The sequence below is a fragment of the Nicotiana tabacum genome, chromosome 19 (assembly GCF_000715075.1).
Source record: "Nicotiana tabacum cultivar K326 chromosome 19, ASM71507v2, whole genome shotgun sequence".
NCBI lineage: Eukaryota > Viridiplantae > Streptophyta > Magnoliopsida > Solanales > Solanaceae > Nicotiana > Nicotiana tabacum.
Genome location: NC_134098.1, coordinates 14,723,917 through 14,796,005, shown reverse-complemented (window position 1 = coordinate 14,796,005; position 72,089 = coordinate 14,723,917). Strand labels below are relative to the sequence as shown.

General features: G+C 40.6%; 1 long non-coding RNA gene and 1 pseudogene across 1 annotated transcript in view; both read left to right on the top strand.

Moving 5' to 3' along the window:
* Nucleotides 1–14,840: 14,840 nt before the first annotated feature.
* Nucleotides 14,841–45,870, top strand: LOC107797550 ((-)-germacrene D synthase-like; annotated as a pseudogene).
* Nucleotides 45,871–71,080: 25,210 nt separating this feature from the next.
* LOC107819173 (uncharacterized) overlaps nt 71,081–72,089 on the top strand; it is a 6,778-nt gene continuing 5,769 nt past the window's right edge. The window contains exon 1 of the long non-coding RNA XR_012703207.1: nt 71,081–71,212. This is a non-coding gene — a long non-coding RNA (uncharacterized LOC107819173). The remainder of the gene's footprint in view (nt 71,213–72,089) is intronic.

Here is a 72,089-nt window from a genome sequence, read left to right as displayed (position 1 = left end):
AGCTCAAACTAACCAACAAGAGAACAACATCGTCTATCATACAAAGCCACCAGATTGTTGGTCTGATAATTGTTATTCTAAGAAAACACTACCAAAGACAAGAATTGATCCCAATGACCTTCAAAGTAAATCACACAACCTCTCAACATATCCTTAAGTATCTTAATAGTCCGCTCAAATGCTCTGTTATTTTGTTGGGAGAGAGTAGTGTTAAGCTCAACCTGTGTACCCAACTATCGTTATACTACTTTGCATAAGTGAGATATGAACTGCAATGATAGAAATAGGCACCCCATGCAAACAAACTATCTCTTGGATGTAGATCTTGGCCAATCTCTCCAAAGTATAAGTAGTAAACATTGGAAAAACGTGCACGGACTTGGTCAACCTATCAATAATAACCCACATAACATTAAAATTATTAACGCACATGGTAAGCCTACCATGAAGTCCATATTGATAGGCTCCCACATCCACTATGGTAATAACGATATTCTGTGTCAAACCACCCAATTTATGATGTTCATACTTGACTTGTTGGCAATTCAAACGCTATGAAACATACTAAACAATATCCTTCTTCATCCTTAGCCTAAAATAGTGTTGCCTAAATTCATGATACATATTCGTAGCACCTGGGTGAATAGAATACCTTAAAATGTGAGCCTCCTCAAGTATCAACTCCTTCAAACCATCAATATTAAGAATGCACAACTGAACCTAGAGTCGTACAACACCATTATCTCCAATGATAACCTTCTTTGTACCACCTCGCTGCACTGTGTCCTTTAGCACTAGAACATGGGGATCATCATTTTGGCGAGCCTTAATGTGCCCAAACAAAAATGATTGTACAACAACACAAGAAAGAACCCTACTAGGCTAATGAATATACAATCTCATGAATCTATTGTCCAAGGCCCGAACATGTATAGCCAAAGACATCTCCTCAACTAGAATGAATTCCAAACTACACATGCTCTCTTTCTTCCTACTCAAGCCATTCGCTACCACATTATCTTGATCGGATGATAAAAGATAACGATGTCATAATCCTTAAACAATTCAAGCCACCTTCGGTGCCTCAAATTCAAATTCTTCTACTTGAAAAATTGCTGAAGTCTATGATGGTTAGTATAGACCTAACATGAAATACGTACAAGTAATACCTCCAAATCTTAAGTACATATATAATAGATGTCAATTCCAAATTATAAAAGGATAATTCTTTCTTGAGGCTTCAATTGTCAGGACGCACAAGAAATTACTATACCATCTTGCATCAATATATCACAAAGACCAATGCACAAAATATCATAATACATTGTGTATAACCCTGAACATGTGGAAAATATCAACACTAGGGTTGTAGCCAAAGTAGTCTTGAGCTTCTAATAGCTCTCCTTGCACTCATCTAACCATCTAAAAGAAATACATTTTAGAGTCAACTTAGTTAATGGAGCTGCAATGGATGAGAACTCCTCAGAAAAACAAAGGTAATAGCCTACCAATACGAGAAACTTTGAATCTCCATAGCAACTGTAGGTTTAGCCTAATTATGATCTCCTTCAATCTTCTTAAGATCAACCTTAATATCATCACCTAACACTATGTGAACTAAGAATACTACTGGTCTACCTACAAGTCACACTTGGAATACTTCGGATAAAGCTTTCATTCCCTCAAAATCTGAAGAACAATCCACAAAATTGTTGTTCATGATCCTATGTAGTACGAGAGTAAACCATGATATCATCAATGAACGATGTCACAAAAGAATCCAAATAAGGCTTGAACACCTAATTTATCAAATTCATGAATGTTGTTTTAGCATTAGTCAAGCAAAATGATACCACCAATAACTTATAATTATAATAACGAGTCCTAAAATTTATCTTAGGGATATATGAAGTCATAATCTTCATCTGAGGATAATCGATCTCAAGTCAATCTTAGAGAACACCCTAGCATCTTGAAACTAAACAAACAATTCATCAATACCAGCTAATAGATACTTGTTATTGAAGGTAACCTTATTCAACTGCCTATAATCAATACACATACTCAGAATACCATCCTTCTTATGCTTCACAAATAACACTAGTACATCCTAGAAGAAACACTTTGTCTTATGAATCCCTTATCAAGTAGATTTTGTAATTGGTACTTCAACTCGTTCAACTTGGTTGAAGCCGTGTAGTACAATAGAATAGATATGGGTTGATTGACCATCACCAAATTAATACCAAAACTAATATTCCTATCTAATGGAATACCTAGTAGATCCGTAGGAAACATATCCAGATACACTCTTATGACCGGTACCAAATCCATAGAGGTACTACACTAGTATCCTGAATGAAATCCAAGTATACTAAATGTCACTTCTCAATCATAAGTAGAGCCTTGAATAATGAAAGCATCTTACTCATAAAATGACCTAGTGACCCTCTCTACTCTAATCTAGGTGACATCGACATAAATAAAGTCACAATTTTAGCGCGACAATCAACGATAGCATAATTTGGCGATGACCAGTTCAAGAATCACTCAAAATCCACCATATCCAAAAATAAAAGATCAATCGTCATGTCATACCCATTAAAAGTATTAACAAAAGACCGATAAACCCAACTAACCATAATAAAATCTTAGATAGGCATAGACACATTAATAGAAATATCCTAAGAATCATGAGATACCCAACTCAACGCAAATCTTCAAACCCCAAATAAGTGAAAGCTCCAATAAGTCCTCAAGTAACATCCCTAAAACTTGATAACCACTAGATATGTGCCAAGAGTCAATAACTTTACTCAACTATCCAAAGCATATCCAAACTTGTCGAACAATATGTGTTCTGACTGTTACAATATCCAAAGAAGAGACCTATCCTTAGTAAATCAAGTGAATTCTTCACTTTTAAAAGTAAGCTCACTTAGTATAACAAGTCTGAGTCACCCATCAACCTTTGCATAAACCTCAAGCATAGCATGTCATATATACAATAATTCCAAAGTTGACATAACCTCGACGTCACCGTTCTCAAGGCATAACAAATCCACAAGCATCCCCTTAATCCTTGGACTTTATCAACACATGTTCGTAAGGTGCATTTATCAATGATACACTCCACCTCTTGGCTTGAAGCCACACTACTCATTGAAACCTTAGGTCTTCCAGGTTCCACTTAATTACCAGTTTGCACACTGATACACATCTTGTACCTATTGGTAGTTTATGTGATACTAAACATAGCACATTTCATGGTATCCTTCAAATGAACCCTTATCATTTGATAATCATTTCATGTTGATCGAGCCATCAAATGTCGTCACAAAAGGTTACATTACACGTAAAGGTCTTGCAAGAGCAACAGGCGATCATTCTAGGTCACCTCACGTGAAAGGATAAAGTTATGACGGAGTTGAAGCAGGCACTATCGGTGGCTTCAAATAATGCGAATAGACGAGAGCTGATTCCTCCCAGAACTCCTGCAAATCAAATATCGCAGAGGGTCGACAAAAACACCCCGAGGGGCGAAGTTGGATCTAATGGGGCTGGGGGGAGAAGATTAAGTCCCATTAACGAAAACGATCTCTTCAAAAATGAACTCTTATTGTTCATGAGGAAAGTGAACGCCTGCATGGACCAAATCCTCGGCGCACCACCAGTGCTGAAAGGACCGAACTCAAAGAAATATACTCAGATTCCATACAAACCAAGCACAGCACCAGAACTAATCCCGATGCGGTTTTAAATGCCCGACGTGCCAAAGTATGATGGAAGTTCAGACCCTCAGGAGTATATTACCACCTATACAATCGCGGTGAAGGGAAATGATTTAGCTCCTCAAGAAATTGAATCCATTTTACTGAAGAAATTTGGAGAGGCTCTCATGAGGGGAGTCTTGACATAGTATTCATTGTTACTCGAGCATTCCATAGAATCCTTTGAGATGCTCACGGATTCTTTCATCAAGGCTCGTGTCGTGGCCAGAAAGGCATAAGCCCGAAAGGCCGACATAATTAGGATTGCTCTAGGAGAATACGATTTGTTACGAGAGTTAGTTACCCGATTCTATACGGAGAGAATGTTGCTCCAAGGTGTCCTGAATGAATGGGCAGTTGAAGCATTCACCAATGGACTGAATCCGAGAAGTTCAGATGCTTCTCGGAAACTGAAGGAAAGCCTGCTTCAGTGTCATGCAATGTCTTGGGCAGATGTCCACAACCGGTACAAATTAAAAATAAGGATCGAGGATGATCAGGTTAACTTTTCATAGTCGACCAAAGGACGGGAGAAGAACAGAGAAAAATAAAAAGACGATTTCGACACGGACAGACAACTTTCGAGGGGGCGATTTTTTCCCTATGAACGAACCGAAGGTCGCGCCAGAGGCTTCCGGATAGCAGACAGGCTCTCCATCAATAGAAGGACTGATCGCAATCGAAACAATAGATCACTGCAGGATAGAGAAGCGTCAGAGGGATCCCAACTTGTAGTGCAAATATCACGGGACGAATGGCTACTGGACTGGAGACTGTCGGCATCTCCATGAAGAATGGTTATCTCATAGAATTTTTTAGTGACCGAGCTAAGAACAATTATGGTTGTAACAGGGACAATGTGAAACCCTCAAAAGCAGGAGAAGATCCACTGGCCAAACGATCAACATGATCTTCGGAGGGAATGAAATCAACGGAGTCACCTTCTCGGCAGCAAAAAAGACAAAAGTATCAATAACCCATAGCAAGAGGCTCCGGGAAGTTACCGAAGATGATTTCACTTTCACAAAGGAAGGCGCAGACGGATTGCTACTACCACACAACGATACACTGGTAATTTCTTTAAATATCCTATATTTTAAAATTAATTTGTTCTAGTGGATCTAGGAAGTCCGGCTAATATCATACAATGGAGAGTATTGGAGCAAGCTAAACTCACCGGAGGCATTATTTCGGCCACAAAACTCCTCGCCAGATTTAACCTCGTGAGCATGACAACCCGATGAGAGATTTTGCTTCCCACAAACGTCAAAGGGGTAATGAAAACAACTCTTTTCAAAGTGGTGGTTGGTGATATGGGATATAACATTATTTTGGGAAGATCATGGTTGCACGAGATGAAAGCTCTACCATTAACATATCATCAATTGCTGAAGTTTCCAACACCCAAAGGGGTTAAACAGATAAGGGGTGACCAACTGGCGGCAAGGGATATGAACGGAATTTCGGTGTCTAATAGCAAAGGAAATGCACACGCGACATAGCAACTATAGGAACCATCGGCTGCTGCCGAACTAGATGAAGTTAACCCGGGAGCAGAAAAGTCGGAATATTAGCAGGTGTCGAGGTATTTCCAGGTTTCAGAAGAGATGGATGCAATGAAATCCGCACCGGAAGATCTTGAGCAAGTTGCATTGTTCGAAGAATTCCTAGAAAGGAAATTCCACTTGGGCACAGAACTATACCCCGAACTCAGGTCTAGCTTTATTGAATTTCTTAAATGTAATGTCGATTATTTTGCATGGTCACATGCGGATATGACATGTATCCCAATGGAGGTATCCGTACACAAGTTAAGTATGGACCCCAACATACCTCCGGTAAGACAAAACAAACGCCATATTGCGGAAGTCAGGAATAAATTAATCAAAGAGGAGGTAACTTGCTTACTTAACATCGGGTCGATTCGAGAGGTAAAGTATCTCGACTAGAGAATGTAGTCGTAGTTCCTAAGAAGAACAACAAATTTTGCATGTGTAGATTACAAGGACTTGAATAAGGCGTGCCCGAAAGACTCGTTCCCGCTACCAAACATCGATCAAATGATCGATGGAATGGTCGGGCATGAGTTAATGAGTTTCCTATAATGCTATAATGTGATGCCCTCCGGGTTAAAGAACACCGGAGCCACTTATCAGCGGATCGTCAACAAGATATTTGAAAAACAAATAGGAAAACTAAGTAGTTTATATAGACAATATGCTCGTTAAGTCTTTGAATATAGGTGATCATCTTAAGCATCTGCAATAAACTTTTGATATCCTAAGGAAGAATAACATGAAGCTTAACCCCGAAAAATGCGCGTTCGGAGTCAACTCCGGCAAGTTCTTGGGATTTTTGGTATGGCAAAGAGAGATTGAGGTAAACCCTAACAAGATCAAAGCCATTGAAGATATCGCGGACTAATTGGCAAACATGAAAGAAGTTCAAAAACTCACGGGGAGATTGGCAGCCTTGAGCAGATACATTTTTCGGTCATCAGAAAACTGTCACCGTTTCTTCACACTACTCAAAAAGAAAAACAACTTTGAATGGACCCCGGAGTGCCAGCACAGTTCCTTTAACAAATAATAAAGCAAAGTATGACGTTTTCTAAACCAAAGGAAGGTGAAGCACTATTAATCTACCTTGCGGTCTCGGAATTCGCGGTAAGTGCGGTTTTAGTCCGTGAAGATAAAGGTATGCAGTATCCCAATTATTATGTTAGTAAACTTTTAACAGGACTTAGATCTCGTAGTCGTCGCTCGAGAGCTGAGGCCCTACTTCCAATGTCACTCGATAGTCGTGGTGGCCACTTTTCCTTTGCGAAACATACAAACCCAAACTCTCAGGTAGATTGGCCAAATGGGCTGTCCAAATGAGTGAGTTCGATATAGAATATAAACCAAGGACTGCAATTAAGTCACAAGTCTTGGCTGACTTTGTGGCCGATTTCAGTTCAGGATTGCTGCCTTTGGCAACCAAAGAAGCAGTAATGGTGTCAGAATTGATATCAGGGGTTTGGACCTTGTTTATATATGGAGCTTCCAACGTAAAATGATCCGATATTGGTACAGTATTAATCACTCCTTCTGGGGAAACGCTCAAGCAAGCCATCAGAACAGTTCCTTTAACAAACAATGAAGCAAAGTATGAAGCTTTGATTGCAGGGCTTGAATTGGCCCGGGGACTTGATTGTGAGGTCTTCGAAATCAAATATGACTCATAGTTGGTGGTAAATCAGGTCTACAGGATATTCGAAACCAAAGAGGAGTGCATACAACAATATGTGGTGAAGGTCCAGACTCTGTTGGCGCGATTTCAGGAGTGGTCGATTACTCATATCCTGAGGGAATGTAATGCAGAAGAAGATGCATTGGATAACCTCGGATCATCGATGTAAATAAAGGGATCAAAATCCGGGATGGTAGTACAACTGATGAACTCAGTCCTGGATACAGATGGTTACTATGAGGTAAATGCAACTAATTTGCTATGGGACTGGAGGAATGAAATCATCGATTATCTCGAGCACGGGAAGCTACCCGAAGACCCTAAAGCATCTCGGGCATTGCGCGCCGAAGCAGCTCAATATAGTTTCAAGAGAGGCCAATTGTATATAAAATCTTTTCAAGGCCCGCTGGCCCAATGCTTAGGGGCATCCGAAGCTGACTATGTTATGCGAGATGTCCGCAAAGGGATATGCGGAAACCATTCGGGCACAGATTCCTTAGTATTAAAGTTGGTAAGGGCAGGATATTATTGGCCCCGCATGGAACAAGATGCCAAAGACTTCGTACGAATATATGATAAGTGGCAATGCTACGCACCACTGGTGAATCAACCGGCAGAACCATTACATTCGGTTCTATCCCCATGGTCGTTCATGAAGTGGGGATGGACATCGTCGGACCACTACCACCGGCTCCCGGAAAGGTAAGATTTCTTTTAATTTTGACTGACTATTTTTCTAAGTGGGTTGAAACAGGTCCTTATCAGAAGATAGGTGAGTGCGAAGTGGTGGATTTCTTGTGGAAAAATATAATTTGCAGGTTCGGAATACCAAAAAGGGTAGCGTGCGATAACGGGCCACAATTTATTAGTTTAAAAGTCAGAAAGTTCCTGGAAGATTTAAAAATAAAGAGAATCACATCTTCACCCTATCATCCAAGCACAAATGGTCAAGCAGAGTCAACGAACAAAGTGATTATACAAAATCTCAAGAAAAGGTTGGAAGCGGCTAAAGGTAATTGGCCCGAGGAATTACCTGGAGTTTTATGGGCATACTGGACAACGGCCAAATCGAGCATAGGAGAAACTTCATTTTCCCTTGTATACGGTGCAGAAGCTTTTATCCCGGTAGAAGTAGGGGAACCCATCCTTGAGATATTTTACATCAGATGAAGAATCGAACAACGAAGCAATGTTAGTAAACTTGTAGCTACTCGATAAGTGTAGGGACTTAGTGCATGTAAGAATGGCAACCCAAAAGTAGAGAATGGAGCGGTATTATAATCAAAGAGCCAACCTTCGTTATTTCAACGTAGGAGATATGGTCCTAAGGAAAGCAACTCAAAACACCCGGGAGCACAACGCAAGTAAACTAGGTCCAACATGGGAAGGCCCCTACCGTGTTTCAGCTGTCACCGGGAAATGTTCATATGAATTGGAGAATCAAAATGGAGAAACATTGCCCAGCAATTGGAACGTGGCACACCTCAAAGGATATTATTGCTGATGAACATCACCTGAACTAAAAGTATGTGCTGCACTCTTTTTCCCTTCGTTCGATTTTTGTCCCAATTGGGTTTTTTAGGAAGGTTTTTAACGAGGCAGCAACAGAAAATATACTACGAAGACAACAACAATAAGACCTTTAATAGCAAGGCACACAAGCAAATGTCCACTCTGGGACGGTTAGATAATCTTTTGCTCTATAGCAAATTTCCACCGGGAAGATAAGTTTGCTATTGAACAAAGGTTACCCGACCGTTCACGTACACAAACCACTAGAGGGTTGTTAAATAGTCCTTCGCTCGATAGTATAAATTTCTTAGGGGAACTAAAGTATGTTACCGAGTTAAGCATTATCTAGCAATTCATTAGTGGAATCTTCGAAGATACAATACTTCCAGTGTTCCAATTCGTATTTTTTCGCATTCGAACACTGGGAAGAATGATGTGAGGTGGGGTAATAATGACTGCCACGTCGACTGGAGAACAAAAACCGGAAACATAGTTGTATCATTGGGATCGGGGACTGCACGATCAGCCCCGTAGAAATAAGTTGTACAAATTATTCATAAGTATTGGCAATTTCTTTCAGCATAGAAAATACTTATGTACTTTTCTTTTTGAAAATAGAAGGAATAAAATGAAATCCTTTTGTTTTTATCTTGTTTCTTGCTCGAACGATTAATTAACTTTGTCATTTGAAAGTTAAACAAGTACTTCAAATGCTAGTGCCGTAATAAACAGGAGACGTCCTCTTCAAGAGCACCATATAAGAGGGCCCTCTCTTACAAAAACCATCACGTTAAAGGGTTGGTTTTGGAAGAATTTATGCCCAGAATCAAAATGCCTTCAGGGAAAAATACACCTGAAGCCTTGCACAAAAAGACGCAAAAAGAAAACTTGCGCAAATAATTAACCCTCACGATAAAGGTTTGATTTTTGATGAGTTTTTGCCCGAAATACAAATTCTTTTGGGGAAACGAATACACCCAAGTTCTGGCATAATCAGATGCAAACAGAAAAACTTGCACAAAACGCTTAAGCAAAAAAAAAGATAATGCAAAGAACTTGCATAAATAATCAAACGAAAGAAAGACTCAAACAGTACTTGAGAAAAAAAAACATATTTATTTACATTCACACGCCAAAATAGCATAGATACAAGGATTGGAAAAGGAAAAGAAAAGCTAAATTGCAGCATCTCCAGAACCCGGAGGAAGAGTAGTATTCGTGCCCCCGGGAAAAGTAGATCTACCCGGCGATGGCACAACATTTTGGTCTTCACCAGTTTCGCCTTCAACATCATCATGCTTAGATTCTTCTTCAGTTTCCGAGAACTCGGAACCGGAACCGGAATCATAAGGACCAAGAGCATCAGGACTCACCTAGAGACCATCTTTAGCAGTCAACCTGCTTTTGACTCCTCCAAGGTATGTCCCCCCATGATGTACATAGCATAAGTTGTTTTCAACAATGAGAGAAGCCTATCGGCGCTTGAGTTCTTCTTTGAGTTGGGTTACCTCAGCAGAAAGGCTTTCCTGGGCGGATCAAACAAATTTGAGGCTAACATCAAGGTCACGGACAGTGGAGCTGAAAATTCTATTATGCTCAATGGTCCTCTTATTCTTCCTCTCCAACTAGGCATATTTCACCCCCACAGCAGCAAACTCTTCAACTTTGTAACTCAAGGCTGCCTCCAAATTATTTAGTCTCTTAGCGGAGGCAGCCTTACGATCGAATACAATAAGAACGACATTATGGACTTCAATCCATTTAGCTTTACCTTCTTCAAATTCAACCCTCAACGGGGACATCTCTTGGCTAAGGTTTTCCACCTCTTGCTCACTTTGCTGTTCCGAGAGGCGAGTGGCACTTTGCTCCCGCTCTGCCAAAAGCTGATCCCGTGCGGAAGTAATTTCTTCCTTCTCATGAATCAACCTCTAAAGGCCCTCAGAAGCAAGGAAGTTAGCCTACAAAGCAAGAAAGGCAAGATTTAGGATATGTTTAGGCAAAAATAGAAGAAACAACAAAAGAAGTAAAGAATATACCGCTGCGGCATTGTGCATGGCGTTGTTCAACAAGCACTCTCCCTAGAGAGCCTGAATCTTTTCCCAATCCTTCTCTAAAGACAAAGGCTTCAAATATTTAGCAAGATCCGCCGACCAGGATAACAAGTTGTATCCGGTGGAGACCGACAGAGTGACATTCCTCCTCCCATGTGGATCTTCAGAGGGGCCAGAATAATTTTGCCCCAAATTCCCATGAACTTGGGACTCGTGAAGAGAAACATCTCCTTTATGATCAAGTGCGGTCGGTGGAGCTGATGTAGCAGTTGCTGGTGGGAGAGCTAGGAATATGGAGATTAAGTTGATGGCGGTGAATGAGAAGAAGCTGCAATAAATATAGTGTTGGTTGTTCGATGCTCACCAACCAAAGACGGTAGGGACTCGATACTCAGCTCCGCAGTACAAGGCACAACAATTGGTGGTTGAAAACGGGAGTTGGCATTTTCTACTAAATTAAACTCCCCCAAAGTGCTGAGACATCGTCCTCTGTTGGTGCAACTAACTCAAAAGATTGAGTATTCTGGTGAGTTAATGATAATTATCGCCTTATGTGCAGAGAAGCTCCATCATCACTAGCTTCTCAATCATCGTTAGTCATCACGGTATTTATGACCGGCTTTGGAGGAGGGCTAGTGATCAAAACTTCTGAAGATGACTCGGGGGAAATAGTCTTCGCCCTCTTATTCTTTTACCCGACCACGGAAGAACACCTTATTTTGGTTGCGTGTTCTCCGTCCGGAGACATCGTAGTGAAATACTTGTACCCGAAGTAGGCCCGGAGACACCTGTTCGAGTGAGTGTTTCGTCAGCAGGATCATCCAAAACATCCTCCTCGGGAATATCAACTGAACCCGCGGGTAGACCTGATTTCAAGGAAAAGATAGAAGGGATCAATCAATTTCCTCACATAAAAAGCAGAAACAAGGTTAGTCTGAATTAACATGATTTTTGTCCTTCCACCCGTATTTGATGGACAGTTCTTTTCACGTACGGGTCTCGGGCGTAGTGACGTCCAAGATCTTTTGGACCCACTGGACCAAGCCTTCAACCATAGGCGGAACCCATCGAGTTGCTAAAACGAGCGTAGAATGAAGGATCAATACAGATTTGGAAGAATCCCTAATCAACTAAATATTAAACAAAAAGCTTACGAGTGCGGTTCTATGCCTCTGGAAAGGATGAAGACGTTGCTGGAATAATGTCACTGGTAGCAACTGGAACAAACTGCTCCATCCACCCACGGTCGATGTCATCATCCATGCTAGAAAACATGGCATGATGGCTAAGTATGCTGAAATTTATCATTCCCCCATGAAATATTTTAGGGGAATAGAGATTCATCACATGAGCTAAAGATAGATCCTCTCTGGTTTCCTGGTACAGACACCAAAGACAAGCAATCATTCTCCACACATAAGGACCTACTTATGCCAAACACACTTGATAAAGGAGGCAATCCGTAATGACGGAGTCAAGCTCTACACTTAAGGAAACCACACCTAAAGTAAAAAGGATACGTGTAAAAGTATGTAAATCTCTTCTTGGGAAGGGTCACTCGCTCCGTTAGAACGGGAGCAACAATGTCCAAATCATGATAGCGGCAGTCTTCCTTCACAACAGGAATACTGGAAGGACGAATGGAAGAAGGAAATTTGCTAACAGCCCACGTGCGAGGGAGAGCCGAAGGGAGTTTCTCTTCAAAGTCATTTACTGTAACAACACTTCTAGGAATAATAGAATCCACCGTTGTAGGATAAGCATCATCAGCTTTGCTCTTACCCTTTGAATAGCTAACATTCTTTGAAGAAGAATCCATTGGGACGAAATAAAAGCTTTTTCGTATTAAAGGGAGTTGCAGAAAAGATTAATTAAAGCAAGGAAGACTTCAGATAGTTTTGAAAAGTTATGGAGTATAAGGGGAGAATATTGATGTGTATAACTAAAAGTTTTGGCGACTAATTCATGGTCGTGATTACCACAATAACCGGCAAAAGCTATGTTAAATCGTGGGATGACGCATGTTTGGGGCATTAAATGCGGAGAGACGTGCGTCTAATCAACCGTCAAAAGCCTTAAAAAGGAATCATAACAATTACCTCCAAAAGAATGTTTCTACCAATTTTCCACTGACACAAGTTATATCACCGGAAAGTAGGGGGACTATCTGTATAGGGTAAAATAAGCTATGCCAAGTGGCCTTCCAAAAAAAGGACACGTGGAACCTAAGATGAGGGGATGGCCAAGACCGAAGGCAACTGTTCCGTCTGTCACCGGGAAGAATGACACTCATAAGGATGTAATAAATATTATCTGCCCGGTAGCATTTAATAGGAAATATTCCATGGCATTAAATACGATTACCCGTTATAAAAAATTTGGCATTTATGTTCACCATTACATGTTCAGCAACGACCCTCATAATTGACATTAAAGAGGGGTACGATCCTAGGACCTCCTTCTCTAGACGTAGCTATAAATAGTGAACTTAGCTATCATTGTAAGGGTCATGAATTTTCTGGCAAATTTACGCTATACTCTATCCAAAACTTAATACAATTTTATCTTCTTGCTTTTTAATTTCATTGTTGTTGTGCCCAGAACCAGTGTTTCTGCTATTTCGTCTCTTTTTCAAGGCTAAGTGTCACACCCCTTTTCTACCCCCAAAAGATATATATTACAGATTGTTGTGGGTTAAAGTATTTTTCCAATTAATGTGACAATTTTGAAGTAAGATTATTTTATTATTCAGAGTCGCCACTTGAAATTTGATTTTTGGGTGTTCCAAGTCACCTTTTATTTGAATCCCTATTCAAAGGAATATTTTACTCTTTTATTATTGGTATGCGAAAAATAAAGTGTGGATAAGGAATTCTGTTGACCGGGAAGAAGGTGTAAGGCATTCACCGAGTCATGGAAATCACTTTGTGGATGAAATAATATGATTCGGCCATTATTAACATTAAGAGAGTCATTTATACTATGTAATTTTCATTTGCACATTAAAACTAAAAGTTTCGCTGCTAGTCTAACAAATAAGACACTAATTTTGATAACTATGTAAGGCCCGTGAATAAATCATGTTATGATACTAACAGAATATATCTAAACATGTAACAAACACATAATCTTATAACTTTGAATTTTGATTACAAAAGAAAAAAAAATGTACTAAATTTTCATGACTTCAATAACAGTGAAACAAACCAAATCAGTTAGAGAACAAAGCAATGGAATGGATGTCAAAGCTGGTGATAAAAAAAATGGACCTTTTGATAAAATTATCTCCAAAGCAAACTGTATAGCAACAAAGAAAAGCTCTAACACAGAACCGATGACTATTGAATTATCACAGAATCATGACCGAGACTCCAACGACGGCGGTAAACTCGACGGACGGAACTCTAGTGCAACTTCATTGTAGCGGCATTTTTGGAGTCATTTTGAGGGGGCTATTACCTTAATTATGAGCTGGTGTTTTACTGGTTCTAAGAGCTGGTTTAGTGATTTTTCAGCTGGGTTTCATGGAGGAACAAAGCTAGTTTCAAAGCTATTCTAGAGGTGCTTTAATGGAGGCTTTATGGGACTGTTTTATTTTTTTAGCTATTTGGTAGTTGTTTTTCAGCAGTGTTTGGGCTACGTTTTTGGCTAGAATTTTCTGTTTTTGGGGTGTTCAAGCAACTCTAAAAGATGTTCTCTAAGTGATGGAATCCAAGTGTTTTTATACAAGTAAGTGAGAGTGGGAGTGTAAGTTGTTAAAAAGGAAGAGTTGGAGTGTGACTTGTTAAGGAGGGAGAGTGGGAAGTGTGTTATGTGAGGGAATAATTATGTTTGTGGTAAAGATGCGTGCTAAGTGACTTGACGGAGTTAGGGGAAAAGGGGTAAAGTGAGTGGTAGAAGTGGGAAGTGAGCTATTGGTGAAATGAGTGAGATATAATTTTCTTAAGTAATAACTATAAAAGGTGAAATAATAGTGAAAATATGTAGATTAAACTTCAAATATATTTACATACTAAAAAGCTGTGGAAAATTCAAGCATGGTAAAAAATTAGGTGCTCACTAAGTATTGCATTTTTTTTCAATTATCTTATTATTTTAGGATCAAATTAATTCACTTGTCTAGAAACCACGTATAAATTCAACTGTATCGTTTTACGGGTAAACAAATATCAATTAAGAAGCTAAAAAATGTGGGAGAATTTAATTGAATTGGCCCATGCAAGAAAGCAAATGATCCACTATAAATAACTACATAATCAGAAGCAAATGTAGAAGTGTTTTATTAGTTTTCGAGTAGATATTTGTCCTTGTATCGTCTCTCCTCTTTTCATCCAAAAAGACGATGGATTTGAGCAAAGGCTTGCCGGTGGGAGTTCATGAAATCTCTCGTCGCCCTGCAAATTATCATCCAAGCATTTGGGGAGACTATTTCCTTGATTGTGTTTCTGATTCCATGGTAATTTCTGTAATTGTTTTTATATAAAATGCCATATAAACTTGCTACAGACGGTTACTTATTGCTGTAAATCAGCTTAGCTCGATAGTTAAAATATTTATGCACCACTCACGTAAGTAAAACTAGATGTGAAAATATAACGAAAATATTACAAATAATAAATTAGAGTCATGTAAACGGAAGCTTGGTCAGAATAATATTTAGAAGGACTTTACACAAATATTCGATTGGATTCTATATACTTTTTCTAATCATTATACTGATATTATACATGCACTAATTATACACAGTTATACACCTTATAAAAGGAGTATACATATATTATACATATGCATGTTATTTTTAATTTCGTTGTGGGAGCAGCTATTTGTGTTAATTTTTTTATTTTTGAGTGGATCGTCGCTACCTATGCTTATATCATTGATAAATCAATGAAAATTTTATCCTTACTCTTTCTATTTACCATTTGCGCCATGACTAAATTCTTCTTCTATTATTTCTTCATCTTATTCTGCTACTGATGAATCCGCCCTCTTCAACATGTTTCCTTCCAGATTATTAATCCTCTGGAACAGAAACAAGTTCAAGACTTGAGAGAAGAAGTGAGGAAGATGTTAATGGAAGTCCATGACACGTCTTCAGAAAAGCTCGAGTTGATTGATAAAATCCAACGCTTAGGAGTATCGTATCATTTTGAAGAGGAAATTGAGGCATCGCTACAAAGGATGTACGAAGCCTACCGTGAATGCAACAACATATATGGGGATGACCTTTATCTTGTTGCTCTTGGTTTTCGTTTACTAAGACAACAAGGCCATTTTGTATCTTGTGGTAAGTGACTAATAGCATGTTCAAGTTAATTACAAAAATCAGCTTAGTGTTTTTTCTTAAATGTATTTTTTTCAAAAATAATTTTTTGGTGAGAAGTAGTTTGTGTTTGGCTAATTAATTCGAAAAGTGCTTCTGAGCATCAATTAGTATTTGACCAAGTTTTAAAAACTGCTTCTAAGTGTATTTTTCTCAAACGTGTTTTCCAAAAAAACACTATTGGAGGGAAGCTACTTTTTTCTGCTTCTCTTCAACAACACTTTTTTCCTTCCAAAAGCTAGGACAAACACCTCAATTTTTGGAAAGAAGCACTTTTGACAAAAAAAAAAAAAAAGACTTTTGGCCCAAAAACATATTGGCCAAACAGGCTATAACCATGTTCTCAACTTCATCATTTAGAATTAGTTAAATTGAAATTATTGAATTATAAGTAATGAATTGTAGTCTTCGTATATAGAGTTCATTACTTAGATGATCACTGAACTATCGAAAATTATGGATTAAAGTCACTTTTCTTTTATTTGTAACAAGAAAGTCACTTAATTATCCTTATTGCACTTTGATGATCACTCAATCGAATTTCTTAATATATTTTGGTAAAAAAAAACTAGTTTGACAGTCTACATGGACTTTTTATATTTTTTTCCACGTAAAATAATTATCATCCAAACAAAAATTAATCCAACCTGACCACGTAACTAAATAACTGCTCTTATTAAGTAACTATTTTTTATGCTGAAAGGTTCAATGTTTAATTAGAGAAACCATGAAAAGTTCATCTACTTGAGAGAAGAAGATGATAGTTTTATAAAGTAGTAATGGGTACAAGGGTTTTTGGAAGAGAGATACATATGGAGTAAGGTTTATTTCATGTGGGTTTATTTTTAATGGATAAGATTGGATTTATTTTTTGTTTGGGTGATAATTATTTATGTAGCTAAAAATATAAAAAGTCCATGTGGACTGTCATATCAACTTTTTCCACTAGAAATATTAAAAAATTCGTTTGAGTGATTATCAGTGTGCAATATAAATAGTTGAGTACTTTCTTGTTACAATTAAAAAAAAAAAGTGACTTTGCCCCATGATTTTCCATAGATCAATAATCATGAGTAATGAGCTATTCATGTACATGTTTTTTGGCAATCTTCTTACGTTGAACCAGTTTTTAATGAATGGCTTAATGTCCATTATTCTTCACATGGTTTCATAGCTAAATTAATATATCTTTGACATAGGGCGGCTACACAATATTTAATCACCCATACTATATTACTCTACGGTCCAGATGTTCAACAATGAGCGTGCAAGGGGAGTAAAGTATCCGACCTCACTAAAAATATTAATTGTAGTCCGACTATATGTGTCCGAATATATCATATTATCTAAGTGTTTTTTTTTACACGCCTCTTAAAAAATATTAATTAAGAAAGGGATTAGATTATTATACCCTTATTTATATCTTAAGATAAAATTTTATTATATTTAATATTTATTCTATTTATATATTATCTTCATCTTCAAAAACAATTATTACTAAGGGTAAAAATTAAAAAAAAAATTAATCAATTTTGTCTTGAACTTCTAGAGCGACAAATAATTTGAAATAACTATTTTTAGTAATCATGACTATTAATATGAGACGGAAGGAGTAGCTAAGGTTCAATTTGGCCCAAAATTGGTTTTCTTAAGAGAATTGAGGGAAAGTGGTTTAGACTAAGGACCCATTTGGCCATAGATTTTGTCAATTTTTTTTCAATTGTTTTTTGAAAAATACATGTTTGTTCATAAATTTTATCCATATTTTTAAAAAATTCCAAATCTCAAAACTCAAATTCCAAAACCAACTCAAGAGCTAGTTTTGGCCCAAAATATTACTATTATATTTTTTAAAAATTTTAAAAATTACCCCAAACTTTTATATTTTATAAAAGAGCCCACTATTTATTATTTTGTAACAATGTTGTTTCATCTTCTCGGTCATCTGATAGTGTATTATGTAGTTCATTATAAAAATGATAATTTTGTACCAAATTTATTTATGTTCATGACTATGGTTTGTGATAATTATAATGAATGTTATTGATGAAGGTAGTGTTGGTATTTGTGATAGTTTTTAGAACTTGTGGGTATAAGTCATGTTTCATATTTTTTTTTTTTAAAAGTGAAATATGTTTTGAAAACTGATGTCCAAACACATTTTCATCTTCAAACCAAACTTCACCAAAATCAGATTTTTCAAAACAAATTTGGGAATCTATGGCCAAACGCTTGTTAAGAAGTATGTCGGGAAATTATGTTTCCTTGTGAATTATTAATTAGAAATATTACTTCTCTATTTTAATGTATATGATTTTTTTTTCTTTTGAGTGTGTTCAGAAAAGAATAATTTAACTTTAAACTTCTTGTTTTATTTTTATTGAGATAATGTGTAGTCACACCAATATTTATGGCTTGTTTTAGATCATAAGTTTTCAAAAGTCTTTCTTTTATTCTTAAACTTTATGCTTAGTCAAACAACATTACATAAATTGGGAGGAAGGAAGTATACATTTTTGTTTTTATGGATACTGTTATATACGTAAATAATAATTGCGATTTAGATTCTAAAAATTGTTGCAGCAGCTTATATAAACAGTTGCGACAGCCTTACTATAATATCCTCACATAAGCATTGCAATAAGTAATACCCTATTGCAACCATGAAGAATGAGACGGGTGTGGAACGATTCCAATAAAACTGTTGCAACGGATTTGTTTACCCGGAAAATCGGATATAGTTGAATTTATAAGTAGTTCTAAGGATATGCGGTATAGCTTGACATAAATCATACGTAGAAGTGAAAATGTTCAGATTCTTGGCTATAGAAATGGGATATAAATTATTGAATTGGACCGGTGAATATGCTGAATAATACAAGCTTAAGAGATTTATTCTTCAATAAATAGAACTAGTCTTCTTTTACAATGTGTGAACCTCTTTATGCTTACAAGGATTCCTCCTTTATAGTAGAGGGATCTTACTTTATTTATAATAAAAAATATATAGTGGAGGACTCATGATGAATTGTCTCTTCCTCGATTTCTGCCAAGATTCTCTCCCCTAGTGCGGTTTTAACGGCTCATGTCTGCGAGCTCGATACTGGTTCGAGCTGGGCATTGGGTCGAGCCCTCGGCCTTGAGTTCGAGTTCGACATTCGGGGCGAGTGCCAATCGGTCTGTGCATCCCCGATAACTTTCTCTTTGCCTTGCGGTTCAATTTGGTCATCAGCTTGATAATGATACCGAGCCTATTCGTTGATCGATCTTGGAGCTCGAGGCTTGTTTGTACTATCCTCGAAACCCGTCTCAAGCTCTCACTTCGATCGCTTACCATTCGAACTCGATCAAACGTACGGAGTCTGAAATTTATTTCGACCATACACAGATAGTCCCATCGTTTCTCAGGAAGAATGTGGTGAGAAGCGATATGATTTTCGACGGCCCGATCGGATAGTAGGCTGACGTTTTCACTGGGCTCGATCGTGACGTATGTGATAGTTGTCCCGTCGATTTAGTCTTTCAAGGTATTTAATGCACGTCTGACGGTGGTCGGCCACCGCTGATACTGAACTGCCACGGTATAAACTTATAAATAGCCCTTCCATTTATCATTTACCACTTTTACATCTGCAACCTCCCAAATTTTCTTACTTTTTCTGCCTCTGTTTCGCTGCTTGTAGAGCCACCTTCATCAACCTTTCATCTTCCTTTGCTTTTCTTTCTCTTACATCAATGGCAAAAACTTAAAAAACCATACCTCAGAAGGAGAAAGCTTCCTCTTCACGGTCGTCCGACGACAAGGCGCCGGTGGAGCTGCCTCCCCATGAGTATGTTCCTGGCCCGTGTACTCTGAAGATCAATTTTAAGGTTGAAAATCCTTCGTCGGTTCTGGGCTGGTGTGAGCATGTGTCGATGTACATATGCTTAATAACAGAGGGCCATCTCAAGGCTGTGAGGAATGACTGCAACTGAGGTCCCGAGGTTGTGTTGCAGATTCCCTCTCCCGAAGAGAGCGTCATCACTCATGTTGAGGGGTGTTTAAGTGTATATACTTACCCCTTCACGTTGGGTCCCGTTGACCCAGTAATTATTGATTTTTGCAAAAGATATCAGGTCACTATCGGTCAAATCCATCCTTCTCTATGGCGCATAGTGACCTTGCCTCGCTTCTTCTCCAACAAGGCCGGGGGGGCTGGATATCACCCTAAATCACCTCATACGATTGTATAAGCCTCAAATCTTTCGAGGACTAATCAGGCTTCATCGTCGGGCATCGAAAGCTCTAATGTCGAGCATTGATGAAGACAAGGATCGGGGTTGGATGGGCCATTATATTCGGGTGAGGACCCGTGACCTCATTCCAGAAGCAAAGATGTGGTTCCCCGAGAAATGGAATTTCGACCGTAAGTGAATTCCATAAGGCATTGCTTTTTTGTATCTTTCTCTGATTCTATCTAATATCTTTCTCCGATATACAGTTGCCCCTTGGATGCCACAAGCGGTACCCAACCTCGAGGATTGGGTTCGCAAGTTAGCCTCGACTTCCTTTTATGCCGAACGAGCTTGGCGTGATTTGGCAAAAGGTAGATGGGAGGCCAAGAATCACGGTAAGGGTCACTTCTCGTGTTCTTCGAAATGTTTTTAGGCTCTATTCGTTACCGACTTCCTTTCATACAGATGTAACCAAGGATGTCGATTTGAGGCCTTCGAGTGCTGAGGAAGGAACCAAGTCCCCGGTCCCGGAACCGGGGAAAGATATGAAATGAAAAGCTATCTCTCGATTAGAGGACCCCAAGCCCAAAACTCAAAGGGTGAGGAGGAAAGCAATCGCTCTTTCGACGGACTCGGTCCAGCAACTGAGAGAAGAAGAAGCCTCGGCTTTGGTGATCTGATCTGCGAAAGCTGTCGAGGTCGCTAGACCTTCTGAGCCGTTGACAGTTATACCGGTCGGGGTCGATTTCGATACTCCGAGTCTCATTCAGAGCATCCCGAGCGATTCACTCGGGACTATGATAGTGGGTGATTTTCCTTCTCTTTTGACCTTTTCTGAGGAGGCATTAAAGGAAGCTCGAGAATTGAAGACCCCCCGATATGGGCAGAGGCTCTAGTGTAGGGGGCCCTTTTCGGGATTGCTTTACTGGAGTCGATGATGCCTCCGACATTAGTGACGCTTCTCTTCTCCTAGAAGAGGCCCAACGTTTCATTTCTCGGGTATTGATTTTACTGTGCTTGGTTTCTTCGTTCTTTTCTAAACTTGACTTGTGTTTATTCCCTACTTGCAGGCCATTAGTAGGTTTTGAGTCGGCCCCAGCCAGTGTGAGGTTGAGCTTCGGAGCGTCTCGGGGGAGAGAGATGCTTTGCGGCTTCTTTGCAGCCAAAAGAACGAGGCTATAAAGGACCTCCAAGAAGATTTGGCTAAGGCTCGTGAAGATGAGGGCAAACAAGATAAGTAGGTGAGCCTCGTTCTGTTAGAGTATGGGTTTGATCCAAATATGGAAGCTAACCCTTCGTTATCTCAGCTGCAGCAAAAGGCTGAAAATATCGGGTTGCTTCGGGAAGAAGTCGATCAAATCAAGGCCGAATGTGATCGGTGGAAGGAGACTATCGACTGCCTGGCTGTAGAAAAAGAAACTATCTTGTCCAAATTATTATCGGCCAATGTTAAGTTTCGAAGCATCAAACAAAAGGGTTCGGCTCAGGCCAAGAGGATCGAGGAGCTCGAAACACGGCTTGCTGAGGCCAAGGCGGAGGTTGAGTCATCGAAAGGCATGGTGGACAAGTCCATTGCCATGTATCGGGCCGATGCCGAGGCTGCTCAAATGGAGGCAAGAGAGGCAGCGGATACTGCCGACACTAGAGCACATTGGGTTTCCGAACTTGCTAAGTGTCAGTCTCGGAGGGAGAACCTCGAGGAGATACATGCTCGAGGTTTCGACCTTGCATAAGAGATAAAAAGGGCTAAAGAACGTGAAGCTAAAGCTGAGGCCTTGGCTTCTGATGGCGATGATGATGATGATGATAGCAAGAGCGGGGTCGAAGATGGGGGGAGCCCGGTGGAGAAGGGACCGCTCTCGATGATAACCCAGAAGCTTAGCCCTTAGCTTCTTCTATGTTGCATTTATTTACGTAAACCATCTTTGTATATCTTATACAAATATTTTTTTCTTTTACTGACTTGCTTTGTGAAGATTTCATTCATGCCTTGCGGATGTTTTCATGAGGATTAAGGTGATTTCATCAAATTCGACCTTCGTAGCTTTTATGGCCAAGTAAGTGTTCGCTCGAGCTCGAAATAAAAGTAGCCCACAGGCTTAGTGGTCGAGTGGGCGCTTGCCTGAATTTGAAAAATAAGATAGCCCTTAGGTTTTGATAATTGAATGAGTGATTGTTTCGAACTCGAAGTCAAAGTATATTAGCCCATAGGCTTTTTATGACCGAGTGAGTGATTGCTTGAACTCGAAGTAAGATAGCCCTTAGGCTTTAATAATTCAGTGAGTGATTGTTTCGAACTCGAACTCAAAGTATATTAGCCCGTAGGCTTTTTATGACCGAGTGAGCGATTGCTCGAACTCGAAGTTAGATAGCCCTTAGGCTTTAATAATTGAGTGAGCGATTGTTTCTAAATCGAACTCAGGATATCTTAGCCCATAGGCATTTTATGACCGAGTGAGTGATTGCTCTAACTTGAAGTAAGATAGCCCTTAGGTTTTAATAATTGAGTGATTGTTTCGAACTCGAACTCAAGATATCTTAGCCCGTAGGCTTTTTATGACCGAGTGAGTGATTGCTCGAACTCGAAGTAAGATAGCCCTTAGGCTTTAATAATTGAGTGATTGTTTCGAACTCGAACTTAAGATATCTTAGCCCGTAGGCTTTTTATGACCGAGTGAGTGATTGCTTGAACTCGAAGTAAGATAACCCTTAGGCTTTAATAATTGAGTGAGTGATTGTTTCAGACTCGAACTCAGGATATCTTAGCCCGCAGGCCTTTTATGACCACTTGTATCAAAAATCCCTTTGATGGTGGTTGGCCTTTAAGCCTGTTTGAATCATGAAGCAATAAAATCTTTTCAACGTGTGAGATGTATGAAAAAGAAGTTCTCCTTTATAAGTCATTACACATGTGTTTGTATCTTGTGCCAGAGTTTGAGCAAAACTATGTGGGCATGGTTCGTTTTGACCATTTGGCCCTTACATTTTTCTCTATCAAGACCCTGTTTGTCATGAATTTGATATGGAGCGACTTTCTTGTGCCAAACTTGATTTATTCTCTTGGTAGCCCCCCAGTATTCGAGGTTGATTATGAAGGAGCCTCGGATACTATTGATTTGTCCCCGGGTAGCACATAGTTATTGTCTCGTTAAAAACCTTGCCGTAAAAACCCACTTGGGATAAAAGCCGAACTTAAGGGAAAAAGAGTACAACGCGTGCTTTGAAACTAGAGGTCTTGATTTTTTCGTCTAATTCCTGCAATGAGTTAGTGTCGAATATACGTATATAGACGATAGAGGAGAAAATCATACCTTAATAGTAATATCGTTTGAGAAGCGATATGTTCCAATTGTTTGGTAATGGTTTTCCATCAATTGATCCAAGTTTATAAGACCCTTTCCCGACTATATCGAGGACTTGATAGGGTCCTTCCCAATTTGGGCCGAGCTTTCCTTCATTAGGATCTTGAGTGTTGATGGTGACCTTCCTTAGGAACAAGTCCCTGACCTTGAAATGGCGGAGGTTGATTCTTCTGTTGTAGTTCTTTTCGATTCATTGTTTTTGTGCAGCCATTCAAATCAGTGCCGCCTCTTGTTTTTCATCTAACAATTCAAGGCTACTATTTATTGCCTCGTAGTTCGATTCTTCCGCTGTATGTCGGAACCATGCGCTTGGTTCCCCGACTTTGATCGGGATTAGAGTTTCAGATCCATACACTATGGAAAATGGGGTTGCTCTTGTACTGGATTTAGATGTTGTCTGATATGCCCAAAGGACTTCGGGCAAAATTTCTCTCCACTTTCCTTTAGCTTCGTTCAATCTTTTCTTTATGTTTTGGATGATAACCTTGTTCGTTGATTAGGCCTGTCCGTTCCCGCTAGGATGATATGGTGTAGACAGTATTCTTTTTATTCTATGGTTTTCGAGGAATTTCGTCACTTTACCGCCGATAAACTATCTACCATTGTCAAATGTTATTTCTGCTGGTATCCCAAATCGACACACGATGCGGTCCCAGATGAAATCTATAACCTCTTTTTCTCTCAATTTTTCGAATGCCTGTGCTTCAACCCATTTAGAGAAATAGTCAGTCATAAACAAAATGAATTTAGCTTTACCTGGGGCCGATGGTAGAGTACCGACGATATCCATTCCCCATTTCATGAATGGCCATTGAGAAATGACCGAATGAAGATGCTCTCCGGGTTGATGGATCATCGGTGCAAATATTTGACATTTATCACATTTTCGAACGAACTCCTTAATGTACGTCTCCATGCTATCCCAACAGTACCCTGCTCTGATGATTTGCGAATTAATGGTTCGGCGCCGGAGTGGTTTTTACAAGTGCCTTCATGGACCTCTTGTAAATCATAATCGGTGTCTCCTGGTCCCAAGCATACCGCCAGTGATCCGTCGAACGTCCTTCTGTACAATGTTCCATCTTCAACGAACGTCAATGGAGCAGCCTTGGTTCGTAAAACCCTCGATTCTGTAGGGTTCGATGGGAGTTTTCCGTTCTTTAAATATTCAATATACTTATTCCTCCAATCCCAGGTTAAGCTCGTGGAATTTATTTCGGCATGTCCATCCTCGATTATAGATCTCGAGAGTTGAACGACAGTCCCCGAGTTGATCTTATCCTCCTCGACCGACGACCCCAAATTTGCGAGTGTGTCGGCCTAACAGTTTTTTTCTCGAGGCACATGTTGTAGGGTCCATTCTTTGAAACGGTATAGATTTACCTATAATTTGTCCAAATACCTTTGCATCCTATCTTCTCGAACCTCGAAAGCTTTGTTTACTTGGTTCACCACTAGTAAAGAATCACATTTGGCTTCAATGACATTTGTTCCCAGGCTTTTAGCTAGCTCGAGACCTGCAATCATGTCCTCATAATCGTCCTCATTGTTAGTTAATCTAGTGGTTTTGATGGATTGTCTAATAATGCCACTTGTTGGAGGTTTCAGTACTATGCCAAGCCCGGACCCCTTCACATTTGAAGCACTATCTGTGTAGAGGGTCCAAACCCTCAACGACATACCAGACTTTAACAAGAGTTGCTTTTCAACTTCGGGTATGAGATTTGGCATGAAATCGGCCACGAAGTCCGCTAAAATTTAGGACTTGATGGTCGTATGGGGTTGATATTCGATATCGTACCCACTAAGTTCGACGGCCCATTTTGCCAATCGACCTGAGAGTTCGGGCTTGTGCAAAATATTGCGAAGTGGGTAAGTGGTCAAAACGCATATGGGGTGACATTAAAAGTATGGTCTTAACTTTCTAGAGGTGCTTATTAGTGCAAGTGATAATTTCTCTAGGTGAGGGTATCTAGCCTCTGCTTCCCCTAAGGTCCAACTTACATAATAAACAGGAAACTACGTACCTTGCTCTTCTCGAATTAGGAATCCACATAGCGTGATTTCCGATACTGCCAAATATAAGTATAGCTTCTTATCTGTCCTCGGAGTGTGAAGTAGTGGTGGGCTCGATAGGTACCACTTCAATTGCTCTAGTGCCTATTGGCATTCTGGGGTCCAGGCGAAATCGTTCTTCCTTTTGAGTAGAGAGAAGAATTTATAGCTTTGATTTGATGACCTCGAAATGAATTGGCCTAAGCCAGCTATCCGCCCGGTCAGCCTTTGCACTGCTTTGATGCTATCCACAATGGTGATGTCTTCGATGGCCTTAATTTTATCGCGGTTGATCTCGATTCCCCGATTCAATACCATTAAACCAAGGAACTTTCCCGATCCAACCTCGAAAGCACATTTCTCGAGGTTGAGTTTCATGTTGTATTTCCTTAAGATCTTAAACATTTCCTACAATTGAGTCAAATGGTCCTCTGCGTGCAGGGACTTAACTAGCATGTCATCAATATAAACTTCCATCGACTTACTTATTTGTTCTTCAAACATTTTATTCACTAGGCATTGGTAAGTAGCTCCTGCATTTTTTAGCCCGAATGGCATTACATTATAGCAATTGGTTCCGTACTTGGTGATAAATGAAGTCTTTTCCTAGTCCTCCGGGTTCATTCAAATTTGATTGTACCCGGAGTAGGCATCGAGAAAAGTAAGGATCTCGTGGCCGGATGTGGCATCGATCATGCGATCCATGCTAGGCAGTAGAAAAGAATCTTTGGGCCATGAATTATTTAGATCTTTATAATCTACGAACATTTTAAGTTTGTTCTCCTTTTTAGGGACTACAACTACGTTGGCTAACTACTCGGGATATTTTATTTCCCGAATTGACCCTATTGTGAGAATTTTAGTTACCTCATCCTTTATAAATGTGTGTTTTACCTCGGACTGAGGTCTTCTTTCTTGCATCGCCGGTTTGAATCTGGGGTCCAAGTTCAGCTGGTGCGTTGTTATTGACGGTGGGATCCCTTCCATGTCTAAATGGGACCAAGCAAAACAGTATATGTTATCGATAAGAAATTGAATGAGTTTTTCCCTGAGTTCAGGGGTCAATGCCGTTCCAAGGTATACCTTTCTATCGGGTAGATATTCGATTAATATAACCTGCTCCAGCTCTTCGATCGTAGATTTTGTGGCGTCGGAGTCGTCAGGGATGATGAAAGCTCGAGGAGTCAGAAACTCTTCCTCGTCATCCTCTATTTCTTGTTCCATCGGTTTGGTCGAGACTAGTGGCTATGATTGCTATTTGGTTTCTCGTCTATCTTTAGTGCTCGATCTTTCCGAGACCAATAGCGTTGGTATCGGTGTTACCTCATCGACCGCAAATATTTCCTTCGCAACATGTTGCTCCCCGTATACTATTTTCACACCTTCCGACATAGGAAATTTCATTACTTGGTGGAGGGTCTAAGGTACTGCCTTCATATTGTGGATCCAAGGCCTTCTGAGTAGGGAATTGTACCTCATATCCCCTTCGATTACGTGGAATTTGGTATTTTGGATGGTTCCAACTACATTCACTAGTAGAGTAATCTCCCCTTTAGTTGTTTCACTGGCCCTATTGAAACCGTTCAAGACCCAAGCTGGGGGCACGACCTGATTCTGCAAACCGAGCTGCTCCACTACCCAAGATCGGATGATATTCGCAGAGCTACCTGGATCCACTAAAACACGCTTAACTTGGGCTTTATTTAATAGGATAGAAATTACCATAGCGTCATTGTGAGGTTGAGAGATGCCCTCGGCTTCTTCAACTCCGAATGATAAAGTGTCCTCGAGTACATAACCTCGAGTTCATTTTTCCCCTGTGGTCGGTACCTTGACGTACTTGAGCTTGGGTCCCTGTGAAGTATCGACCCCACCGATGATCATATGAGTGATATGTAGAGGTTCCTCTTCTTTATCCCTTTTGCTGGTGTCCCTTTCTCTGAAGTGATTCTTGGCTCGGTCACTGAGGAACTCTCGAAGGTGGCCCTCATCGAATAGGCGGGTTACCTCTTCTTTTAATTGTCTGCAATCCTCGGTCTTGTGGCTCTGCGTGCCATGATACTTGCACAACGAATTTCGGTTTCTTTGGGAAGGGTCGGTTTGCATGGGTCTGGGCCACCTAGTATCTTTGATTCTTCTGATTTCTGATACAATGCCCGATGCTTCGACGCTGAAATTGTACTCCGATAGCCGAGGTTCCTCTATAGCATCGCCATATTTAGCGAAGCCATTCTTGGTCATAAGTCCCTGAGAATTTTGTCCTCGATCACCCCTTCGATTGTTCAGAGCAAAATTTCGCGCTGAGCCGTTGTTCATTCGATCTGCGACGTGCGATTGATATCGGTCTCTATTCGACCTTCGTTCTCTGTCGATATCTCTCTGGTTTTTGATAGCTGCCATGTTCTGGTGCATGGACCCATAAGGAGCTCCCAACTAGTCATCTTCGACCCTGATATTTGACTGATATCAGTTATGTACATCCGCCCAAGTTATTGCCGGATACTCAATCAAATTTTACTTCAGTCGACGTGATGCTATTGAGCTTTGCTCGTTCAACCCTTGGGTGAAATCTTGGACGGCCCAGTCATCTGTGACCGGTGGCAATTCCATGAGTTCCATTTGAAATCGCGACACAAACTCCCTCAGCATTTCATTACCGCTTTGCTTTACTTTGAAGAGGTCTGATTTCCTTGTTGCAACCTTTATGGCACCAGCATGTGCCTTTACAAACGAATCCGCTAACATGGCAAAAGAATCGATGGAATTTGGGGGCAAATTATGATACCAAATCATTGCTCCCTTCGAGAGGGTCTCTCCGAATTTTTTGAATAACACGGATTCGATCTCGTCGTCTTCCAAGTCGTTACCCTTGATGGCACACGTGTAAGATGTGACGTATTTATTGGGATCGGTCGTACCGTTATATTTTGGAATTTGGGGCATATGAATATTTTTGGAGATTGGTTTTTGTCACGACCCAAATTAACCCTCTGTAAGGTGTCGTGATGGCACCTAGTCTTTATGACTAGGTAAGCCTAATATTACGAAAAATATAAAGAAAACACAACATCTTAAAGATAAACAGCATATTGTGAATAGCCAAAAGTAGTACCACTCGGCTATACAAAATAATTTCCGAAGACCCGAAATATCACTAAGTCACAAGCTGCTATAATCTATGTAGCTCTATATAAAAGTCTGAAGATAATAAAGAAAGTCTCTAGGTGAGGGAGTAGAAGGGGACTCCGAAGATCTGCGGACGCAAGCAATAGTACCTTGAAGTCTCCTAAAATCAGCACCACGCATAAACCCCGAGTCTGATAACTCGCACGTGGATCTGCACACGAAAACATGTGCAGGGAAGGGCATGAGTACGCCACAAAGGTACCCAGTATGTGCCAAGACTAACCTCGGTCGAGTAGTGACGAGGTCAGGTCAAGACCCTACCGGAGTAAATATAATAAATTAAACAGTAAAAGATATAAGTAAAATTTATGGTAACACAATTAAAGAGATTCTCGAAAATTTAACAGTTAAGGGAGCCCTCGACTCAAACCAAGGTAAACACAGTGGGAAATCTTCCGGGATACCGTTCCGTAGTTCCGAATGAATATGCAGTACTGGGGGATCTCCCGGAATACGTCCGTAGTCCCAAAGTAAATATGCAGTGCTGGGGGATCTCCCGAAATACGTCTGTAGTCCCAAAGTAAATATGCAAGATAGGGGGATCTCCCAGAATACGTCCGTAGTCCCAATTCAAATATGCAACGCAAGATGAAATGGCATGTATGGCATCAAGTTATACAGTTTATACTGAACACAGATAAGAAAAATAAGGATTTAACTAAGCATGGCACACAAAATGTCAAATAGGCAGTTAAAACACGTAAGCATGCTTTTCTAGTCTAAACTAAACAATTAAACATATTAGTACAATTTAATAAGAGAAACAATTTATGATTTAAAAAGGATAAATAGGATTTTATTTTTTTGCAATAACAGCCCGTGTACATACTCGTCACCTCACATACACGGCGCCCACACACCAAATAATATCAAGATATACTAAGGAGAAAGTCCCCAACACAAGGTTAGGTAAGCCACTTACCTCGAACTGCTCAAATCAACTCGATGTCACGTTCTTGCCACGAGTATCCGACTCCAAATGGCCCGAATCTATTCAAATTAATTGCATAATGTAAATATATCTATAAGTAACTAATTTAACTAAATAATTCGAAGCTAAAGCGTGAAATTAGGAAAAAACGTCCAAAAAATCTCCCCGGCCCACGTCTCGGAATCGGGTAAAAATTACAAATTCTAAACATCCATTCACTCAAATAAAAATCATCTAAATCCGACGTCAAATCCCTATTCAAATCTCAGATTTTCAATTGGGGAACCTCTTCCCTCATTTCCAAACTTTTACCCTCAAATTCCTTAATTAGACTAGGAAAACAACAATAGATTATTGTATTATGATCAAAATAGAGTTAGAATTCGTTACCCAATAGTTCTCTTTCAAACTCCCTCGAGAAATCGTCTCCCACCGAGCTCCAAATCAATTTTTTGTGTTATGAAATTTTAAACCCTCGAAATTCCCTTTTTCTGCCCAGCGATATCTGCATTTGCCCTCATGGGGCCACATCTGCGGTCCCGCACTTGCGGAAATATTAATGCAGGTGCGAAAGTCACTTATTGGGTTGGGTTCGCATTTGCGACCCCTGCGCCACATCTGCGGCTCCGCTTCTGCGGACGATTAGTCGCACCTACGAGCCCGGCATGCCCTGTCCATTGCTACATCTGCGAACTCCCAAGCACACCTGCGAGTCCACACCTGCGAACTCCCCTCTGCAGGTGCGAAACACCAGAACCAGCAATGCACTAGATTTTCCTAAGTCCAAATTTCTTCCTGTTAAGCATCTGAAACACACCCGAGGCCCCCGGGACCTCAACCAAACATACCAACCAATCCTAAAATATCATACAAACTTAGTCGAGCCTTCAAATCACATCGAACAACAACAAATCCTGAATTAAGCACGGATTCAAGCCTAAGAATTTAAAATTTTCCAAATGCTACAAACGACGCTGAACCACATCAAATTTAGTCCAAATGACTTCAAATTTTACACACATGTCACAAATGACATTATGAACCTACAGCCACTTTCGGAATTCCATTTCGAGCTCGATATCAAAATTCCTCTATCGGCCGAAATCGCCGAAAAACTAACTTTCGCCAATTCAAGCCTAAATCTAGTACAGGCCTCCAAAACACATTCCGGGCAAGCTCCTAACCCCAAAATAACTCAACGGAGCTAACGGAGTAGACGTAATTCCATTCTGGATCTGTCTTCACACAGTTCCGACTATGGTCCAAACTGTAAGGCTTAAACTCACAACTAGGGACTAAGTGTCCCAAAACTCTCTGAATTCCATAACTAATCACTCTGGCAAGTCCCAAAAGTAGAAACAAATATGGGGAAAGCAGATATTAGAGGATCGGGGCTCAAATTCTCAAAACGACTGGCCGGGTCGTTACATCCTCCCCCTCTTAAAACAATCGTTCGTCCTCGAATGAGTATAAATACATACCTGAAATTGTGAAAACATGAGGGTACTGGCTACGCATATCCTGTTCGGTCTCCCAAGTCGCCTCCTCGACCGGCTGACCTCCCCACTGGACCTTTACTGAAGCAATATTCTTTGACCTGAGCTTTCTGACCTGCCTGTCCAAAATGGCTACATGCTCCTCAACATAAGACAGATCTTTGTCCAACTAGACTGAGCTAAAATCCAATACATGAGTCGTATCACCGTGATACTTCCGGAGCATATACACGTGGAATACCGGGTGAACTCCTGCTAGGCTGGGAGGCAAGGGAAGCTCATAAGCAACCTCCCCAACGTGACGCAATATCTCGAAAGGACGAATAAACCTCAGGATCAGCTTGCCCTTCCTCCCGAACCTCATGACGCTCTTCATAGGCGATACCCGAAGCAAGACCCGCTCACCAACCATAAATACCAAATCACGAACCTTACGGTCTACATAACTCTTCTACCTGGACTGGGCTATGCGAAATCCCTCCTGAATCACCTTCACCTTATCCAGGGTATCCTGGACCAAATCTGTACCCAACAATCGGGCCTCTCCCAGCTCAAACCATCCCACTGGGGACCGGCACTGCCTACCATACAAAGCCTCATACGGTGCCATCTGAATGCTGGACTGGTAACTGTTGTTGTAGACAAACTCTACAGGTGGCAAGTATTGGTCCCATGACCCTTCGAAACACAGGAACAGAGCATATCCTCAAGAATTTGAATTGTGTGATCGGACTGCCCGTCCGTCTGAGGGTGAAAGGTTGTGCTCAACTCCACCCTAGTACCCAACTTTTGTTGTACGGCTCTCCAAAACCATGATGTGAATTGTGTACCTTTGTCTGAAATGATGGATACTGAAATACCATGAAGGCGGAAAATCTCTATGATATAAATCTCAGCCAATCTCTCAGAAGAATAAGTGGTCAACACTGGAATAAAATGAGCTGACTTGGTCAGCCGATCCACGATCACCCAAATAGCATCGAACCTTCTAAAAGTTCGTGGAAGTCAAACTACAAAGACCATGGTGATCTGCTCCCACTTCCACTCTGGGATATCTAACCTATGAAGTAATCCACTCGTCTCTAATGCTCATATTTAACTTGCTGACAGTTGAGACACTTGGCCACAAACCTAACTATATCCTTTTTCATTCTTCTCTACCAATAGTTTTGGCTCACATCCTAGTACATCTTCGCGGCACCGGGATGAATGGAGTACCTCGAACTGTGGGCCTCCTCGAGAATCAACTCCTGAAGCCCATCTACATTGGGCACAGAGATCCGGCCCTGCATCCTCATCACACTGTCATCACCAATAGTCACATCTCTGGCATCACCTCGTCAAACCCTGTCCTGAAGAACTAGAAGATGAGGATCATCATACTGGCGCTCCCTGATATAGTCATAAAGAGAAGACCGAGCAACCACACAAGCTAATACCCGGCTAGGTTCTGAAATATCCAATCTTACAAACTGACTGGCTAAGGCCTGAACATCCAAGGCTAAGGGCCTCTCAGCTGCCGGAAGATATGCCAAACTCCCCAAACTCTCTGCCCGGCGACTCAAGGCATCGGCCACTACATTGGCCTTCCCCGGGTGATATAATATAGTGATATCATAGTCTTTAAGTAGCTCCAACCACCTCCGCTGACGCAAATTAAGGTCCTTCTGCCTGAACAAGTGTTGCAAACTCCGGTGATCAGTGTAAATCTCACAGGGAACACCGTACAAATAATGATGCTAGATCTTCAAGGCGTGAACAACAGCTGCTAACTCGATATCATGAACCAGATAATTCTTCTCATGCACCTTCAACTGTCTAGACGCGTAGGCAATCACCCTACCGTCCTGCATCAATACCGATCCAAGGCCAATCCTCGAGGCACCACAATAGACAGTGTAGGACCCCGAATCTGTAGGAAATACTAACACTGGGATGTAGTCAAAGCTGTCTTAAGCTTCTGAAAGCTCTCCTCACACTCCTCGATCCACCTAAACGGAGCACCCTTTTGGGTCAGCCTGGTCATAGGTGCTACAATAGATGAAAATCCCTCCACAAAGCAACGGTAATACCCCACCAAACCAAAGAAACTGCGGATCTCCATAGCTGATGACGGTCTAGGACAACTCTGTACTGCCTCCACCTTCTTCGGATCTACCTGGATCCCATCACAAGACACTTTGTGGCCCAACAATGCCACTGAATCAAGCCAGAATTCACACTTAGAAAATTTTGCATACAATTTCTTCTCCCTCAAAGTCTAAAGCACGATCCTCAGGTGCTGCTCATGATCTTCCCGAGACCGGGAATATACGAGGATGTCGTCAATAAACACAATGACGAAGGAATTAAGATAAGGCTGGAATACACTGTGCATCAAATGCATAAAGGCTGCTGGGTCATTGGTTAGTCCAAATGACATGACAAGAAACTTATAGTGACTATATCTAGTCCTGAAAGCAGTCTTCGGGATATCCGGCTCCCGAATCTTCAACTGATGATAGCTAGAACGCAAGTCAATCTTGGAAAACACCCTGGCACCATGTAACTCGTCAAATGAGTCATCAATAAGAGGCAATGGATACCTATTCTTCACTGTAACCTTGTTCAACTGTCGATATTCAATACACATACGCATAGAACCATCCTTCTTCTTCACAAATAAGACAGGAGCACCCCAAGGTGATACACTAGGCCTGATAAAATCCTTATCAAGCAATTCCTTCAACTGCTCCTTCCGGGCTCCTTCATGCCCGGAAGATCAACTGGAAACACATCTGGAAAGTCCCTCACTACTGGAACTGACTCGATTGTAGAGGTATCCATACTGACATCTCTCGTATAGGCCAAATACGCATCACACCCCTTCTCAACTATTCGCTGAGCCTTAAGGAATGAAACGACCATGCGGGGAGTATACTATAAGGTACCTCTCCACTCTAATCTCGACAAGCCTAGCATAGCTAGCATCAAGGTCTTAGCGTGACAATCAAGAATAGCATAATGGGGCGACAACCAGTCAATGCCCAAGATAACATAAAAATCTACCATACTGAGTAATAACAAATCGGCTCTGGTCTCAAAACCACTAAGAGCATTCAAACACGACCAATATACGCGATCCACAATAAGAGAATCTCCCACAGGAGTAGATACATAAATAGAGAAACTCAAAGAATCCTGAGATATCGCTAGTTGTGGAGCAAAATAAGAAGAGATATATGAATACGTAGAGCCTGGGTCAAATAATACTGATGCATCCTTATGACAGACAGAGACGATACATGTGATGACTGAATCTGAAGCAACGGCCTCTGAACGTGCTGGAAGGGCATAGTACATGGCCTGGCCTCCCCCTCTAGGGCGACCTCGACCTCCCCGACCTCCACCTCAAGTTGGTTGAGGAGGTGGGGTGGCAGCTGGTGCTGGAAGAATGGCTGGAGGACCCGATGGAGCACGTGGAGGCTGATAAGTCAGTGGAGGTGCACCCCTCCTGGCTCTGGGGCAATCTCTAACCAGGTGACGAGTGTCACCACACTCAAAACAACCTCTCGAAGGATGCGGTGGCTGAGACTGACTCGGACATGGCCTACTGGACTGGCCGGTGATAGCACCTCGAGCAGGAGGCATACTGGATACTGGCGGTGCATAATAGTGCTCCTGAGTTCTATGAGGAGTTGGAACACCGCTAGCTGTTGGAAGGGCTGAATGAACAGGGCGACTCACGAAACCCTTACCATAGCATGCTACTGGCGCACGGGCTCCTGAATAATGACCAGTCTCTCGAGACCTCTTGGCCTCTCTCTCTTCTCTGTCCCGGGCAAACATGCCCTCCACTCTCCTGGCAATGCTCACTGCATGCTGATAAGTGATGTCCATCTCCAACTCCCTGGCCATACTGGTCCGGATACTGGGGTGGAGTCCCTCAATGAAACAACGAAACCTCTCTCTGACTGTAGAAACCAGAGCCAGTGCATGGCGAGCTAATTCACTGAAACAGACTACATACTCCGATACAGTCATAGCACCCTGACGCAACTGCTCAAACTCTACTCACCAAGCATCCCTGAGGCTTTGAGGAACATACTCACGCAAGAATATCTCTGAAAACTGAGTCCAAGTGAGTGAGGTTGCCTCGTCCGGACTACTCAGCTCATAGGCACGCCACCACTGATATGCTGCTCCCCTCAGTTGGAAAGCGATGAAAGAAACCCCACTCGTCTCCACAATGCCCATAGTGCGGAGAATATGATAACACTCCTAAAGAAAACCCAAAGCATCATCTGAAGATAGTCCACTGAAAGTAGGTGGGTGGTACTTCTTGTGCCTCTCAAGTCTGAGATGCTCTGACTCAGAAGCAGCTACCCTGGTCTCATGCTGAACCGGAGCCACTGAGGGCATAGGATATACTCTGGGCCTGATCAACCTGGACCCTCTGCTCAGGAGTGCGGGCTGCAGGAGTTTGTGCCCCTCCCCCGGCCTGAGATATAGAGGGAGCTATTGAAAATAGTACAGCCTGAGCCAGAGTGCTGAACATGCTCAATAACTGAGCTAAAGTCTCCTGGAGGGCTGGAGTAGTAATAGGGATCTCCGGTGCTGGCCCTCCAACTGGAGCTGCTGGGGGATATTCTGACTCAGCTCTTATAGGTGCTCGGGCTGCACCGCGTGGTCATCCTCTACCTTGACCCCGGCCTCTGGCGGCTCTGGCAGGGGGCACGGGTGCCTGATTGTCGGTCCTCCCAGTACGAGTCCTCACCATCTGTGAGAAAGAATAGAATAGAATCTTAAATTATTTTGTTTTGTATCAATAACTCGCATGACAAGGAAATCAGAGAAATATGATTGTTCTTAACAGTTACATAGCCTCCCGAAGATAAGTACGGACCTCTCCGCACCGATCTGCGAGACTCTAATAAACCGGCTTGTGACTCGCAACTCCTACGAACCTAGTGCTCTGATACCAACCTGTCACGACCAAACTAACCCTCCGTAAGGTATCGTGATGGCACCTAGTCTTTACGACTAGGTAAGCCTAATATTACGAAAAATGTAAAGAAAACACAACATCTTAAAGATACACAACATATTGTAAATAGCCAAAAGTAGTACCACTCGGCATATACAAAATAATTTTCCAAGACCCGGAATATCACTAAGTCACAAGCTGTTATAATCTTTGTAGCTCTATACAAAAGTCTGAAGATAATAAAGAAAGTCTCTAGGCGAGGAAGTAGAAGGGGACTCCGAAGATCTGGGGACGCAAGCAGTAGTACCTTGAAGTCTCCTAAAATTAGCAGCATGCACTAACCCCGAGGCTGATAACTCGCACCTGGATCTGCTCACGAAAACATGTACAGGGAAGGGCATGAGTACGCCACAATGGTACCCAGTAAGTGCCAAGCCTAACCTCGGTCGAGTAGTTACGAGATCAGGTCAAGGCCCAACCAAAGTAAATATAATAAATTAAACAGTAAAAGATATAAGTAAAATTTATGGTAACACAGTTAAAGCGATTCTCAAAAATTTAACAGTTAAGGAAGCCCTCATCTCAAAACAAGGTAAACACAGTAGGAAATCTCCCGGGATACCGTCCCGTAGTTCCGAATGAATATGCAGTACAAGGGGATCTCCCAGAATACGTCCGTAGTCCCAAAGTAAATATGCAGTGCTGGGAGATCTCCCCGAATACGTCCGTAGTCCCAAAGTAAATAAACAATGCTGGGGGATCTCCCGGAATACGTCCGTAGTCTCAAAGTAAATATGCAGTACTGGGGGATCTCCCGGAATACGTTTGTTGTCCCAAAGTAAATATGCAAGACATGGGGATCTCCTGGAATACGTCCGTAGTCCCAATTTAAATATGCAACGCAAGATGAAATGGCAGGTATGGCATCGAGTTATATAGTTTATACTGAACACGGATAAGGAAAATAGGGATTTAACTAAGCATGGCACACAAAATGTCAAATAGGCAGTTAAAACACGTAAGCATGCTTTTCTAGTCTAAACTAAACAATTAAACATATTAGTACAATTTAATAAGAGAAACAATTTATGATTTAAAAAGGATAAACATGATTTTTTTTGTTTTTTGCAATAACAGCCCATGTACGTACTCATCACCTCACGTACACGGCGCCCACACACCAAATAATATCAAGATATCCTAAGGGGAAAGTCTCCAACACAAGGTTAGACAAGCCACTTACCTCAAACCGCTCAAATCAACTCGATATCACGTTCTTGCCACGAGTATCCGACTCCAAATGGCCTGAATCTATTCAAATTAATTGCATAATGTAAATATAACTACAAGTAACTAATTTAACTAATTAATTCGAAGCTAAAGCGTGAAATTAGGAAAAACATCCAAAAACTCTCTTCGAGCCCACGTCTCGAAATCGGGTAAAAATTACAAATTATGACTAGGAAAACAACAATAGATTATTGTATTATGATCAAAATAGAGTTAGAATTCGTTACCCAATAGTTCTCCTTCAAAATCCCTCGAGAAATCGTCTCCCATGGTGCTCCAAATCAAATTTTTGTGTTATGAAATTTCAAACACTCGAAATTCCCTTTTTCTGCCCAGCGATATCCGCATCTACGCTCATGGGGCCACATCTGCGGTCCTGCACCTGTGGAAAAATTAACGCAGGTGCGGAAGTCACTTATTGGACTGGGTCCGCAGCTGCGGCTCCGCTTCTGCGGAAGATCATTCGCACCTGTGAGCCTAGCATGCCCTGTCTATTTCCACATCTGCGAACTCCCAAGCGCACCTACGAGTCCGCACCTGCAAACTCCCTCCACAGGTGCGAAACACCAGAACCAGCAATGCACCAGATTTTCCTAAGTCCAAATTTCTTCCCGTTAAGCATCTGAAACACACCCGAGGCCCCCGGGACATCAACCAAATATACCAACTAATCCTAAAACACCATACGAACCTAGTCAAACCTTCAAACCACATCGAACAATACCAAAATCCTGAATTAAGCACAGATTCAAGCTTAAGAATTTAAAATTTTCCAAATTCTACAAATGACGCCGAACCACATCAAATCTAGTCTGAATGACCTCAAATTTTACACACAGGTCACAAATAATACTATGAACCTACAGCCACTTTCGGAATTGCATTCCGAGCTCGATATCAAAATTTTCACTATCGGTCGGAATCGCCGAAAAAATAACTTTCGCCAATTCAAGCCTAAATCTACTACAGACCTCCAAAACACATTCCGCACGAGCTCTTAACCCCAAAATTACTCAACGGAGCTAACGGAGTTGACGGAATTCCATTCTGGATCCGTCTTCACACAGTTCTGACTATGGTCAAAACTCTAAGGCTTAAACATACAACTAGGGACTAAGTGTCCCAAAACTCTCTGAATTCCATAACCAATCACTCCGGCAAGTCGCAAAAGTAGAAACAAATATGGGAAAAGCAGATATTAGGGGATCGGGGCTCAAATTCTCAAAACTATCAGCCGGGTCGTTACAATTTTGGGGCTGCACTCGAGGGAAAAGGCTTTTGGATGAATTTCTTCGAAACTAGCCCTTTTATCATTTGTGGAGCTCCCGGGATCTGATCGACCCTGGAATTATATGTTTATACTTTTTTATCGTTGGCTTTGACTCGTTTTGTGAGTTCCTCGAGCAATTTAGTAATTTCGGGAGTAGTCCCTGATTCTTGCTTGTTTGACTTCACTATGGCTGGCTCCGTTCTGTGGGTGATTTCCCGAAGAGGGTCGGGCTCCGTCCTGCTTTGTATCTGAGTTTGGCTCTGCAACTGAGCTATCGCTATTTTCTAGGCTTGTAACATCTCGAAGATCATCCGTAAGCTGACTCTGATCTCATCCACGTTATGGGCGTCTCGAGCCACGAATCGAGTACCGCCCTGAATACTTTTTTCCGGTTCGGAATGTTGGTTCGCCTCCAGAGCCACTTGTGAATTAACATCTAGTGGTACTTCGACTCGGATTTCAGGTACTTCGATTCGAGCTTCAGTGACATCGTTAAGTGGCCTTCCGGCCTTGGGTATCAAATTGTTGGTTTCATCCTGAAAGCTGGCTTCGTGGTCGATAGGTAAAGCCATGAATCAAGGGTTTGCCATTGCTGATCCGAAGTTGTAAACTGGTGCGTATTGTGGATTTGTATCAAACAACCACTGTTATACTTTGCCCCGCGGTGGGTGCCAAACTATTTACCCGAAAAATCTGATATAATTGAATTTATAAGTAGTTCTAAGGATATGTGGTATAGCTTGACATAAATCGTATGTAGAAGTGGAAATGTTCAGATTCTTGGCTATAGAAATGGTATATAAATTATTGAACTAGACCGGTGAGTATGCTGAATAATACAAGCTTAAAAGATTTATTCTTCAATAAATAGAAGTAGTCTTCTCTTACAATGTGTGAACCTCTTTATGCTTACAAGGATCCCCCCTCCCCCTTATAGTAGAGGGATCTTACTTTATTTATAATAAAAAATATATAGTGGAGGACCCATGATGAATTGTCTCTTCTTCGATCACTGCCAAGATTTTCTCCTCTAGTGCGATTTCAACGGCTCTTGTCTGCGAGCTCGATACTGGTTCGAGCTCGGTATTGGGTCGAGCCCTCGGCCTTGAGTTCGAGTTTGACATTCGGGGCGAGTGCCAATCGGTCTGTGCATCCCCGACAACCTTCTCTTTGCCTTGCGGTTCGATTTGGTCATCGACTTAATAATGATACTGAGCCGATTCCTCGATCGGTCTTGGAGCTCGAGGCTTGTTTGTACTATCCTCGGAACTCGTCTCGAGCTCTCACTTCGATTGCTTACCATTTGAACCGATCAAACATACGGAGGCCGAAATCTATTTCGACCGTATACAGGATTTTCTATAAAATTGCAAAGGTTTTACGATCGTTACCATAGGTCTAATTTATAGTAATAAGTATGACAGGAAGGGCAAAGTATTGTTTATTCTTGCGAGTACATTTGAAAATTATGTGACATTATTAATTCGTTTTTTCTAATTTATTTTATTATACATCATTTTTAGTAGTTTCATATCGGTTAATAGATTTTGAAATGGTTAATATGGTGTAAACAGATGTGTTCGAAAAGTTCAAGGACAATGAAGGAAATTTTGAGAAGGCATTGACGACTAACGTGCCAGCAATGTTAAGTTTGTATGAAGCTGCACATATGAGAGTCGATGGAGAGGATATTCTCGAGGAAGCCTTAGTCTTCATATCAAATCATTTAAAATCAATGATTCCTATCTTGAGTGATTCCTTTAGGGAACAAGTAATGCATGCCCTAAACCAGCCAATCCATATGAGCTTAACAAGGGTAGAAGCAAGGATATTCCTATCTAGGTACCGAAGTTATGACACAAAGAATTAACTACTATTGGAATTTGCAAAGTTGGATTTCAACTTGTTGCAAAAGGAGCATAGGAAGGAGCTAAGTTCTATTACAAGGTACATAATTATTTATTTTTTATGAAAAATGCGCGACAATACACTCTCTATTTGATCAGGACACACTCACTATATTTTTAAATTGGAAAGGTGGGTTAAAGAACAATTAACCTAAATTACCTCACCTAACCACTTAAACTAAAAATAATTAGTGCATGTATAATACATATATAATATATGTATAATCGTGTATAGTTAGTATATAATCTATATATACCTGTTAAAAGAGGTAATCAGTGAATCTAGCCGGCAATTTATGTAAATATCCCGTAAAATGTGATTTGTGGTGACTAATAGTATATGGTAAAAGAGTATATGATTTTTATAAAAACAAATAGAACATTGCTTAGCCAATGTGATTTGTGGTGACTAATAGTTAACTTAAATTAATATTAATATTCAACTTTTTCTTTCTCATAATAAAACTTGTATTTGATATTCTTTCTTTTCCTCTTACTAAGTTGTCTATTATCTAAAAACAAAATAAGGGATGAAAGGCCGTAAAAACTTATTTTCATCAGTTGTTTATACCAAGCCAATAAATATAAGAAATTTATCTCTCATATATAATTTTTAACACTTAATGAAGGTTGAGTGATATATATTTTCACTTTAAATTTTTTTATTCTTAAGGTTAAATGTTTAGTTAGGTGTAAACTCCCGGTGCGGATGAGTTTTTACTAATGAAAGACATTGAATAAACTAAAATTGCTTCTTTTTCATTCTTTCAAGCACTGCAACGGCCATAGAATTTTATTCTGATAACAAGTTATGGAATTCTAGAAATTAGATTTTATTTTTCTAACTTTCTATTGTTATTTCTTTATTTAAATTTGAAATTTATTATTTCTATATTTTTACCTTCGCAGTAGTATATTGCTTTTTTATTATTTATCAGAATTTACATAAGTCAACTATTTAATATGTATCAGGTTATACTATATGATTTTTTATTTATAGTTTAAGGCTTCTAAAAACGTTTGGCTTTAGGCCTCCAAATTAACGCTGCTTACCATTCACCGCTTCTCGGCATTAATTGAGAAGAAAAAGGTGTATCTTGGACCTAAAGACCTACAATAACCATGATGTATGCATAGCAAGAAAAGGTTATATCACTTCATTTCTCTTTATATTGGACTGAAAAGAAAGTCACAAAGGATAAAATAAATTGAACTGCATTTCTGGCTAGTCAATGTTGCAAGGCAAAGTTGCACAATGACCTGAGTATTAATCATGTGTAGGACAAGAGATATTTTTTAGTTAGAGACTGATTGAGAGATTTTATTTTGGATTTAGGTGGTGGAAAGATTTGGACATTGTAACCAAGTGTCCTTTTGCACGAGATCGATTAGTAGAGAGCTATTTTTGGGCATTGGGAGTGTACTTTGAGCCAAAATTTGCTATTGCAAGAAGAATGCTCGCTAAAGTAATTGGCTTGGCTACCATTATCGACGACATTTACGATGTGTATGGAACTTACGATGAACTTATGTGTTTCACAGAGGCAATTGAGAGGTTTGTTAAATTCTTCACAATTTGTCCCTACTTTTTTCTACTTTCAATATAGTACTCCTCTCCATCTTTTTGACAAATGCCAGATCTTCTCTCTTTCTTTTGTTCTAAAAACATATACGATTTGGTTTCTATATTGTGTGCTTTAGGCCCTTTTGAAACTTTCAAAATGAAAGTACAATGTAAAAAGCGTCCCCACCTAGTAGAAATCTTCATGGCAGTGATTTTCGATGGAAGACATCGACTGTGATGCCATGGACAAGGGTTTGTCCCTCCATTTTCATTTTCTGTCGTTTTTGATCGTTGGTTCCTTTCTGGCCAATGCTCGCTCACGGTCGGAGGTAAATGTAGCCTAGTTATACTCAGTGTATACTAATCTAATATTCAATGTATATATTAAACACACTTGAGTATACAAAGAGTATATGTAGTATACACATTATACTCAGCAGTATAATCAGTGTATACTGTTTACACACACTAAGTATATACGTAGAATAAACTATGAGTATACATCGAGATGCAGTGTACGTTCAGGTAGCCTTCAACATAGTGCATGATGACCAAAAACTCTACTTTTTGGTGAAGTATACCAGATTGATTCGTTGGAGGAGTGGAAAAGAGGAAATCCGTAATGGGAATCAAATCTTAGTGGGGCCGATTTTGTCATTTTACATATTTTCACATTTTTCAAATCCATTATGGTAGGTGGAGATTGGGGTGGGTGAGACTGGTCGGTGGGTGGATTTTTTTGTTTAGATTTTAAAATTTCTACTTTGTTCTTGAGGATATACAGCTAACAAGTTTTAAAGTCTTTTTTTCTTTTTTAAACTCTGTGTCATATCAAATACCGCTCATATATTGGGTCGAAAAGAGTATACACTTGGGTGTTTGATTTTGTTTCTAAATAAGGACAATTAACATTCTTAATGAAATTGACTAAAAAAGAAAGACTATCATGTATTGGAGCATTCCATAAAGAATTGCATTTGGAAAAGAGATGCATATTGCCTAACGAGGAAATCATCATTATGGCCATTTGCAGTGTTAAAATAAGAAAAATTTCCTTTTTAGTTCTTTTACATGTAAAAATAGATCTTTTACGTGTAAAAGTAAATTTTTTCAGGTATAAAAAATGAAATAAGGTCATTATTTCTGTTAATTATGTACTGCTCAAATTGACCTATAAGATTCTTGACAAGCAGATGGGACGTTAGTGCCATTGATAAATTGCCGCCATATATGAAATCGTGTTATCTTGCCATTCTCGATGTTTATGCTGAAATGGAGGAGGAATTGGCCAAGAGAGGAGAATCTTATCGGGTTGACTACGCCAAAAATGAGGTCATATCTACTTAGTTACAATTTGTATTACTACGTTCATATAATTATTTCAACGTTTCTTCTTGGATTAAATATACATCGTTTCCTGCAATTGAAAATTGCTATTAACGAAACATAAAAAGAGAAAATTATTGGTAAAGGGTGATTTTGTATAAGTAGGATCATTCGGCGCCGCTTTAAATTTTAACCTCGATAAGATAAGTCATGGAAAAATTGCTTCCAATCATAATTTTGAGAAGCACTCCTCCCAATCAACATAAGTTTTCATATGGAGGTTACCGGGATTTGTCATAAGATATGGCAATTGCCATAACTGGCAATCACGTGAATTTACCATAAAATATGATAATTATTAGAATTAATTATCTATAATAATCACTAGAATTTGCCATAAAATATAATAAATATGGTATTCGCCAGAAATTATTATATGGTGACACCAAGGTTGGCCACAATATATGGCATTCGCCGAAATTTTCATATGGAAAAATTCTGGCGATCGACTGAAATGCTTATTTCCCAACTTTTTTTTTACAAGAGTTAAAATGTAAATGATGTCCTAAAAAGGTCCAGCATAGTTTTTTGAATGGTAAAGTAGTTTGTCAATCTGATATATGATGCTCGATTATCCATTTTGGTATACGAATTTTGCAATGCCATTAATTCACTTCTCACGTTCATAAAATATATATTTGCATGTTCAATGTTTATCATAGGAAATTGCATTCATTTACTTTCTTTTGTCTTTAACTTATTCATTTCTAATGTTATTATTCTTAATCCAGCAGAAGTGAGATTTGTTTTTAAAATTTAAGCCATTAACCTCCGGCAAGGTGCCTTTGGGGTTTGGCTTGACCACTACCATAGATCTCCTCTCATTTTGTATATCGATGCTCTTAATCTAAATAGTCACTCATCCAATTGTTTAAACTAAAGGTAATTAGCATATGTATAGTATATGTATAATTTATATATGATACATATATAGTCGTGCATAATTAGTATAAAATCTCGGGTTTAAAAAATTAAACAGTAAATTTGACCAAATATTTATATAAAATCCCATATCTTGTGAGTTCGAGTCACCCCAAGAGCAAGGTGAGAAGTTCTTGGAGGGAGGGATGTCGAGGGTCTATCGGAAACAGCCTCTCTACCCTAGGGTAGGGGCAAGGTATGCGTACACACTACCCTCCCCAGACCTCACTGGTGGGATTATACTGGGTTATTGTTGTTATTGTATTTATATAAAATCCCTAATTTCTTCCCATTCTTAGTTGATAGTACATAATCCCATTTCCTTGTAAACCCCCCCCACCCCAAAGGTTGATGAGCTATTCCTGAGTGACTCTTTAATGACATAGTGACTAAATATTTTGGACTTGTACTCCAGATGAAAAAGTTGACTAGGGCATATTTTGAAGAAGCAAAGTGGTCTCATTCAGCTTGTTATGTCCCAACTTTTGAGGAGTACATGAAGGTTGCACTTGTTTCTAGTGGTTACATGATGGTTGCAACAACTTCTTTAGTTGGCATAGATGATAATTTGATAAACAAGAATGTCATGGATTGGGTTACACATGAACCTTTAATTGTTCAAGCTTCAACAATAATTGCCAGACTGATGGATGACATGGCTGGACATGAAGTAAGAATATGTTATGCTTGTTAAAGTTCTTTCATTGCTTAAAATTAGGGCTGTCAAATTTGGCCCAGTTATTGACCTGCCTATTTATTAAACTCAATTCATCTATACCCAACTCATCTCAATCCATTTAAAGTTGAGTTAATTTTCAGCTCAAATTGAGTAACTTTACCAAAATATCTTAGAACTAAATTTATTTCTTTGTTTGACATGTTATATATGACCATAACAAAACAAAAAAAAGTCTTATTTAATAATTATATAATTCATAAGAAAACAATATATATCAACTAAAGATTGATAAGAGTTGGGCGGGTTGGGATATAACTCAAATTTTAGCCTATATTGACCCAATATATTACAGCTGCTTCTCAAAGTGAACACATTTTTGTAGTTTGAACAGGAAAGAGGACATGAACCTTCAGCAGTAGAGTGCTACATGAAGCAGCATGGAACATCAGAAGAAGAGGTGTTTTTGGAGCTTCAAAAATTAGCAAGTAATGCATGGAAAGATATAAACAGACAATGTTTGTATCCAAGAGAAGTACCAATGCTTATTCTCATGCGAGTTCTCAATCTTGCACGCGTGATAGATCTCCTTTACAAAGATGAAGATGCATTTACACATTCCACTACCAAGCTCAAGAACATCATTACTTCAATATTGGTTGATCCTGTTCCATAATGCAACCATGTTAGGGTCATCTGATATCATCATTTATACCTATACTGATCTTTATATAAATAGCTGGTCTAATTCATATTTATAGCATGTATACGTAAATTATACTATCATTATATACGATTACATATATATTATACATATATTATACATTCGCTGATTATTTCTAGTTTAAGAGATTGGGTGTGCAGCTATTTAGGTTAATTTTTCTTATGCTATACTATAGACCACCTACTTATTTTCTAGTAAATTTATCCGCGTTCATTACCAACATCGTCAAATGAAAATTTACTTAGATTTAGCGGAACAATCTATTTTTCTAGTCAACTTAAAATTGTTTTTTTCTATACATAAACATAATATTTGACAACAGAACTAATGCCGCAAATGGTTTAAGTAGATGCCGACTTATAGAAAATGCTAACCTCATCTATCTTCAAGGAGATTACTTGTACGGAGTAGACTACCCTCCATTATCCTGATGACTATGGAGGTACTTGCTTAATCCCTGAGCAACTAACTGTGAATACTTAGCTATCTCGTAGCTCATCATATCATCTCTCTCATCTATAGGGATATATCAGACTAATGAATCCTAAATCACAACCTCATTCAAGTTAATCCCCCGAGCCTAAGTTGTGGTCTATAACTGGCTACATGTCCTCCGGAATAGCATATCTTTATATTACGGAAAAACATCTCGCACCTAATCTGCGATATCATCACAAGCCGTTGTTGCCCAAACTGAGAATATGTCCTCGCCAGCATGTAGGAATAGCTATTCTGGCTCTCGAGGTCCGATTTAGTCTCCACCACAATCGGGGAGTTTGGACATGTGTGGAGCCAGTGTCCCCATTGTTTTGGAGGTTGAGTTCAACAGAAGGGTCAGGTTAGCTCCGCCAACTAGGGGTGGGGCTCAGGCAGCTAGAGGCCGCCTTAGAGGGGGAGGCCGTTCAGGTGGCAGTCAGGCTCGATGCTATGCTTTCCCTGCCAGGCCAGAGGCTGTTGCTTCATCCCGAGCAATCACATGTATTGTCTCATTATGCCAAAGAGAAGCTTCTATATTATTTGACCCTGGTTCCACTTATTCGTATGTATCACCATATTTTGCTCATTATCTGGATATGCTCAGTGAGTCCTTAGTCTCACATGTTCATATATCTACGCCGATGGGTGATTATATTATTGTGGACCGTGCATATCGATCATGTGTAGTAACAATTGGGGGATTGGAGACTAGGGTTGATCTCTTATTGCTTAGTATGGTTGATTTCGACGTGATTCAGGGCATGGATTGGTTGTCCACATGTCATTCTATTATTGATTGTCATGCTAAGACCGTGGCGATGGCGATGCCGGTGTTACCTAGAATCGAGTGGAGAGATTCTCTGTACTATGTTCCCAGTAGGGTGATTTCATATCTGAAGGCACAACGGATGGTTGGGAAGGGATGTTTGTCATATTTGGCTTTTGTGAGGAATGTTGGTGATAATACTCCTACCATTGATTCTATTCTAGTGGTACGAGACTTTCCAGATGTGTTTCCTGCAGACCTGTTGGGCATGCCACCCGACATGGACATTGATTTTGGTATTGACCTGGTGCTGAGCACTCAGCCCATTTCTGTTCCTCTGTGTGGTATGGCACCAACAGAGTTGAAGGAATTGAAAGAGCAGCTTCAAGAGCTTATTGATAAGGTGTTCATTAGGCCTAGTATGTCACCTTGGGGTGCACTGGTTCTGTTTGTGAAGACGAAGGATGGTACTATGTGGATGTGCATTGACTATAGGCAGTTGAACAAAGTTACAAGTAAGAAAAAGTATACTTTGCCGCGCATTGATGACTTATTTTATCAGCTTCAGGGAGTTAGGGTGTTCTCTAAGATTGATTTGAGGCCTGAGTATCATCAGTTGAAGATTCAGGACTCGGATATTCTAAAGAAGACATTTAGGACCTTCTATGGTCACTATGAGTTCATTATGAGGTCTTTTGGGCTGACCAATGCCCCAACAACATTCATGCATCTGATGCCTAGTGTATTCCAGCCATATCTTGATTCATTTGTCATAGTATTTATTGATGATATCCTGGTGTACTCACATGACTGTTGCATTAGAGGTTCAGGACTCGGCCAATCAGTTCGTGAGGTTAGATGTTTCGGAGCCCGGTCGGGTTCTAGCTTGCGTGGTTTCTTGGTCTTCCTTATATGATCGCATCAGATAGCGTCAGTATGACAACCCCCATTTTCTTGTCCTTAAGGACACGGTTCATCCATCCCGTGTGATGCAAAGATGTACCAGGACTTGAGGTAGCACTATTTGTAGAGGAGGATGAAGAAAGACATAGTGGAGTTTGTTGCTCGATGCTTGAATTGTCAGCAGATGAAGTATGAGCAGCAGAGGTCGGACGATTTACTTCAGAGTCTTGGAATTCCTGAGTGGAAATAGGAGCGTATCGCCATGGACTTCGTAATTGGGCTCCCACAGACTTTGAAGAAGTTTGATGTTATTTGGGTGATTGTGGATTGGTTGACTAAGTCCATGCATTTCATTCTAGTTGGGACTACCTATTCTTTAGAGTGGTTGACTGAGATCTATATCCGCGAGATTGTTTGCCTTCACGGTGTGCCAGTGTCTATCATTTCAGATAGGGGCACATAGTTCACATTGCAGTTTTGGAGAGCAGTACAACGAGAGTTAGGCACACATGTTGAGTTGAGTAAGGCATTTAACCCTCAGACGGACGAACAGTCCGAGCTCTCCATTCAGATATTGAAGGATATGCTACGCACTTGTGTCATGGATTTAGAGGGTTCATTGGATCAGTTTCTGCCGCTTGCATAGTTTGCCTTCAACAATAGCTACTAATCGAGTATTCAGATTACTCCATATGAGGTCTTGTATGGGAGGCGGTGTTGGTCTCCGGTTGGTTGGTTTGAGTCGGGTAAGGCTAGGCTATTGTGTACTGACTTGGTTCAGGATACTTTGGAAAAGGTTAAGTTGATTCAGGATAGGCTTCGCACGGCACTCTCTAGACAAAAGAGTTACGCAGATTGAAAGGTTCCTAATGCTGCCTACATGGTGGGGGAGAAGGTATTGCTCAGAGTTTCGCCCATGAAGGGTGTTATGATATTTGGGAAGAAGGGCAAGTTGAGGCCTCGATATATTGACCATTTTGAGGTGCTTGAGAGGATTGGAGAAGTGGCTAAGCTTGCATTGCCACCTATTCTATCGAGAGTTCATCTAGTGTTTCATGTTTCCATGCTCCAGAAGTATTTCGACGATCCGTCTCATGTTTTGGACTTTAGCACGATTTAGTTAGATGGAGATTTGACTTATGATGTAGATCCGGTGGCCATTTTAGATTAGCATGTTCGGAAGTTGAGGTCAAAGAATATAGCTTCAATGAAAGTACAATGGAGAGGTCAGCTAGTCGAGGAGGCCACTTGGTAGACCGAGCAAGAGATGCGGAGCAGATATCCATGCCTATTTAAGACCCCGGGTATGCCTCTAGACCCGTTTGAGGATGAACGTTTGTTTTAGAGGGGGAGAATATAATGACCCCACCGATCGTTTTGAGTATTGTAACCCCATTCCTCATTCTATGCTCAATTGTTGATATATTATTTGTCGGGATTGTTAGTTTGGTTCCGAAAATTTTTCGGAATGGACTGGGACACGTAGTCCTAAGGTTGGAAGCCTAAGTTGAAAGAGTTGACCGGATGTTGACTTATGTGTAAATGACTACGGGGTAGGGGTAAGGTCTGCGTACACTCTACCTTCCCCAGATCCCACTAGTAGCATTCTACTAGGTTGTTGTTGTTATTGACTCAGGAATGGAGTTTTGACAGTTCTGATAGCTTCGTATGGTGATTTTAGACTTAGGAGTGTGTCTGGATATTGATTTGGAGGTCCGTAGGTGATTTTGGCTTGAATTGGCGAAAGTTGGAAAAGTTTAAGTTTGGAGAGTTGAGAAGTTTGATCGATAGTTGATTTTATGGTTACCGGGCTTGGATTTTGGTTCAGGAAGTTGGAATAGGTCCTTTGTGTAATTTATGACCTATGTGCAAAATTTTAGGTTAATCGGAGTTGGTTTGGTATTTTACGGCATAAGTTTTGGAAGTAAGAAGCACATAAGTTCATTATGCTTCAATCTATATGCAGTTCGAGGTTTTAGTGTTGTTTGATGTGATTTGAGACTTCGAGCGAGTTCATATGATGTTTTAGGAAATGTTGGTATGTTTGGATGGGGTCCTGGGGGCCTCGGGTGTGATTCGGATCATGTTCGGCTCATTTTTGGACGTGTGTGATTACTGAAGTCAGAGTTGTTGATTTCCTCTTTCGCGATCGTGAAAGGAGGACCGAGATTGCGTAGGGTTAAGTCCGGCAGGTGGGAATTTGCATTGTGCGTTCGTGAGGTTACGTCTGCGATAGCGAATCTTTGTGGGGTTGTGCTACGCAAACGCGTTGGAGGGGACGCATTCGCGAAGAAGGAAGAGGAGGCCTGGGAATGTTTCATGTGTTGTTATTTGTGATCACGTGAGTCTTTATGGGAAGTTAGTCACCATGTTCGCGACCTGAAGAGTGCGTTCGTATATAAGGTTTTTGGTACTGAAGATTTTGTTCTTCGCGATCGTGTAGTGTAATCATTGGGCATACTATTAAAATATCAAAATCGTGGGTTTGAACCCATTACACATATTTTGAGCCAGAGACCTCGGATTTGGGCGATTCTTGAAGGGATTTTAAGGAATTTAATTAGGTAAAGTGATTCTAACTCAGATTTGGTTAATATACATGAATCTATCATTATTTTTACCATTTAATTAGTGCTTTGAATTGGAAATATTGGGGAAGATTTGTGAAAATTCATAGACTATAATTTAAGGATTTGAAGGTTGAGTTGAGATCGGAAATGAGTAATTTTGGTATGGTTGGACTCGTTGTTGAATGGATGTTCGGATTTTGTTAATTTTATCGGATTCCGAGATGTAGGCCCGGGGTTGACTTTTTTACTTTTATTTAAAAACCTAGCTTTATCATTTGGAATTGATTTCTATAGCTTGTATTGATTGTATTAAGTTGTTTGTGGATAGATTCGAGTCGTTCGGAGGCCGATTAGCGAGGCAAGGGCTTGTTAGAGTAGAGATTTACAGGGTTTGAGGTAAGTAACACTTCTAAACTTGGTTATGAGGATATGAATCCTTGAAATACATGTTATGTGGTTGGCGTTGAGGTGGCGCGCATGTTAGGTGATGACCGTGTAGGCGTGCACCATGGAAATTGTGACCAAGTTGATTTCGTGCTAGTGTGTAGTTATCAAAGCCTGCTGCTATTCATGAAACTCCTACTTGTTAGAGTAATTGAGCTACAATCAATGTTAGAAATCATGTTTAGACTATATACATGTTCTGTTGGGACACACTGAGGTCACTTCTGCTCTTGATTTATTTGCTTAAATTGCAATTATGTACTCACTCACATCTATCAATTGCATGTCATATCTCAGTCTCTATTTCCATTTATTGCTACATCATATTATCATTGTTTGGGTTGATTGTCATGAGATTTGTGAGCCGAGAGACTGGAGAGATTGATGACTGAGTGAGACCGAGGGCCTGATTGGGAGTGATATTTATGTGATCGGGTTGCACGCCACATCGGGCTTTATTTATTCATGCCATGATTGTCTTATATTAGCACTTGGGCAAGATCCGCCCCTCTGGAGCCTGAGATACCAGCAGTGGGCACAGGTACCTATTGAGTGTGAGTGCGAGTGCGAGTACCGAGTGATTGAGAGTGCTGAGTGATTGAGAATGCTGAGTGATTGGGAGCACTGAGTGGTTGACCGTGGTGAATAAGGATGAATACTCCGAGAGTATGCGTATATGGCTTTATCACTGTGTTGCATTACAATTGACATGCATATTTGACATGTAGATATCGAAATGTAACATACCTCATATTAGTCATACTTGGCATATTTTATCCTTATTGAGCTCAAACTGTTACTTATTGAGTACACTGGGTCGGTTGTACTCATACTACACTCTGCACTTCGTGTGCAGATCTAGGTATTTCTAGGCACGATGGTTGCTAGGTTTGGAGTTTCATCTGCTTGGAGATTTTTGAGGTAGCTGCTTTGGCGTCTGCAGACCTCGACTCTCCTTCTTTTCCTTTATTTAGCACTATTCTTTCTTTCCAGACAGTTGTATTTGAAGTCATGACTGTATTGTCATTTAGATGCTCATGTACTCAGTGACACCCTGATTTTTCAGAATTTTGTATTTGAGATGCAGCATTTCTTATCGGCTATTTATGAGAGTTAGTACTGTTAAACCTATTTCATCTAGTTTTCAATTTAAAAATGTGTAGGTATTGGTGGTTGTTGGCTTGCCTAGTGCCGTGATAGGCACCATCACGACATGTTGATATTTGGGTCGTGCCATCATTAATCTATCCTTACATGCTTTATTTGGCATTGTTAATACTTGTATTTGTCCTAACATACTCAGTTGAAGTTACTGTTTCCTTATTTCCTTGTTAATTATTCAACTATTGAATTATTCACCACTCTACAGAAATTATGGTTGATACTTACTGGGTACCATTGTGGTATTCTCATATTACGCTTTTGAACATTTTTTGTGGAGATCGAGGTACCTCATACCAGGCTAGGCACCAGTGAGTAGATCTTCCAGATCAAAGACTTTCAAGGTATACCTGTCAAAGTCCTCAGGCCTCGGAGTCACCCTCTGTCCTTGTTTTCTATTGCTTACGTTTTATATATATAGTGATGTATTAGGGATGTTTCAGTATACTCATGTAGAGCTTATGACTTAGTTTCACCAGATTTTGGGAGCTATTGCCAGTTGTATTGTGGAGTTACATTCTTTTGTGATAGCTAGATGGTTTAATTTGAATTTCTATTGTTATTTCTGTTATTTCATCATGTATGTTAGGCTTACCTAGTCTTAGAGACTAGGTGCCATCACGACATCCTACGGTGGGAGATTGGAGTCGTGACAAGTTGGTATCAGAGCTCTAGGTTCATTGGTGTTACGAGTCATAAACATGTTTAGTAGAGTCTAGTAGATCTATATGGAGACGTCTGTACTAATCTTCGAGAGGCTAGGGAATTGCTAAGAAACTCCACTTCATTGATTATTTATCGTGCGAATTTGTTGGCTTTGAAATTCTGAATCTTTGTCTATATATTATCTCAATGATGGTGAGGACACGCATCGCTGGATCCGACGATCAGACTCCCGCGCCCCTACTAGAGTCGCGAGGCACCTGGCCTGGGGCAGAGGCCGAGGAAGGGCACGTGGTGCAACCAGAGCACCTGCCCGAGCTGTGAAAGAGGAGCCACCAGTAACTCCAGTTGGGAGGCAGGCACCTATGGCGCATGTTGCCACCCCTGTACTTTAGGAGACCCTCGCACTGTTCTTGAGCATGTTTGGTACTATAGCTTAGGCGGGGTTGATTCCACTTGCACCAGCAATATCGCAGGCTGGGGGGAGGGGAGCTCGGACTCCCGCGGCCCGTACCCCAGAGCAACAGATCCATGTTGATCAGGTCCCAGAGGTTATACCAGTACAGCCTATTATTTCAGTTCAGCCCGAGGTTAGGGTAACAACATCTTAGGAGTAGGAGCTTAGACTTGACAGGTACAAGAAGTTTCATCCCCCTACTTGAGCGGCCTAGCTACAGAGGATGCACAAGGTTTTCTAGAGAAATGTCACTGTATTCATTGCACCATTGGTATTGTGGAGACGAGCGGGGTTGCTTTTACTCTATTCTAGCTATCGAGAGCAGCGTATCAGTGGTGGCGGGCTTACAAAGAGGGTAGCCCAGTGGATGTATGGTGCACGGAGTTTGAGCAGCTGCGCCAAGGTACTATGACAGTGTCAGAGTATGCTGTCAGATTCAGTGAGTTGTCCGGACATGCACCTACCTTGGTTTTCACAGTCAAGGAGCGAGTCTGTCGATTCATTGAAGGACTCAACTATGGTATTAGATTTAGCATAGCTCAAGAGTTGGAGACAGATACCCCATATAAGCAGGTGGTGAAGGTCGCACGTAGACCGAAGGGTATGCAGGGCCATGAGAGAGAAAGGACAGGGAGGCCAAGAGGCCTCGAGATTCTGGCTGATATAGTGGTACCCGTGCCCCAGTTGCAGCCTGACATGTCAAGGGCTATGTTAGCCATCCAATTCATTCAGCACTTCCAGTTTCTTGTGGTACTCCGGCTACTTACAAGTCTTAGGTTTCCCATTATGCACTGCCATTGTCTAGTGCACCTCCTATACGGGGTGCTTTCAGCATTCAGTCAAGGCACCCAGGTACGAGCTAGTTTCAGCAGCCACACCCACCGAGAGCTTGCTTTGAGTGTGGTGATACCGTCATATGGTGAAGGATTGCCCAGACTCAGGAGGGGTGCACCTCCACTGACTACCCAGGCTCTACGTATTCCACCGGGTCCACAAACTTCTCAGGCCATGGTTACTACTCCAGTTGCCACTCCACCCGCACAACTAGCTAGGGGTGGAGGTCAGGCGGATAGGGGTCAATAGAGGGCGAGGCCAGGCCATGTTATGCTTTTTTGGGTAGGACGGAGACGGTTGCATCAGTCGCAGTTATCATAGGTATTGTTCTAGTTTGTCATAGAGATGCATCAATATTATGTGATCCAGGCTCAACTTACTCATATGTATCATCTTACTTTGCTCCATATTTGGGTATATCTTGTGATTCTTTGAGTGCCTGTGGGAGATTCTATTATTGTGGACCGTGTGTATTGGTCGTGTTTAGTTGTTATTGGAGGTTTTGAGATCAAAGTTAATCTATTGTTGCCCATTATGGTAGACTTTGATGTTACCTTAGGCATGGATTGCTTGTCGCCCTATCATGCTATTCTAGATTGTCACGCCAAGACTATGACATTGACTATGCCAGGTTTACCGTGGTTGGAGTGGAGGGGTACTTTGGATTACGTTCCTAGCAGGGTTGTTTCCTTCCTTAAGACACATCGGATGGTTGAGAAGTGGTGTGATGCATACCTAGCCTTTGTGAGAGATGTGAGTGTTGATACTCCTACCTTTGAGTCGGTTCCGGTAGTGAGAGACTATCCAGATGTATTTCCAGCAGATGTTTCAGGCATGCCACCCGATAGGGATATCAATTTTGGTATTGACTTGTTGACAGGCACTCAGCCCATTTCTATTCCACCATATCGTATGGCCCCAACGGAGTTAAAGAAATTAAAGGAGCAGCTGCAGCTAGGTAAAAGAAAGAAAAAATCGGGATTTAGCTCATTTTACACCATTTCTCAATCTCAAACACTGTAGAGACAATTTTTGAAGAACCTTTTCTTCTTAAATTCATTGCTAAGCATCTTTAACTAGTTTTCATTCAATTTCAATTACTTTTCATGAGTTTTTAACATCAAATCTTAGAATTTAATGATTCTGGGTAGAATTTGAGAAGTTTTGTAAATTTGAGATTTAGATCCCAAATTAAGGTCGGATATCGAAATGAATTATATATCCAGGTTCGGGGGTGAATGAATAATCGGGATTTGGTCCGAATCTTGAATTTCGACCATGCGTGTCTGGGGCTGACTTTTGTTGACTTTTTCAAAAATAAAATAAGAAAAAATTAAATATTATTTTATTCGTGAGTAGTTTCTAATGCTTATTTTGAATTATTTGAACAATATTTGGCCAGATTTAATTGGTTGGAGGCTTGTATGAAAGGCAAATGCCGTGGTTAATTGTTGACTGTGTTCCGAAATGAGGTAAGTGTCTCGCCTAGCTTTATTGGACAAATTTTTCCTACTAATTGATATTGTTTTCTATATGCGAAGTGATATATATATGAGATAACGAGCGTATATGCATGTTCCATGGTTTTCATGCCCGGGAGGGGAAATTATATGCCTCTTTGTTCCTTTGTTGAACTTTATGATCCCTTAATTTATGCTTCCTTTAATTCCATGACTAGTAAACTCAATTATCTGGGTTAGACATCATGTAGAACATGTGATGTTACTCGAATTAAGAGATGGTGACTGGGACCTTCGGGCTATGTTTGGCACGATAGGTATTTCCATGCGATTGATATGATGTTGGCATGATGAGTATTTCTGCACAGTTTGAAATAAGAATGATCTGTGGTCATTATCATGCAAAAAGGAAGGAAGTTGGAATTTTGTTATAATCACTCCTTCATTATGTTATTACATGCCCTTTACTTTGGTTTCAATTTGTATTTGATGTTTTGTATAATACCTTCCGCTTGAGTTCCTTTTGTAGTTACCTCTGCGCTTTTTCTTTTGGCTTGTTACTGTCATAGCTATGTCTTTATCTTGTCTATTATAGTACATGCGCTTTCACTTGATTTACTCTTATTACATGCCCTCTTCGAATTCATGACTTTACTTGTTATTAACCCATACATGCTACATGCCTCTAATGTCATGTGATTTACTTGTTAAGTGCCATAACCTGCTACATGTCTTCAGTTACTACCTGTTTTCTCTTACTACATGTCTTCACTTACTATATGATTTTACTTACCATATACCTTCACTTATTAAATGCCTTTACTTACTACATGCTTCTACTTTCTACATAATTTCGTATATTGAATGCCTTTGTTTGATCCTTGTTCCTACTTGACAAAGATCTTTATTTGTTTAATGTTCTACTTTCCTTTGTTTAACCGGATTGGGTGACTTTGAATTGGTTATGTGTTATGCTTTGTGGAAGACTTGTCATTATATGCGGCAAACTAGCTTTTGATATTGGACTGCTCATTCTACTATGTCGGAGTTGTATTACCTTGTTGAATGTTGCATGTTTGTTTGCTTAGTGTTACGTTGTGAACTTATCACGTGTTTGGTTGTTGTTGTTGTTTCATATGATAGTACTGTATATTGGGATCGGGTTGTACGCTGCAATAATGTTATTATGTATATTGGGATCGAGTTGCGCACCGTAACAGTGTTTGGTATATATGGGATCGCGTTGTACGCCACAACAGTGTGCGATACATATATAGAATCGGGTTTCACGCCGCAAAAATATTTATTGATATTGGGATCGGGTTGCAAGCCGCAATAGTGTTTATTATATATGTGAGATCGGGTTGCGTGCCGCGATAGAGCAGATGTACTATAGTTATTCTTGTCTTGATTCATGTTATCATATTGCATTGTGAAACTGGGGAGTGATGATATTCTGGGGCCATCTGTCAATTGTATCCTTCTTTCATTTATTACGTGACTATTTTGTGTATCTTTCTCGTATTGCTCTTTCTGCTTATCATTTGCACATGTAAAAGCAATAAGCGAGTATCTTTTAAGTTAAAACCTCATCACTACTTCACCGAGGTTAGTTAAGATACTTACTGAGTAAATGGGGTCGGTTGTACTAATTCTATACTTATGTACCTTGTGTGCAGATCTTGGAGCCACATAGCTTGGGAAGATGAAACCTTGCACTGATGGCGTTCCAACGTTCCAGATTCAAGCTACCTCTTGTTCCTAGTTGTTTAGGACTTAAACTCTGTTTATGTAAATTTCGAACAAATATTGTACTTATTCTTCATTTCAATTTGAAAACCAAAACCAAAGTGGCTCATTACTTGTATTATCAGTCCTTGGGAGGTTGTATAGAATTCAGTCATTTTATTTCTTGTTATTAATAATCTATCATTTGAGTTACCTTGTTCTTGTCACGACCCGAAATTCCTACCAACGGGACCGTGATGGTGCCTAATATTTCCCTTGCTAGGCAAGCCAACGTTAGAGGATCATTAAAACAATTCCTTATTTCCATTCAGTAAATAACAATAATTAACTAAGATAAAATATAAGAGGTGCGGAATTTTATAAAACTATATTAATTACTACCACCCGGATCTGGAGTCACAATTCACGAGCATTCTAGAATTTACTACAAGTAATAGTCTAAAAGAAATACAACTGTCTGAATGAGAGAAACAGTAGAACAGAGAAGATATACGAGGACTTCAAGGTCTGTGAACGCCGACAGATCAACCTTGAGTCTCAGGACAGCGGACCGATAGCAAAATCTCGATCAACCCGAGCCGGTATCAAAATCTGTGCAGAAAGTGCAGAGTGCAGTATCAGTATAACTGACCCCATGTACTGGTAAGTGTCGAGCCTAACCTCGGCGAAGTAGTGACGAGGCTAGGACAAGACACCCACATATAACCTAAACAGTATAATCATGCTAATGGAAATAACAGTAAATAAAGAAATAAAACAGAAAATAATGGGAAGGGGACATATAGTGGGAGATTTCAATCTAAGGAGTGAGAATAATGAAAAGACAGAATTAAAAAGTAATCCGTAAACAAATTAAGCAATTAAAACAGTAAGGAAAACTGCACGACATCACCCTTCGTACTTTTACTCTCAACCTCACCAAATAATAAATAAAATTGCACGTCATCACCCTTTCTACTTTTACTCTCAACCTCACCAAATAATAAATAGAACGGCACGGCATCGTCCTTCGTGCATTAAACCTCTCATATTATGCACGGCATCACCCTTCATGATTTATTACTCATTAATCATGGCACGGCATCACCCTTCGTGCATTAACACTCACATATCATGGCATGACCTCACCCTTTGTGCTTTACACTCCTCCTCACAAATCACAGAATCAATAATAACGGATAAACAGAAGTTTCACAAAGAAGCCAGTATCTTAGCAATGTGTAATATCACAATGTAAACCTCAACCTTGAACCAATATTCAAAATTACCAAATCTCGATGAAACCAGACATAAGTCACCCAACATTTCAAATAACAACGCTAGGCATGGATAGTAGGATTAAAGGCTACAAAATTTATAAAGAATAGGATTTCACTCGCATGCTATGACTCGACAGCAATTCATAGAGGCTCGTTACCTCATCTATACATCGTATTTAACAACCAAACACGTAGCAAATAAACACATATTACCTATTCCCACAAGCCAAAGTTAGACACGACACTTACCTCGATTTGCAGGCCACTCACTGCTCAAGTACCGCTTTTCCCTTAGAATTCACCTCCAACTCACTCGTATCTAACCACAAATAGCTTAATACCATCAATTATCACTAAAGGAATCAAGTTTAATGAATAATTATAGATTTCCCAAATTTTCTCAAAACAAATCAAAAACCGACCCCGGGCCCGCTTGGTCCAAACTCGAGGTTTCGAGCCCAAATATGTCATTAGTTCCGGAATCCGACCACAAATCGAGGTCTAAATTCCCAAATTTACAAAATCCCCAATTCTACTAAAATCCCTAATTTTTACCCTTAAAGAACAAGATTTAAGCCTAGAAATCTAGTGGGTGTTGATGGAAATTGAAAGGAATGAGTTTAAGAACACGAACCTATGATTTGGTGTTGAATTGTCACTTCAAAAATCGCCCAAGGTTGATTTCTAGTAAAGAAAATGTGAAATTTTGAACAAATCCCGTCTTTGAAGTCTGTTTTAAAACACTGGACAGGCCTTCATCGCGTTCGCGAGAGGCCTGTCGCGATCACAATGCACAGCGGCCTAAGGCCTTCGCATTTGCGAGTCTTTCTACGCATTCGCATAAGGAAGCTCCACCCCCCCCCCAAGCCTTCGCGTTCGCGACCTAATGGACGCGTTCGCATAAAAGAACATGACCCCTTCCCCCAGGTCCCTTAAACTATCGCGTTCGTGGGAGACTGATCGCGTTCGCGAAAGGTACCACCCCTCAATGCTTTGCGTACACGAAGGAGAAAATTCCCCTACCCCCATTTTACCTTTCGCGTTTGCGACACTACCTACGCGAACGCGAAGAAGGGCACACCAGAACAACTGCTGCAACAACATCTTAGATTTTCTAAGTGCAAATCACCCCGTAGCCTAACCGAAACTCATCCGAGCCCTCGGGGCTCCAAACCAAGCATGCGCACAAGTCTAAAAACATCATACAGACTTGCTCGTGCGATAAAATTGCCAAAATAACACCTAAAACTAAGGATTTAGCATCAAAATTAATGAAATTCTCAAGAACACTTAAATTTACTATTTTCTCAACCAAAGGTCCGAATCACATCATTTAAAGTCCATTTCTCACCAAATTTCACAGACATAGTTCAGATATTATAATGGACCTGTACCGGGATCTGGAACCAAAATACGGGCCCGATACCATCAAAATCAAGCATTAAGCATATACTTTAAAACCATTAATTTTCTAAAATTCAATTTTAGTCAAAAATTCATTTCTCGGGCTGTGGACCTCGAAATTCGATTCCGGGCATACGCCCAAGTACCATAATTTGATACGGACCCACTGGGACCGTCAAAATACGGATCCGGACCCGTTTACCAAAAATATTGACCGAAATCAAATAAAATCAACTTTTTAAGGCATAAATTCTTGTTTTCATGAATTTTCAACATAAATCTTTCCGGAAACATGCCCGGACTGTGCACGCAAATTGAAGAGGGTAAAATGATATTTTTAAGGCTTAAGAGAGCAGATTCAAGTTCTAAAACAAAGGATGACCTTTTGGATCATCACATTCTCCGCCTCTAAAACAATCGTTCGTCCTCAAACGGACATAGAAAAGTACCTGGGCTGGTGAAAAGGTGGGGATATCTACTCCCCATATCGGACTTGGACTCCCAAGTAGCTGCCTCAATAGGCTGACCTCTCCACTACACTCGAACTAAAGGGTAACTCTTTGATCTCAACTGGCGAACTTGCCGGGTTAGAATTGCCACCGGCTCTTCCTCGTAAGTCAAATTCTTGTCCAACTGGACAGAGCTGAAATCTAACACATGGGACAAATCGTCGTGATACTTTTGAAGTATGGACACATGGAATACCGGATGAACAGCTACTAAACTAGGTAGCAATGAAAGCCTGTAAGCCACCTCTCCCACTCTCTCCAGAATCTCAAATGGCCCGATATACCTAGGGCTCAACTTGCCCTTCTTCCCAAACCTCATGACACCCTTCATGGGCGATACACGAAGCAATACTCTCTCCCCGACCATGAATGCCACATCACGAACTCTACGGTCCGCATAACTCTTCTGCCTGGACTGAGCTGAACGAAGTCAATCCTGTATAATCTTGATTTTTTCCAAGGCCTCCTGTACTAAATCTGTACCCAACAACCGAGCCTCCCCTGGCTCAAACCATCCAACTGGCGACCTGCACCGTCTGTCATATAATGCCTCATAGGGAGCCATCTGAATGCTCGACTGGTAGCTATTATTCTAGGCGAACTCTGCAAGGGGCAAGAACTGATCCCACGACCCTCTGAAGTCTATAACACATGCGTGGAGCATATCCTATAAGATCTGAATAGTGTGCTCGGACTGCCACTCCATCTAAGGATAGAATGTTGTGCTCAACTCAACCCGCGTACCCAACTCACGTTGTACTGCCCTCCAGAAGTGCGAGGTAAACTGCGTACCTCGATCAGAAATGATAGACACGGGCACACAGTGAAAACGGACGATCTCATGAATGTAAATCTCTGCCAACCGCTCTGAAGAATAGGTAACCGCCACAGGAATGAAGTGCGCTGACTTAGTCAGCCTGTCCACAATGACCCAAACTGCATCGAACTTTCTCTGAGTCCGTGAAAGTCGAACAACAAAATCCATAGTGATGCGCTCCCACTTCCACTCAGAAATCTCTAACCTCTGAAGTAAACCACCGGGTCTCTGATGCTCATACTTCACCTGCTGACAATTCAGGCACCGAGCCACGTAAGCAACTATATCTTTCTTCATCCTCCTCCACCAATAATGTTGCCGCAGGTCCTGGTATATCTTGATAACGCTCGGGTGAATAGAATACCGAGAACTATGAGCCTCCTCAAGGATCAACTCACAAAGCCCATCAATGTTAGGCACACACACACGACCCTGCATCCTCAAAATGCCATCATCTCCAACGATAACCTGCTTGGCACCACCATGCCGAACTGTGTCCCTAAGGACCATCAAGTGAGGGTCATCATACTGTCGATCTCTGATACGCTTAAACAAGGAAGACCGGGCGACTGTACAAGCAAGAACACGGTTCAGCTCCGAAATATCCAACCTCACAAATTGATTGGCCAGAGTCTGAATATCTGAAGCTAGCAGCCTCTCACCGACTGGAATGAACGCAAGACTGCCCATACTCACTGCTTTTCTACTCAATGCATCGGCCACCACATTGGCCTTTCCCGGATGGTACAATATAGTGATATCATAGTCTTTCAATAGCTCTAATCACCTTCTCTGCCTCATATTGAGTTCATTCTGCTTGAACAAATACTACAAGCTCTGATGATCGGTGAATACCTCACATGGCATGTCGTAAAGATAGTGCCTCCAAATCTGCAGCGCGTGAACAATGGCTGCCAGCTCTAAATCATGAACAAGGTAATTCTTCTCATAAACCTTTAGCTTCCGCAAAGCGTATGTAATAACCTTGCCACCCTGCATCAATACCGCACCCAGACCAATACGAGATGCGTCACAATATACTGTATAAGATCCTGAACCTGTGGGTAACACCAATATCGGTGCCGTAGTCAAAGCTGTCTTGAGCTTCTGAAAGCTCGCTTCACACTCGTCTGACCACCTGAACGGGGCACCCTTTTGGGTCAATCTGGTCAACGGGGCTGCTATGGATGAAAACCCCTCCACAAATCGACGGTAATAGTCCACCAAACCCAGGAAACTATGGATCTCTGTAGCTGATGTGGGTCTAGGCCAGTTCTGAACTGCCTCAATCTTCTTAGGATCCACCTAAATAACCTCTGCTGTTACAACGTTGCCCAAGAAAGCAACTGAACTCAACCAAAACTTGAATTTTGAGAACTTAGCATATAACTGGTTGTCTTTTAGAGTCTGAAGAATGATCCGAAGGTGCTGCTCATGCTCCTTTCGACTGTGGGAGTAGATCAAGATATCATCAATAAACACAACCACAAAGGAATCCAAGTAGGGTTTGAATACCCAGTTCATCAAATCCATGAATGTTGCTGGGGCATTTGTCAGCCTAAATGACATTACTAGAAACTCATAATGCCCATACCAAGTCCGAAAGGCTATCTTAGGGACATCGGATGCCCTAATCCTCAACTGATGGTAGCCATATCTCAAATCAATCTTCGAAAACACCTGGGCACCCTGAAGCTGATCAAATAAATCATCAATCCTCGGCAATGGATACTTGTTTTTGATAGTGACTTTGTTCAACTTCCGATAATCTATACACATCCTCATCGATCCATCTTTCTTCTTCACAAACAACACAGGTGCACCCCAGGGCGAGATACTAGGTCTAATGAAACCCTTATCAAGCAAATCCTACAACTGCTCCTTCAATTCCTTCAACTCTGGCGGGGCCATGCGGTATGGCAGAATGGAAATGGGCTGAGTGCCCGGAACCAGATCAATGCAAAATTCAATATCCCTATCGGGTGGAATCCCCGGCAGGTCTGCAGGAAATACCTCAGGGAACTCACGAACAACAGGCACAGAATCCATAGAAGGAACCTCAGCACTAGAATCATGAACATAAGCCAAATAGGCCAAACACCCTTTCTCGACCATACGACGAGCCTTCATACAAGAAGTAACTCTGCTGGAAGAGTGGCCAGGAGTGCCTCTCCACTCTAATCAAGGCAACCCCGGCAAGGCTAAGGTCACTGTCTTGGTGTGACAGTCCAAAATAGCATGGTAAGGTGACAGTCAATCCATGCCTAATATAACATCGAAATCAACCATATCGAGGAGCAAAAGGTCTACACTGGTCTCAAAACCTCCAATAACAACCACACACGAGCGATACACACGATCTACAACAATAGCATCCCCTACTGGCATGGACACATATACTGGGGCGCTCAAAGAATCATGGGGTATAACCAAATATGAAGCAAAGTAATATGCCACATAGGAGTAAGTAGACCCCGAATCAAATAGAAATGAAGCATCTCTACTGCAAACTGAAACAGTACTTGTGATAACATCATCAGAGGACTCAGCCTCAGGTCTAGCTGGAAAGGCATAACATCGGGGCTGGCCCCCACCACCCTGAACCATGTCTCTGGGATGACCTCTGACTGGCAGATCTCCACCTCTAGTGGCCTGACCTCTACCTCTAACAATCTGGCCCCTACCTCTGGCTACCTGACCCTTACCTCTGGCTGGCTGGGCAGGCGGTGCGACAGCTGGTGCCGGAACCATGGCACGAGAACACTGGTATTGTGAACTGCTCGACGCGTGAGGGCAATATCTAGCAATGTGCCTCGGGTCACCACAAGTATAACATGACCTCGGCTACTGTGACTGTTGGTCGGCAAACTGACCTTGTCGACCTGAATAACTACTCTGAAGAGGAGGTGCACTGATAGGAGCTTGCTGATCAGAATAAGTCATATAAGGGCCACGACCACCTGGGGCACCGTGGGATGTCTGAAGTGCTGAACGAAATGGCCTGTAAGAATGGCTTCTACCATAAGTACCACAGCCTCCAGATGAGGTACCGCTGAATCCCCCGGAATGGCGAGGTCTCTTGTCTAACCCCTGACCTCCTAATCTAAGAACCATCTCAACTCGCCTGGCCACATTGGCCGCATCCTGGAAAGAAATCTCACTCCCCGTCTCCTTAGCCATCTGTAATCTGATAGGCTGAGCAAGACCCTCAATAAACCTCCTCACTCTCTCCCTCTCTGTGGGGAGCAAAAGAATGGCATGACGAGCCAAATCCACGAAACGATTCTCATACTGAGTAACAGTCATACTGCCCTACTGGAGACGCTCGAACTGACGGCGACGCTCGAACTGACGGCGACGCTCCTCTCTAGTAGTGATAGGCAGAAATTTCTCCAAGAAGAGATATGAGAACTGATCCCAAGTAAGAGCAGGCGACCCAGCTGGTCTAGTCAACAAATAATCCCTCCACCATTTCTTGGCCGAACCAGTCATCTGGAAAGCAGCAAAGTCAACCCCATTGGTCTCCAATATACCTATGTTCCGAAGAACCTCATGGCAGCTATCAAGGTACTCCTGGGGTTCCTTTGAAGTGGCACCGCTAAAATGAACTGGGAAAAGCTTGGTAAACCTATCCAATCTCCACAAAGCCTCGGAGGACATAGTTGTCCCATCAACGGGCGGTGCTGCAGCAACTGGCTGAACTACCCCAACTGGGTGGGCTGCTAGAGTCTGAAACTGGGGAGCTACCTGCTCCGGAGTGTGGGTGGCAGGAGTCTGGGCTCCTCCTCCAGCCTGAGATACGGTTGGTGCCATGGGGAATGCGCCAATCTGGGCTACACTATCCATAAGGCCCACTAATCTGACCAAGGCATCTTGAAGTATGAGGGTAGCAATAAACCCCTTTGGGACCTGAGTTGGTCCTGCCGGAACGGTCTGAGCTGGAGCCTCCTCATCGAACTCTACCTGAGGCTCCGTAGCTGGAGCTGCTGCTCGGGCCCTGGGCTGAGCAATGCCCCTGCCTCGACCTCTGGCACGGCCTCGACCTCTGCCCCTCGTAGGAGCTGCTGTTGGAGGATCCGGCTGCTGATCAGTGGAAGAAGCGGTACCTGTTCTCGCCATCCGCGAGAGAATAAGAATATAAGAGTTCAATCAGTATTGGGATAACAAGAATCGCACGATAGAGTTGAATAAAAGTGAACTTGTTCCTAACTTTATAGCCTCTGGGAGATAAGCACAGACGACTAGTACCGACCCTCCAGACTCTACTAAGCTCGCTCGTGAATCGTGAGACCTAGGCAACCTAGTGCTCTGATACCAACTTGTCACGACCCAGAATTCCTACCAATGGGACCTTGATGGCGCCTAACATTAAACCAATTCCTTATTTCCATTCAGTAAATAACAATAATTAACTAATTATAAATATAATAAGTGCGGAATTTTATAAAACTATATTAATTACTACCACCCGGATCTGGAGTCACAATTCACGAGCATTCTAAAATTTACTACAAGTAATAGTCTGAAAGAAATACATCTGTCTGAATGAGAGAAACAGTAGAACAGAGAAGATAGATGGGGACTTCAAGGTCTGTGAGCGCCGACGGATCTACCTTGAGTCTCCAGACAACGGACCGATAGCAAAATCTCGATCAACCCGAGCCGGTATCAAAATCTGCACAGAAAGTGCAGAGTGCAGTATCAGTATAACTGATCCCATGTACTGGTAAGTGTCGAGCCTAACCTCGGTGAAGTAGTGACGAGGCTAGGACAAGACACCCACATATAACCTGAACAGTATAATTATGCTAATGGAAATAACATTAAATAAAGAAAGAAAGCAGAAAATAATGGGAATGAGACATATAGTGGGGGATTTCAATATAAGGAGTGAGAATAACGAAAAGACAGAATTAAACAGTAATCCGTAAACAAATTAAGCAATTAAAACAATAAGGAAAACTACACGGCATCACCCTTCGTGCGTTTACTCTCAACCTCACCAAATAATAAATAAAACTACATGGCATCACCCTTCGTTCTTTTACTCTCAACCTCACCAAATGATAAATAGAACGGCACGGCATCACCCTTCATGCATTAAACCTCTCATATTATGCACGACATCACCCTTCGTGCTTTATCACTCATAAATCATGGCACGATATCACCCTTCGTTCATTAACACTCACATATTATGGAATGACATCACCCTTCGTGCTTTTCACTCTTCCTCACAATATAAATAATGCATGCACGGCATCACCCTTCATGTTTTACACTCCTCCTCACAAATAACAGAATCAATAACAACGGATAAACAGAAGTTTTACAAAGAAGCCAGTATCTTAGCAATGTGTAATATCACAATGTAGACCTCAACCTTGAACCAATATTCAAAATTACTAAATCTCAATGAAACCAGACATAAGTCACCCAACATTTAAAATAACAACGCTAAGCATGGATAGTAGGATTAAAGGCTACAAAATTTATAAAGAATAGGATTTCACTCGCATACTATGACTCGACAGCAATGCATAGATGCTCGTCACCTCATCTATACATCGTATTTAACAACCAAACACGTAGCAAATAAACACATATTACCTATTCCCTCAAGCCAAAGTTAGACACGACACTTACCTCGATTCGCAAGCCATTCACTGCTCAAGTACCGCTTTTCCTTAGAATTAACCTCCAACTCACTCGTATCTAGTCACAAATAGCTTAATACCATCAATTATCGCTAAAGGAATCAACTTTAATGAATAATTACATATTTTCCAAATTTTCTCAAAAAAAGTCAAAAACTAACCCCGGGCCCGCTTGGTCCAAACTCGAGGTTCGGACCAAACTCCGTTTACACATTCACCCCCGAGCTCGAATATGTCATTAGTTCCGGAATCCGACTCCAAATCGAGGTCTAAATTCCCAAATTTATAAAATCCTCAATTCTCCTAAAATCCCTAATTTCTACCCTTAAAGAACAAGATTTAGGCCTAGAAATCTAGTGGGTGTTGATGGAAATTGAAAGGAATGAGTTTAAGAATACGAACCTATGATTTGATGTTGAATTCCCACTTCAAAAATCGCCCAAGGTTGAGTTCAAATGAAGAAAATGTGAAATTTTGAACAAATCCCGTCTTTGAAGTCTGTTTTAAAACACTGGAAAGACCTTCATCGCATTCGCGAGAGGCCTGTCGCGATCGCGATGCACAACGGTATAAGGCCTTCGCGTTCGCGAGTCTTTCTATGCATTCGCATAAGGCAGCTCTCCCCAAGCCTTCACTTTCGCGACCTAATGGACGCGTTCGCGTAGAAGAACATGACCCCCTCTCCCAGGTCCCTTAAACTACGCGTTCGCGGGAGACTAATCGCGTTCGCGAAGGGTACCACCCCCCAATGCTTCGCGTTCGTGAAGGAGAAAATTCCCCTGCCCCCATTTTACCTTTCGCGTTCACGACACTACCTACGTGAACACGAAGAAAGGCACACCAGAACAGCTGTTGCAACAAAAGCTCAGATTTTCTAAGTGCAAATCACCCCGTAGCCTATCCGAAACTCACCCGAACCCTCGGGGCTCCAAACCAAGCATGCGCACAAGTCTAACAACATCATACAAACTTGCTCGTGCAATCAAATCGCCAAATTAACACCTAAAACTACGGATTTAGCATCAAAATCAATGAAATTCTCAAGAACACTTAAAGTTACTATTTTCTCAACCGTAGGTCTGAATCACGTCATTTAAACTCCATTTCTCACCAAATTTTACATACATAGTTCAGATATTATAAAGGACCTGTACCGGGCTCCGAAACTAAAATACGGGCCCGATACCATCAAAATCAAGCATTAAGCATATACTTTAAAACCATTAATTTTCTGAAATTCAATTTTAGTCAAAAATTTATTTCTCGGGCTATGGACCTCGAAATTTGATTCCGGACATACGCCCAAGTCCCATAATTCGATACGGAACCATCGGTATCGTCAAAATACGGATCCGGGCCCGTTTACTAAAAATATTGACCGAAATCAAATAAAATCAACTGTTTAAGGTATAAATTCTTGTTTTCATCAATTTTCAACATAAAGCTTTTCGGAAACATGTCCAGACTGCGCACGCAAATTGCGGAGGGTAAAAATGAGATTTTTAAGGCTTAAGAGCGCAGATTCGAGTTCTAAAACATAAGATGACTTTTTGGGTCATCACAGTTCTATGTTTCGCTTACCTAGCATTAAGGTTAGTTAGGTGCCATCACGACTATGTGGTTTTTGGGTCGTGACAACCTCCCTCGGTCCAATTCCTTCTACGTGATCGGGAGACTTAACTCCATGATCTCGATTAACTACAATACACTAGCAAACTAGCTATTCTAACTTAGCTCAAAATGATTCGAAATTACTCTAAAACTCACTCGAGCCCCCGAGACCCCATATAATTATCCTAATAAGTTAGTACACCCTATACTAATTTTTTCAAGGTCTCGAAACACTAAAACAATATCAAAACCAAATATCAAGCATCAAACCAAAAATCTCAAACTCTCTTGAGTTTAAAATTTCAACTTTCGACTAGAAGTGCTGAATCAATCCCGGGCCACCGGAGATCCGAACCGAATATACATATAAGTCCAAAATTATCATATGAACCTAATAAAATCTTTCAATCACCAAAATGGGGTCGTTCACCCATAATGTTGACTTTGGTCAGCCTTTCCAACCTTAAGCCTCTAGTAGGAACTAAGTATTTCAAATTACTCCTGAACCCCTCGGAAACTGAAGTATCCATACTCGCAAGTCATAGAATATCAAAGCAACCTACGAAAAGAATCAAATATGGAAATGAGATTCTAAAACTCAAAAAGATTGATCGGGTCATTACTTTAAGTTACCAAAGGAGGGCATTTTTTTTCTGGTTGCAGGATAAAAGGAAGAAGAGAGAAATACCAATAGGTTTGTCAAAAATAGAAAATCGACCTAAACTAACAAAAAATAAACCAACAAATGTGTATTATATTCGGTTTGAGTTGGTTTTATTTTAATAATTTTAAAATTAAATAGATTGGTTTGGTTTTGACTTTACTAAAAGTCGACCAAACCGATATAATTTTATTTCCAAATGGGAGTTGATCTCAATCAAGTCATTTTAAGTAGCCATAATTCATTTATATCCCTAATTTAGTATAAGAATAATTAAGATTGTTGCAATTTACTTCTTTTTATTAATAATCTTGGAAACTTAATGATTTCACTTATTTTGAGATTAATATGTTGCCATAGTTTTACCCTTTTTAGTTACCTCTCTTTCCATATTTGTTGCTCAATTATTTCTATATATTATTCGCAAAACCTTAATCCCAACATCAAAAGCCCATAGATACAATTTTGATTATTGAACTTCTTGTGGTACTAATAAGGAATCATGAAGAGCTTCACAAGCATGGCTTTCTTGATGTTTTCCCTCTTCATTATTCTACGTAAGTTGCATCTTAATCTATCTAATCTTTTTAATTTATGAAAATATTATGAATACCTTAAAAGTAGTAAATTAATTTATAGCATTTATGGATCTATAACTAGACGAATTGTTTTTGGATAATTGTAATGAGAAGTATTCTACAACCTGTTAATAAATAAAGTGAAAATGTCCAAAGAGAGAGGATTCTATTATAATCTTTTTACATGCAGGAGAAACATTGACTCAATTCTGTGTTTAGGGAAATCGTGCTACAGCCATTTATCTTGATTATAAGGCAACAAAAAAATAATGGACAAAAATGAGTATATAGAACATGTCATCGTTTGGGAATATGTAAAACTCATGTACTAACTTCATGGTCATCGAATAGTTGCTAAATGTTTTAGGTATTTTACACAAATAGCTATATCCGTCGGCTATTTTCAGTTTAAGCAATTGGGTAGTAAGTTATTTAGATTAAGTCTTTATTTTTTTTCCTATCGTAGCAATTTTTTTATTTTTCATTTTCTTTTATGTCCAAACAAATGAAGACACTAAGACGAGCCTTGGAGCACAAGAATGTCCAATTCAACTTCCAGCACCAATTCCCACACCTTGTGAAGATTCATACTGCCACAACACATGCTTTGACCACTTCGACGGAAAGCCTTCACCTCCTGGTATTAGAGGACCATTTATGGCAGGGAATTGCTTAAATGCTCGAACTTGTGTTTGCATTTTTTGCTGTGATGTAGCCTGCCAAGAATAATGGAATAAATTGATACAATTATTCTGTAATTTTTATTGTCTAATTGTCAGGTTGTGCTTTGCTTTAGAAGTAAAACTATATATGGATATTTTGAATCGAAAGTGAAATTCTCTTTTGGTTTGTCATAGGATCGTCACAATCTTTTTAGAAAATTCAAACTGACTTCGGGAATTGGAACTATGGCAACGCTTTTTATTGCCATGGATAAGTAACCAATGCTATAAATGGTGTATTGTTACGGTTTTAACCATTACAAATAATTATTAAAACGACTGGGACACTTATCAACCGAACCATTGCAATTGTCTTAAAACCGTTCCGATAGAGGTATATATGGCAACGTTTTGTATAACCGTAGCAATAAATCTATCTATGGTAACGGTTGGATAAATTAGTTTTGCTATCGCGACTGTCATTAATTTCCTCCTTATTTTTCGCCCAAATTTTCTATACCCACTAAAATGAAAGGGGCCCACAATCTGATTTTCAATTTTTATTTTTTATTTTTTATATCTAATAAAAATACCAAATATGTAAATCCCTAATTTTAGCGTACAAGTCACACTAGATCTTTAACATTCTCCTCCATGCTCAACAACTCCTCCATAATCGGCCGTACCGGAGGCGGCGTGCTAATCCTGTAGAGTTTCTCCAAATCTGAAAATCGGTAAATATACTCTTATTGCAAAAGTTTCTTAACTCGTGTGGGTGTTGATTTTGGTCCTCATTCATGAATTAATCAATTGGGTATATCAATCTTGAAAGTGGGTCTTAACTTGATTATATGCTCATGGTTGAAGGTTTAATTTTTAGCAACTTTTTTAATTTGTTTTTGTTTAAATTTCTGGGTTGATTTTTTGTGTTCTGGTTTAAATTTCTGGGTTGGTTGCTCGTGGATTGGTTTTTTGTGTTTTTGTTTAAATTTCTGTGTTTCTGTAAGCTTCCTTCGCGTGGGATTTTTGTTCTGTATTTGTTTGATGGTTAATTTTGTGTATGTGTTTTGAAGTACAGCCACTCCCAAAGCTTCAAGTCCAGATGCAGAGGCTTAATTATGCTTCTGATTGGTTAAAGTTAATTTGATTCTTCTAATTTAATTAAATATCTTGCTTTTGAAACTGTACTATGAACATAATTAAAAGGTTTTCTTTATCAGTATGTGATATTCGTGCAGTTCTTTTACTTTTGTACTACGTTTTTGTTTTCAACTAGTTGTTCTTAGTCAAGATTGTGTCTTTTCTGCTTATTATTCCAAAAGCTAAAAGATTATAACTCCTAATTCATTAGCTTATCTGCACTTTAGCTGAATCATCAGCTTTAAAGTATATACTACCATATCTTTCTTTCTAGGTACACTCCACGTAATATTGTTCTTTTCTTGTTCTCCTTAATTCCTTTCTTTTTGTATCTTTTTTGCTACCAAAATCTATTTGCTTGTGGAAAATTATGTTAAATTTTTAAAAAGTGATTTTGTTTATTTTCAGGATAAGATTTTCTTTGGCTAAAAATTTAAAAATAATTAATAAGTACATTCAAGATTGGGGGAA